Genomic DNA, 72,089 nt, shown 5'->3' with positions numbered 1-72,089 from the left:
CCCCATTCCACCAGAATGAGAAACCTCAAATCCGAGACACAGATAACCTGGACGTGGCCACAACAGTGCTGTGTCAAGGGGGATGATGCTGAGTCAAGGGGATGATCAGTCCCTTGTCTGAGTGGCCACCTATGGTCAAAACCTCCAAAGAATCACCAAAGGAGGACAGACAATGGCCAGGGAGGAAAGGGAAAGGAGAGGTTGGCTGCTTGCGTGGGAGGATACAGGGGTGGTCAAGGAGAAGCAATTGTGCGTGGGAAAGGAGGGAAGAAGGTAGGAAAGGGTGAAGAATAGGAACCAATAGGAAGCAGCCAAGCAGCCCTGCATCTGAGCAGCAAAGCTTGGAGTGGGAAAGGAATGTCGCAGGTCATCTGAGCAACTTTCTGTTAGGCTTCAACAGCCTCTGGAAACCTAAGTGGTTCCCTCCAATCATGAATCAAGATCCATGGTGGATGGAGGTCCAGAATCATTCATGCTGGAAGGGACCTCAGGAGGTGTCCAGGCCAACATGCTGCTCAGAGAACGATCAGTTATGGGGTTGAAGTAGTAGCTCAGGCTTTCCTTCAAGTGGGGCTTGCAAAGCTCCAAGGATGGACATGGCACAAGCTTTGTGGGACATCTGCTCCACTGCTTGACTGTCTTCATGGGGAAGGACATTGTCTTCCCTTGCTTCAGCTGATGCCCATTGGCCCTCACAGTCCCATCACGCACAACAGGCAAGAACCTGGCTGCCTTTTCTTGCTGATATGGCCCGAGAAGATATGGGAAGGCTGTTATTAGGTGTCCCCAAAGCCTCCTCTGCTCCTGGCTTTGCACCTTTCAAATAAGGCCCTTGGCATCCTGGGCTGCATTAGGAAGAGCACTGCCCAAGGGTTGGTGGAGGGGATCTTTCCTCGCTACTCAGCCCTGCTACAGTTTGTCTTGTTGACTTGCTCTTGATTTCTACTTTACCAGCGTCACCCATACTTGACTGAAAGGTGCCATCCACATTTTTCACCATTCCTGCCTTGTCTTTTTGTTCAAAACAAGTCCAGCAAAGCATTTGTGCCATGTTGGTCAGGGATCATTGCTGCGATGGAGAGACGGGACGCAGGGTGATACAGGCAAATGTCAATTTATTGTACAGAAGCACGTGTTTACATACACTTGCAGAAGCTGCGCGTTTTAAACAGTTGGTTCCTGAAGCTAAGCATTGCATAGTAGGCCATCCCAGACTGGTGGTTAACTACCATCAATTAACAGCAAGGTGTTACCTTTCCTTCGCGGCATCCGTCCCCCACTCCCCTATGCTCTCTCAGCATGGCTCATCATGTTAATTGTTGTGTCTATTCACACTCTTTGTCCTCCCAGGGTTAGTGACCTACAAGCTCGAGCACATTCCCTTCAGCTAACTGATTGCCGCGCATGGTCCTGATTTCCAGCCCGCTCCTGCAGATCATCTTCCAGTTTCCCTTCAGCCAAGGCCTTCAAGTTAAGTTCCCTTTCTCTAGCAGTCTAAAGGAGATGTCTTTCTCCTTCTAACCTTCATCAGGAGGTTGAGAGAATCTGAGCAGAAGCCCTTTGCACATGGAGGAGTTAGTGATGAGTGTCACAGAAAACCTGAGCAGGCCTGTGCTGTGCTCCATGTACCTCTGGGCCTTCAGGCTGTGCTGAGCTGAGTGTGTCCCTGGGTTGCAGAACAAGCCATATTGGAAGAAGAAATCTGCAGGAAGCTGCTGGTGAATGGCCAACCGCACGCCCTTACCTTTACCTGGGACTGCAGTTACCAACTCCCAAGTGAACATCTCCTCTTAGAACACGAGAAGTGATGACTAGAATGGGTTTCCCTGGCAGAAAACACTTCAAGGGCTGACAGGAGCAGTGTGGGATAACCCTTCTGCAGGCAGGATCTGCACCACTTGCTGCACCACTCTCCCAACGCTGTACACTCCGTGTTCCCGGCCTCGGAAGGGACGGCATACAGCTGACACGATTGTCTCTGTGTGTAGAGAGTTTGCCCTAACCAAGGCCATTTGAAATGACACTTTGTCTCAGAGTCCAAGTGCCTTTCTTACTGCAGCCATAACCAGCTGGGCTACTGATGGCCAATCTCCCAAGGGAACTGGACTCTCCAGGGACCTCAAACTCGCCTTCATGGCCACGTGCCTCCTAGTGGCCTATGAGCTTCTCAGATGTCATGGGTGTCATAATGATAGCCCAGATCATCAGCCTGCTTGTGGCCTCGGTTACTCCTTGGTTAGCGGTTCCTGAATTGGAGAAGGCAGCGATAACGAGATGCACAGCAATGGAAGAGATGGCCAAGGACCCTGCAGGTGCCATGAAGGCTTTGCAGGAAGAAGTGTGAGAAATAGCCCCTAGAGCTGTGCAAAATGGAATGGCATTAGATATGAAGCTGGCGTCTGAAGGCACAGTCTGTGCTGCTTTTAATACCAGTTGTTGCGTATATGTAGATCAAAGTGGGAGAACTTCTACAGATATATGTGTAAAAAAAAATTTGAACACATCCTAATATTTGTCGTGAGTTCCAGAAAGTTCACGCCTTCTATGAAATTGGAGGCATTTGGAATACACTGACGTCCTGGTTTCCTGATTTCCAACTATGTGTTAAGAAGTTCATCTCCAGATGCCTTTCTCTTCTTTCTCTGTGATCACTCCAATCCATTTTACCTATGTAGCTTCTGCTTTAAGGTTCAGAGACGAAAAGCTGGACTGTCTTTCAGTAGTGGCTGTAATTTTCCCTATGGGCAACTCTTCAGTAGTGGCAATAGACCTCACGGGGATTTGCTTGAACTAACAATTATACAGATGAGAAATGTATTTTTTATTTATTAATTTCTATCCCACTGCCCCCCCCCCCCCCCCCCGATAATTAATCCCTCTCTTATTCCTGTTTACACCCTGTTCTCTGAGGAATACAACCAATAATTACTGCCAAGATTTTGCTATATTCAGCTGCAGAGCTGGTTGAAGAAGTCTGATGTCAAGTGATGTAAGTCTCATGGGGCTGACGACAAAAATATTGAGGCTGGAGAGCTGAGGAGCAAGGCTGTCCAGGCAGTGTTTAGCTCCAGGGACTGCTTTTCCTACCTGGCCACACCTCCTCAGGGGACATCTGCATCAATAGCGATTGGAAAAGCCTTCTATCATTTCCCCAAAGCGCTCATTACCTGCCTTTCTCTTTCACTGTACGGCTGAAACTTATCTCATTAAGTGTACAAGCCGAACTTGAAGACCAGATGTCCCTGATGGAAGAGACAGGGCTCGTCAGGGCGTTCTCCCTCGTCATGAGCCCAGGGTGTCTGTGGTGCTGTGGACTTCAGGTGTTCAGAGGAGACTAAAGAGACCTCTCAAGAACACCAAGTCCGGAGCAAAGCCCACAGCATCTGGAAGCGTTAATGGGCCCCACTGAGGGGCCATGGCTGAGAAAGCCTCCCCATGGCCTTGTTAGAGCCCATCCTTGGAGGCTGTGAGTGCAGGAAGGCAAAGGCGCTGTGCAGGCAGCTCTGCTGCTGAGCAAAGCCTTGGCTTGCTTGATGAAGCAGAAAGGCCAAGCCGTGACCTGCAGCCTGTGGGGAGGTGGGTGCTGTCCCTCACACAGGGCTCAGGGCTCTGCCTGGGCACCATGGAAGGTGGGCATCCAATGCCCAGTGAAGGACAGCAATGGCACAGCAACTTCCAGCTTCCCCATGGGGCTGCAAGGAGGCAACGATGCCCCCGTGCCGTGAGGACATCATGTCTTGTCATGGCCCTCCGAGGCAGAGACAGCTGCCACAGCCAAGGGGACACAGACCTGGGTTCTACTGGTGCCTTCCAGCCTTGCCAGCGCCCTCTGCCCTCTTCACCACAGGCTGTCCTGCATGGTTGGAGCCCTGCCCCTGTTTCCCTGCAGGCTGTAGGCACCATCTCGCTGCCCTGCCTTGCTCTCACCCCAACATTGCCATACCTTCGCTGAGGTACCTCCACTCTCACCGGCTGTTCCTTGAAACACAAACCATGGGCTGATCCAGGCTCCCTCTGGCTGAGCTCTTGCACCGCAGCAGGACCCTTGCAGTGACAGTTCCTCCTCCCGATAGCCACTCTCCGTTTGCAACATTACACTTTGTAAAATATTTTCCTCTCTCCTCTTTTTTCCCACTACCCAAGAAAGCTTTACCAGCTCAGGAACTACCCTCCAAGCAGGGGACCTAACTCAATAGCTATTTTTGGTGGTCTTTCCCCTCAAAAAAGTGAAGTCACCTCCACATGGTCTTCTGAACCACATGACTGCTGCTGGCCTTTCAGCTTCTCCCAGAGACATGACCAAGCCACGTGCCTGCTGCTGTCCTGTCATGTCCACAGGCAAAACGGACATGACAGCCGGTACCCCAGCCCTTTTCCTGGAGAGGTCCTGTGCTGTAGCTTGGCAGAAGGACTTTCCCAGCCATGTTCCTGTTGCTGGCCTATCACCTCCAGAGACAGAACTGACCTCACAGGCCCCTTTCACAGCCAGGCACGTCCTCCTGCATGAGGAGTTCCTGAGACCCAGTTGCCCTCCTAATACCAGACCCCTCCATCACCCTCCTTTTGTCCAGGGATGTGACCACAGAAAAGCAGCCTTGTTTCTTTCAGATTTATCAAATGCATTTCCCACAAGCCATTTGAATGGAGAAACATTATTCACATGAACTTCCGTAGTTGTGTTGACACACAGATTATATATGATCTTACATATATATGGCTTTTTTTTCCAGGTTGGACTGACCGCTGGAGATCACTGAATCAAGCTTTCCAACTGAGGCAGAGTCAGCTAGAGCAACTTGCTCAGCAACTGGTCTAGCTCGGCTTGCAATATCATAGAAGCATAGGAACAGAGAATCATTTAGGTTGGAAAAGACCTTAAAGATAATCAAATCCAACCGTTACCACAGGATGGCCAATCCCATCACTAAATCATGACCCCAAGCACTGCATCTATGTACTTTTGAAACACCTCCAGGGCTGCTGATTCCAACAGCTCCCTGGGCAGCCTGTTCCAATGCTTGACCACCCTTGCAGTGAAGGTATTTTTCCTCTTATCCAACCTAAACCTCTCTTGGTGTAAATTGAGGCATATTCCTCTTGTTCTGTCACTTCATACCTGGTAGAAGAGACCTACCCCACCTTTCAGGTCTACAACCCAACCTTTCAAGTCTACAACATCCTTTCAGGCAGAAAGATCCCCCTTGTGCTTCCTCTCCTCCACACTGTAAAACCCAAGTCCCCTCAGGTGCTCTTCAACTGACCAGGGCTCCAGACCCTTCACCACCTCTGTTGCCCTTCTCTGGACATACTAAAACACCTCAACATTACTGTTGAAGTGAGGGGCCCCAAATGGAAACACAGTGTTCAAGGTGTGGCTTCAGCAGTGCCGAGTACAGGGGGTCCATCACTGCCCTGGTCCTGCTGGCCACACTGTTTCTGATACCAGACACGATGCTATTGGCCTTCTTGGCCACCCGGGCACACTGCTGGCTCATGCTCAACCATCTGTCAACCTGCACCCTCAGGGTACTTCCCCACCAGGCAGCCTTCAAGCCACTCTAGCCCAAGCCTGTAGAGTTATGTGGGGGTGTTGGGACCCACGTACAGAACTGGCACTTCTCCTGGTTGAACTTCATACAACTGGACTCAGCTGAACACTCCAACCTGTGCAGATCCCTCTGCAGAGCCTTCCTGCCCTCATGGAGATCAACACTGCCACCCAATTTGGTGTTGTATGCAAACTCACTGAGGGTGCACTCAATCCAGATCACTGATGAAGTTCGGAAGCAGGACTGGCCCCAGCACTCAGCCCTGGGGAACACCACTCCTTATGGGCTATTGTCACCTGGATGTCACTCCATTTACTCCCCTTCTTGGGGCTTGGCTGTCCAGCCAGCTCTAACCCAGTGTGGAGAACACCCACCGAAGCCATGAGCAGCCAGGTTCTCCAGGAGAATGCAGTGGGAGATGGAGCCAAAAGGCTTTCCTAAGGTCCAGGTAGACAGCATCCACAGCCTTTCCCTCATCCACTGGGCAGGTCACCTTGTCCCAGCAGCAGATCAGCTTCATCAGGCAGGACCTGCCTTTCATAAACCTGTAAGAAACTATGGACTAGGGTATTGTTTATTAAGATTTATGTTAAGCCCAATGTAAAGATTAGGCAACAAAAGATAAGATCACCGCCAGGTGTCCAGGATGCCGCTTGTGAAAGATAAGATCACCGCCAGGTGTCCAGGATGCCGCTTGTGAAAGATAAGATAACCACCAGGTGTCCAGGATGCCGCTTGTGCATATGAATGAAGGGCCAACACCTCCACTACTTCATGAACACGAAAGTAAAAAAAAGTATAAAAAGGGACTGTTTGAACTGCTCAGTACGGCAGTTGGCGGAGCGCAGACTCCCCTGTCGTCCAGCGCTGTTTTTGCTCATATTCTACTTGCTATAATTAATAAAAATTTTAATTGGATTATGATCTATTGTGGTCTCAATTTATAACAATTTCTGGTGCCGTGACTCGGATAAGGAACGGTGGGCTTTGGTCCTCCGGGGAGGCGCCCCGCGACATTTCGCGGCCCCGCGACCAACAGCTTACTCCAACCTTACCGACGAACCTAAATTCTAGAATAATGAGCAAAGGAGAAACCGGTAAAATCCCATAAAAATTCTCTGCACGGGAGTCCGGACGAAGACGCAGGACGCGTAAGTATATTGCGAATTTGTTCGCGGGTTTGCCGTTCGGGCGGGATTGGGTTTCCTGGGATATAACGAGTGAGAGGTTCGATATACTGAACCAAGCGAGTGCGGACTCTTAAGTACTGCGTTTCCCATCTCCCGCGAGGGACTGGGCCAGGAACAAGGGGAGCGAGTGAGTGTATGTTTGTGGATATTCCAGAAGATGGGGGCGAAGGGCAGCAAGCCTTCGACTCCCATGGGAAGGGTACCCACTGTACCTAAGAATACCCCTCTGGCATATATCTTAGACAATTGGAGATATTTCCCTGGAACCCTAGGGAAAGATAAGCAGAAGATGATAGAATATTGTACTAAGATATGGGGAGGGAAGAAGATTTCTAAAAATGTCTTTTGGCCAGTCTATGGGTCAGAAGAAGATTGGGTAAGACAGCAATTAAACCTCTGGGTTAATAATAAAAAACCCCTTAACCCGGAGGAGAGTCGATATGCGCAAGTGTGGCTAGAAAGACCGGGAGCTAGACTTTACCCACTGAATGAAATGAAAACTAAACAAAAGAAAAAGCAGGAAGAGTTGGACGAAACCGTTCTAACCCCCCCTCCTTACATTCCTCCTCCTGCTCCCGCAGAGGTCCCCAGAGCGCCCACTCCCCCACCAGAGTCGGAACAAGGGTCTCCCCCTCTTCCTAGACGCATAACTAGAAGTCAGAAAGGGGCAGCTCAGATGTACCCCCTAAGGGAAATACCCATGGGGGGACCTCAACCTGTGATCGGATATATTTCCGTACCCCTAAACTCGGCTGACCTACGAGATTTTAAAAGAATTGAGATGGGAAACTTAATTGAGGACCCACTCGGAGTGGCAGAAAGATTAAATCAATTTTTTTGGACCAAACCTTTATACTTGGGATGAGATGTAATCTATCCTTGGTCAATTATTTACTACCGAGGAAAGAGATATGATTAGACGAGCAGGAATGAGACTGTGGGATGCTCAGCATGCCCAGGGACCCCAAGCAGATATTAAATGGCCACTCCAAAGACCTAATTGGGGTAATCAGGATCCAGTGCATAGAACTCATATGCAGGACCTGAGAACTATAGTAATCCAGGGGATTAGGGAAGCAGTACCCCGTGGCCAGAATATCAATAAAGCATTTAATGAAATGCAAAAGAAAATGAAAGCCCTACTGAGTGGCTGGAACGACTGAGGAAAGCCCTTCAGCTGTACTCTGGGGTAAATCCAGACGACCCTTTAGGGCAAGCGCTCCTCAAAACTCAGTTTGTGGCAAAATCATGGGAAGATATCAGAAAGAAGATTGAAAAGTTAGAAGACTGGCAGAATAGAGGGTTGGATGAATTATTGAGGGAAGCTCAGAAAGTCTACGTAAGGCGGGAAGAAGAGAGCAGCAAGCGACAAGTAAAAATGATGGTAGCAGCGGTCAGAGAGGATCGCAAAGGGCGAACTGGTGAACACAGATCTGCTGGAACGAAACAAGGGAACGTAGTAGTAAAGAAGGAACAGAGATGTTGTTTTTATTGTGGAGAGAAGGGACATATAAAGAAGAATTGCAGAGAAAGGATCAGGGATGAGGAAATACTGAAAACAGAATAGGAGAGTCAGGGGCTCTATATCTTAGGGGACCGGAGTCATCATGAGCCCTTGATAAAATTAAAAATAGGTCCCCATAAACAAGAGTTCACCTTTTTAGTAGACACTGGGGCTGAAAAATCAACTATTAAGCAAATACCTGAGGGATGTAAAGTTTCCCCTGAAAAAGTACAAGTAATTGGGGCAAAAGGAGAACCCTTTAAAGTAAGCAAAATCAAAAATGTGGTATTCGAAACTGAAAATAAATTTGGAATGGGTGAACTCTTGCTCGTCCCTGAAGTAGAATTTAATCTGTTAGGACGAGATTTAATTGTTGAATTGCAATTAGAAATTAAAATAAAAAATCAAGAGCTAACAGTGATATGGAGAAATAGTGTGAAATGGCGACAATGGACATCGATGGTGATTGTATGTGTCTGCTCAAGGAATGTGGGTATGGTGACTGGTCATGGGTGCGATGTCTGGTCACATAGGCACACAGCTCTGAGGAGACAACTACAGTTTTGAGGAGACGCCTGCCCCTCTTCCTCTATCAAAGGGGCTATTTAAAAGAGAATGAGAAAAGGATGAGAGACATTCCAATGCTATCTAGAGGGAGGGAGTGCTAAGTCTCCTTGCTGGAGAAGATCGGATGGTCACAAGGACATGAATCACCTACAAACCTGCAAGACCACCACATTCCAGGCAAAGGACTGATAAGCTAATTAACATACAAAAAAAAAAAAAGAGGAAGCTAAAAACTTCCTTTAGGTTGTTTTAAGAATTGGGGAGTTCCTGGAATGTAACAACTGAAATAGCGCTCTGTGTCTTGTTTGTTCTATGTGTTGTCTTGTTATATGTTCAAAACTCGGAGTTATGAAATGTATGTTGAAAAATATTAACATTCTGGTAATTTGTGGCAAATAGCGGAAAACTTAACACTCTGCTTAAGACCAGGAAAAATTGGTTTTTGTTTATTGTTTGGTTTTTGACAATTGTTCATTGAAATGCATACTTTGTGAACTGTTAGTGTTCCTAGGAGTTTGTACATAAGTGCAGGGTACCATATAACATACTGCTTGTGTGACTGCGGGCTGCCCGGAGAGTGTGAATGGTGTGATTGAGATGCGCATTTTGATTTTCCGTGTATAGCTTAATTATTTTGACTGAGTGTGAGTGCAAGAGTGCTTGAGACAGGCGTTTGAGTGCAAAGCGAGTAAGAAGCTCTATCTGCGTTTCTGACCTTGGGTGGCTAAGGCGGCCGGAAAAAAAAAAACAAAAAAACCCAAAAAAACCCAAAGTAATTAAAATTGCAAAATGGGAAATGGAAGGAGTAAGCCCTGTGAAAAATCGCCCTTGGGTTGTATATTAAAACATTGGAGTGATATTTTAGGACATGGTGGTACCGAAAATAGAAGGAAATTGGTTACATATTGTAATCAGTGGTGGCCTTTGTATAAATTGGAGAGCGATGCGAAATGGCCTCAGGAGGGAGGAACGTTAGATTATAACACTCTCCTGCAATTAATGTTGTTTCTGAGGACAGAGGGAAGATGGGATGAAGTATCATATGCAGACATGTTCTTTGTCCTCCAGGACAAACCTGAGTGGCAAAAGGACTGTGGATTAGTACCCCCTCGGGATCCTATGGTACTAGCACTAGAAAGAGTGCGGGATTAACATCACCTGATCTTTGATTGTGGCTCTAGAAAAGGATAGGAAAAAACTGAGACCTAAACTAGAAAGATATTCTTGTTGAAATTTTTGTGTTAAAAAGTTCAGGTTGCGGTTCCTTCTGTGGAGCAACCAGAATGAAACACGTTGTAAGATATAAAAACTTGTACTGATGTATGTAAAACCTGAGGCGTGTGTGTGTGTGTGTGTAAGTGTTGGGGTGAGTTTGTACAAAGCCCCGTCGCCCCTCGAAGGTGCGGCTGAGCCCTGCGGGACGCATGGCAGGGTGTTTGCTGTTTGCCTGCGAAGGCATGGTATGTAAGAACGCAGACTTAAAGCAACAAGGAGCAGATTTGCATTCAGGGTCAGAAAGAGTTAAAACAGAAGTGCTGCAGCAGAGGCAGGCTTGTGTAACCTGCAGAGCAGGAAGAGCATCTCCTGCCCCGAACCCCTCTGATGGTGGGGAGGAGGGGGTTGCTCTTGCTGACAATTGAGCAGAAGGACCTGACAATGTCACCCCGATTGCTGCAGCATTTGCAGCACAACAGGACCGGTAACGGCCCCTCTAGGGCAGGGAATGGGTATGAGGTGGAATTTCAGTGAATACAAAACCAACTTACTTGTTAAACTTCAGTAAAAAATAAATAAATAAATAAATTTGTTACAGTTGTGGGAGCTGCTGGCCACCAGGAAAACATCCTGAAACCTTTAAAGTACAAAGTAAAAAAAAACAAAAAAAAAAAACAAAACAAAACAAAAAAACCAAATAAGAATGCCAAATTCACTAAAATCTTTGTTGGCATGAGATTTATTAGAACATCTAGACGTTTAAAGAAGGGGAAATGAAATTAAAAGTTAAATACGATCAAGTAATTGAAATATTGAGCTTATCTTTAATTCAACAGAAAAGAGGAAAAGAGGACCTCCCTGAAGTAAAAGAAATTTTTAACCAGGTGTATCTGAAAATAAATTCCAGGAAAGGTGAAAAATGCTTTACCTGTTACAGTAAAAATGATAAGGGGGAGGCTTGCCCAGTTCAGATAAAAACAATATCCCTTGGTCAGCAAGGCTGTGGGGATATTGGCAGAAAAAGTGAAGTGAAATAAAATACACTCTGTAGTAGTTCTGCTAATGTAAATCTGTGTGTTTTGCCATGACAGTGACTTGTTATGGGATGTGCAGATGAAACTCTGCATTGACAACGAAGTACAAGGAATAAGGTTGGTCAGGTGCCTCCTACCATAGTCAAGGGCAAGACTGGGTTGGCCTCTGTGTTTGCCACCAAGAAGAATCTTGAGCTCCGCTGTTGCCTGCAACCCAGTAGGCGTTGAGCGGTGGGAACACGTGCCATGCCAGACCCTGATGTGAGGAATGGCCCCCTCTGTTATAAGAGGGTCATCCAGGAAGGAAGAACATAAGGTGGCCCATTGAGGCACTGATTTGGAGATTGGAAACCGCCTGGCTGACCATGAGGCCAGACGAGTAACAGAGGAGGTAGGAAAGGAGGAATTATCCTTAATACCAGACGATAAAATCCAAACTGTAAGTACAGATCAGGAACCAAACTATTCTAAAGAAAACTTAAAGGTAATTCAGGACATGAATTATAAAATAAAATAAAGTAAATGGACTTATTTAAGGGATGGTTGTATAGTGGTACCATCCAATTTAATATGGACCACAGCCCTATTATTAATAAGACGCATTGGGGAGCTGATACTTTATATAAAAGTCTAAATCAGAAATTGAAAGGGCGAAACTTGTATACTGTAATAAAACAGGTGACTCAGCAATGTGAAATGTGTTTACGCAATAATCCCAATACAGCAAATAAAATAAAACTAGGGAACATTAGCAGAGGGAATGTTCTAGGGCAACATTGGCAGATCGATTTCTCGGAACTTCCTCGAAAAGGGGGGTATCAATATTTGTTGGTACTAGCAGATACCTTTTCAGGTTGGCCAGAAGCCTTCCCGTGCAGAACTGCTAAAGCCCGGGAAGTGACCAAAATACTACTCCAAGAGATAATACCTAGGTTTGGAGTCCCAGCGGTAATGCCCTTGGATAGAGGACCACATTTTGTGTCCAGAATAGTGCAACAGATCAGCCACCATCTAGGAATAGATTGGCAATTACATACCCCATACCGACCACAATCGAGTGGCCAGGTGGAAAAGATGAATCATCTAATCAAACAACAGATTGTCAAGTTAGGCCAAGAAACAAATCTAACTTGGCCCCAATCTTTGCCATTAGCTCTTACACGAATTCAAACTAGACCAAGAGCAAAAGAGGGGCTTAGCCCATTTGAAATTTTATATGGACGACCCTATGGGGTACAAAAGGGGATGTCTTCACAAATTGGTGAAGAAACAATGACTTCCTATATGGTGGCACTAAACAAACAATTAATAAGAATTGAGAAGCATGTGATGGGAACACGCAGTAGGGGTCTGGATGGACCTGTTCACGATATACAACCAGGAGACTATGTATACGTTAAGTGTTTTGCAGATAAAACCCTGGAACCACAGTGGACCGGACCTTTTCAAGTCCTACTCACCACCTACACTGCAATCAAGGTTGAGGGACAGAATTCTTGGATTCACCATACCCGGATTAAGAAAGCCCCTGCAACTTCGTGGAAAGTAACCCCAGATAAAAAAGAACTGAAACTCAAATTTACTCGGACAAATGGGAACAATGTGGGTGGCAATTAAAGCTGCAAAGTGGGAAGCCTATGTAAACAGGCAGAAAGCCCGAAGCAGCCGTTCTCCTGAAGAATTCCCTTGCTGCCGAGAAGATGGTACACCCCATGGCTCGAAGCAACCGAGTCGACGGGCAAGGCAGAGGAGGAACAAACTGTGGAGAAAAGAACCAGAACAATGGGACACTAAAGCAACAATGGCCGAACTTCCCCAGGACTGGAGTAGTCCAGGACACCATGTCTGAACTCCGGAAAAGGTTAGATCAACGTAAGAAAGATCGTGAGGCGGGCAGGTCATGGTACGAAAACTGGTTTAATATCTCACCTTGGCTAACCACTTTGCTGTCTGCTTTAGCAGGACCACTTATTATGTCGATTCTGGGACTTATATTTGGGCCTTGTATATTACGCTACACTTTATTAGAGAACGGTTTGACATAGCTAAATTGCTTATTTTAACTACGAGGTCTAGGGCAAAATATAAGAGTGTATCTATTAATGAGGATGAAGATTGTTGTGAATGCGTTATGCCACGTGAGAACTATGCCTATTGTAATTGTGAGGTATTACCTTGTGAGTGTTATGATAAATGTTGGGATTGTGGAAAAAGGTTTGTTCACAGTGCCAAGAATGAAAGCAGCGTCTAATAAACAATAATAGGATAAAAAGAAAAAGGGGGAATTGTAAGAAACTATGGACTAGGGTATTGTTTATTAAGATTTATGTTAAGCCCAATGTAAAGATTAGGCAACAAAAGATAAGATCACCGCCAGGTGTCCAGGATGCCGCTTGTGAAAGATAAGATCACCACCAGGTGTCCAGGATGCCGCTTGTGCATATGAATGAAGGGTCAACACCTCCACTACTTCATGAACACGAAAGTAAAAAAAGGTATAAAAAGGGACTGTTTGAACTGCTCAGGACGGCAGTTGGCGGAGCGCAGACTCCCCTGTCGTCCAGCGCTGTTTTTGCTCATATTCTACTTGCTATAATTAATAAAAATTTTAATTGGATTATGATCTATTGTGGTCTCAGTTTATAACAAGGGTAAGGGCACTTCAAAACAGAATGTGTCCTGAATCGAGTCAGGAAGAAGACAAAGAACATATCCTGCTGGGAAGATCATTAACGATTAGAAAACTCGACCAGGCTACTATAAATTTGTCCCAGGTTAGAAAAGGCCAAGAATCTTTCAAAGGACACTACAAAAAAATAACATTTAAGACAAAAGGCAGTGTAGGAGCAAATGGAATTAAAAGGAGTCCTAGAAAGTAAATCTTTCAGTAATAAGCAAGCAAGGCTAATAACAATCTAGGGCATAGAAAAGATTAGCTCAGCACCAGGATGCACAGCAGATAGGAGAGCAAATTAGTTCTGTCTTACCAAAAGGTAAAGGGGGGGGGGGGGGGTGGTGGTGGTGGAAATGCAGTACTTAGTGTTTCTCTTTATTTTTCCTGCATCTAATTTTTAACTGTTAAGAGAAATAACACAAAAGCTTTATTTTTGCTAATGCCAGGCAACCAGAATCTGGAATTTAAATTAATCCTTTACACACTGCCATTTGGGGATCATTTCTACCAGATCCAACAAGGATACAAGGGATAGGACAAGAGGAAACGGCCTCAGGCTGCCCCAGGGGAGGTTTAGAGTGGACATTAGGAAAAAATTCTTCACTGAAAGGGTTGTCAAGGCCTGGAACCAGCTGCCCAGGGAAGTTTCAGGGTGGCCTCACCACCCCTGGAGGCATTTCGAAGAGGTGTAGATGTGGTGCTCAGGGACACAGTTTAGTGATGGACTTGGCAGTGTTGGGTTAATGGTTGGACTCAATGATCTTAAAGGACTTTTCCAACCTAAATGATTCTATGATTCTATGCTGTTCAAAGTGACCTGCAGTCTTCCTTCAAAAAAGAGGGTTTATACTGCTGTTTCGACTGTTCTGGTTATCGGGTAATCCAGCCTCATAGCACTCTTTAAATTAAAGTTTACAAGCACCGAGATATTCCCCAGTGACTGCACTTTAGCTAGTTTGATATTAAGCTATACATTTTTCTTAACGTGATTAGCAGCATACCTCAAGCTATGTTTGAACATATATTCTTAGGTGAATGGGAGATACTACCAGCTTTTCATTAGACAGAACATATGAGTATTTTAAAAAGCCAAACTCTAACAGAATACACAGCACAAGCATGTGTTTCTGCCAAGATAGTTTCTATTAAGTAAATCAAATGCATATGTTCGGTCTCTCCCTCTTCTGTCCATACTTAAAATCCAGGCAAATTTGCAGAACAGCGCAAAGAGCAAGGTGTTAGAGAGAAGACCCACAACTTCTCTCGCACATGCTCTTCTGCTACCTGTAGCTACCTGCTTACCTTTGCACTCACATTTGTTACACAGCACACTTTGGTGCCCGGGAATTTGATTGATTTAGATTCGCCCTGACAGAAGGAAACCTTTTTTCTTAACCGTTTGACCTTGTTTCACTTCTAACTGGAAGATCAGTCCTGCCAGGAAGGAGAGGTGAAACCTCACGACAGCTGGAGGGTGAATAATCTCTCTTCAAACTCTAAAACTCTGCGTATCGAGTTTCCTTTACAATTTGTACTCCACCGGGCTATTAAAAATCTATGAAAAGCACAGCAAGAAATCAAGCCGCCCGCCAGTACAGAAGGTGCCAGCAGCTCCTCCTCGTTTCGCGAAAATCCAGCCCTCACCCTGAGGCTGCGGGACCAAATCCTGCGCAGCTGGAAGCGGCAGCGAGCCCTGGCCCCGGGGAAGGGCAGCTCAGCACCCTGCAAGGACGAGGCGCATCGCTCCGCTCCCCGCCACCCCGGGATGCCACACAGCCCCGGCGCCGGGCAGCGGCGGCAGCACGGGCTCGCTGACGGTAACGGCGACCCTCCTGCCTCCCCCGAACGCGTAACGAGAGGCGAAAGCACCGTCCGGGCCGGCGGGCAAAGCACCTGGAGCCGCATCTCCCACCCCGGCAGGCCCGCCACCCGCCGCGCCGCCACCCCCCTCGCACCCAGACGGGGGGCGAGCCCCGGGAAGGGCCGCTGCCGCACCGGGACGTCGCGCAGCCCCTCCGAGCGCCGAGCCCGGCCGGGGCTGGCAGCGACCGTCTCCTCGGGACCTGATGCTGCCGTCCAACGGCCGGATCCCATCGCCCGCCGCGCAACGGATCGAGCACCCGCACGGCCGAGGGACCAGCTACGCGTGTCTGCGGGGACGGGAGCTGGGGGGCAAACCCACAAAGCTAGCACAGCTCTTCGCGACAGGAAAATACTTTATACACCCGGAAAAACCGTTTACGATGACCTTTAGTCACACTTAATCCTCACTGGGTCTTACGAGCCTCGTCCCCATTTAAAGGCACAGCGGTCTTTACTTTCACTCAAGTGTTCATGCACAGTTCAAGTGATTTCTGTTTGGTCCCATTAACCAACTGGTTCTCCTTGAGCTTACCTTGTGCCCCAGCTTGCCCCATGGCGTCTGTTCCCCCTCCCGAGGCCGTGTGCTGCCAAGCGCCTGCGACACGCGCTGTCCCCCGGACCCGCTCCGCTGCTTCGCTGCAGACACATCTTTCCTCTACGCTGCCACTTAAGGCGCAGAGCTGCCTTCTGCTGACCACCTACGTGCAAGCCGTCGGTCCGCAACGCTTCCCGGGGCGCCGGGGGCTGCCTGCGGCGCGGCGCGGTGCGGGGCCGGGGGCGGCTCTGCGGGGGCTGCCGGCGGCTGAGGCGGAGCCGCGAGTGCGGAGCCGCGGCGCAGCCCCCGGGTTCGCCCCCTGCGGAGGGCTGCGCGCTCCCTTCCCTGCGCGCTCCCCGGCGCTCGCCGCCTCGCTCCGGCCTCTCCCGGAGAAGGGGTCCGCTCTCCGGCTGGCCAACGCCTGCCCCGAGCCGGGCACGGCCAGCGCCGCCGTCGCAGGAGCGTGTCGGGCCGAGGGGCGGCGGCGAAACGTCTCGAACCTCGGCAGCGACAGCCCCGACCGCGCGGAGACCCGGCAGCGAGCCCGGGCCCCCCGCGGGAGGCGGCTCCGGCTGACCGGCACCTTCACGCCGCACTCGCGGCCTCTGCCGCGGTCGTGCCCGTCCTCCGCAGCCGCTCGGGGGGCGCCCGTCACCCGCAGCTCCCCCGGCTCGCCCGCGCCGCTCCCGCAGCCGCCCCCGGGCAGGGCGGGGGGGGGACGGCGGAGCCCTCCCCGGCTGCCGTGCGGGCTCCGCGGCCCGGGCACAGCGGCCCCGCCGGCGCACCCCGCAGCGAGCGCACCGCGGCGCGGGGGGGCGGGGGGCGGCCACCGGCTTCCAGCCGCCGGCTGGCCCCGACGGAGGGGCGGGCGGGGTCGCTCCGACCCGCGGCACCGGTGCCGGACCGCCCGCCGGCCGGGAGGGGTGTCCCCCCGCCCCGGGTGGCCCCGCGCCCCCCGAGCCGCCCCCCTCTCGCAGCCCGGGCTGCTGCCGAGCTCCGCTGCCGAGAGCCCGAGCGAGATCGCTGCCCCCCGGGCCCCGGTGCCCACCCGGCGCTGGAAAAGCGCAGCCCCCTGCGGCGTGCTTACAGGCACCAGGGGCTGGGGGCTGCCTCTGCCTGCCTGTGCGGGTGTGTACACCGCATAACCCAGCGCTGACCCTACCTGCATGCACACGTGTGTGCGGCGGGCATGCCCGCTCGGCACGCGTGTGCCCACTGGAACACACTTCCTTGGCCGCAGCCGGGGGGGGCTGCAGCAGCCTCCCCTCTCTCCTGGGCTGGTACTGTAATAAGTAACTAAAGGTAATTTGCTGACCGACCAAGGTAAGCAAGAGGAAGGAGCCCATCGTGGTGGCCTTAAGAACGTCCTGTTTAACAAGAAGAGACGTTTCCACACTGTTATCTTGCTGCACCAAGCATGGGAACGTCCTGTCTGACGAGAAACCAGGATAACAGAAGCAGCAGAGGGGCTACTGAAGGTGTCAGAAGCGACCTCGGGGAAGAGAAAAAGAGCTGCTCAGCTTGCTTGAATTTGCACGCCGCTGGTGGAGCAGGAGACTCCCCGGCCGCCCAGCGCTGTTTTGCTTACTTGCCGCTTGCTTTAATAAATCACATTTTCTAATTGGCCAGTCTCTGTCATTTCATTGGACAGGTGAACTCTAACAACACCTCTGGCACGACCGATTTCCCTCCAACAACGAACATTAAAGGTAATGCTGGGGAGAGGCAAAACAGCTCACCGACTTACACCCAAGCTGGTATTTCTCCTGCAAACACCTACTCTGTTTCAGTCATGATTTCATGCCATCACACCTCAAAAGCATCATTCTCCGGAAGCCAAATCACGACCAAACACACACAAAACCGACGCTGGCCTTAACGCCGAGCGGCTCTGCCTTCCGGCAGGCAAGCTGTCGCGCTCAGGGCTGTGCCCCCCCGACCCCAGACCGCGCGGTGCCCCCCGAAAGCCGGGCTGCAGGCAGGAGCCGCCCCGGGGCCAGCAGCCGTCGGCAGGCGGGCAGGAGCCTCCCTGCCTGCAGAGAAGGGCTGGGGCTCGGCCCGCTCAGCGCCTCGGGGGGCAGCCAGGGCAGGGGGAGCTGAGCCCACCGGCGTGGGAATACGGAGCCTGCTGCAGGGGCCTGCGAGCTGCTGGAAGAAACGGGCTGCTGAAGGGGTAAGGCTCAAGGACACCGGGGTACAATCACTGTGGTGGGGGAGATCCCGACCTCCTACTCAAATGGGCCCCCCGAAGAGGGTGAATCCCCCCGCCCGGGGAGCACGGGGAGTAAATTTAAAATGAACTCTACCTTTAAACTGCAGCGAGAAGGCAACTAACCAATAGTTAGCTCGTAGGTGTAGGCTTTGGGCGGAACTAACCAACTTCACTGTGTAAACATGTATTGTGAGTGAAACTACGTGTGCAAGTCAGGAGGAGCGACCCCCCTTGCAGCCGGCACCTCAATAAACACCCCGCTTTATAACTTACCCCGAGTTACGCAGTTTAATTCCGCACGTCAGACGGAATAAGCAGCCTTTTCACTAAGCAGTTAGTTCTTCACCTACCATTTCCCCAGCCACTCTCTCACCTGAATGCGCTCAAACATCGACCTGCAGTAAAACTCTCCTGCAGAGCCTCTCTGCCTGCTCTGCAGCCTCAGGATTTCAGGCAGGGAGAGCAGTTCGCTGCTGCTCCTCTCCTGCCCCTCCAGATGCCTTTGCTCCTGCTGCTCCCTGCCTGCTGCCCAGGGGGGATGGGGGGTGATGGCTCACTCCCACCCACTGCCCTGCAGGACAGAGACATCCACCACATCACAGACAGGGTCGGCCCGGCGAGTCTCTGCCTCCTCTTTCGTGAGGGCAAGGGTGTCACATAGTAAGTTTTCACGGTATCAACATTTCTCTTAATACAGGAGATAGGACTTCAGTAAGTTCCATGCTACTGCCAACAGTGTTGCACTGCAATTAATCTGAGAGAATTTGAGAGAAATCTCAAATAATACCCTGCAGTAGGAGAGAAATTATTTTAAAATTTGTTTTGATTGTGCTCAGCTTATTTATTCAAGATTTTGTCAGCAAGCAAGCATTGCTGTTTTTCAGTCCTTGACAAAGCGGAGCTCTCCTATTACCATTCCTCCGTCAGAACTCCAAGCAAGGATTACAAAGTTCGGGAGAGAAAAAATCCTTTAATAGACTGAATTGACAGGATTTTTTTTTATGTTTTCTCTTAAAATATAGATATACAGTGAAGGCCTGATGAAAAGGCATATAATAAAAGGATTACTAAAGTTAGCATCACATTCAAAAAACAATCAAACTCTTTTCTCTTTCTCTAAGCATTAGTTCATATAGTTGCAGTACTTTGAATAAAAATGAATCTTGACAATAGTAATACTATAAACACTGGAAATGCTTATTATTTTTCTTGTGCTCACTGGAATCCATATATAATACAAAACACTAACAGTCAGACCACAGAGGATGCCAAGTGATTTGACATAATGAGTAACTGCTTTAGCTGTCTTTGGCCAGGTGTTACTGTACAATACAAAATTTGCATGTGAGTCCAAAGAACAGCAGACATTGGTGTTGGGATGCTGCATATTCAATTGTTCCACTTCAATAATGAGCTAAGTCGATGTCAGGAAGAATTTCTCCAGATAAAACCTTAAATTTACCAGAGGAGGGACCTAATTTGGCAGACTTTTAGTTACCACTCATCTTTTGTTTTTTCCTGTGTTCCCAAAGCCTTGCTGATGTTACAGATTTTTGGCACTTGAACACGATTGTGAGCAAGAGTTGGCCATCAGGCCACAGATCAATAGGCAGTACTAATGAGAGCAAGAGTCAAGTTGATGTTGGTTCAGTCAGATTAAGCTTGCTCTTTGCTTAGCATGGTAAATGTTGATCTGCATCGATCATCAAGTTGTGGTCAGCAATCCTCTCAATTCCTCAGGACCGCTACATTCAAACAGACTTTGTGCAGGAATCTTCAAACAAACAAACCCAAACCCTCCAATCCAAACAAAACAAAACTTTCATCACTTCCAACTCCCTAACGTTTGGAGATTGTGTTAAGATATTTTTAGATCTGTGGGTGAAAAATTGGCACAGTGGCGCAGAGCGTCATCACAGATGAGTTATCTTATATGTCTGATTTATTTTTTATTTTTTTTTTGGTCTGCTTGCAATTTCAGATTTTCCAGAAAGGAAATTGGTTCAGTATCTCTTCCAAACATTCTTGCTACTTGACACAGTGCTTTGCAAAGAATGATGAAAACACAGTCTATGCCATAGGGGGCAGATGATTAAAAAGAAAAGAAGCTTTGATCTGTTACTTCTGTGTCATTCAAGAGTAATACCACTGTAAATACTACTAAGATGTTACAAAAGTGTATATGAAATCAGAATATGCTACAAATATCAGAGGTAGAGACACAATAAAGCATCAAAGAGCAATGAGAAAAAGGGAAATTGATACATGTAAAAAGAACTTTTGAGATAGACTAATGTTAGCACAAAGCAGATTAGTAGTTCTTAAGGTGGTGGGAGAAAAGATTCTGTTTAGTAGTACAGCATGTTCCAAAATAGAAATATTTTTGTGGCTACAAGTTAAACTCGGTAAAATAGATTCATTAGAGCTATTTGTTCATCTATGTAAGTGCTTTGTGAGCCACGTAATTTAAAAAAAAAGCTTGATAGATATCAAATATATCTTGAACCTATGAGTTAGTAGGATCTGTCCTATAAGTCACGTGTACCTAATTGCATACCCGTAGTTTAAACCAAGCCTCATCATTGCTGTTGGGGCAATGCACAGGACCTTAACGAGCTGCAGGTGAAACCCCGGGATGAGTTGTGGAGTTTGTGTTTGCTTTACAGAGTCCATGCTGACTACCCAAACATCCCAGCTATTTCTGCAAAGCAGTGTTGGGGTACGCTTCCAACAGAAACCAGCCTAATGGGTATTTTCTAGGGTAACAGAGAGAGCGGCGTGTGCTAATCAGCCGCCACTTTCTGAAACTCATTAGAGTTTAACAGCTACGTTGGTAACTGATTCCAAATCTTTAGCTGCTGCTTCTGAAATGCTGAACTGCATTTCAGTCTTTTGCACCTTGTTAGCAGCTCCATCTTCATCGTGGTACAGGCCAACAAATGCCCAGATACAAAGTTAAATCTCCACTAGCAGGTACGGGAAGCATCCTTTCTTTTTCTTTTTTAAATCTGCAGATCCATTTTTCCAGAAAATATGGTTCTTGATTTTTTATTCCTAATCCTATCAATCAAGTGAAATATTTTTCCCACTCCTTATTCCAACAATTTAAGGAAGTGATCATGAATAATTTATGCTGGCAACACACATTCCTTGACAACAGAAGTTACTGTCCATATGCGTTTGCAGTAAAATATGTCTACCTTACAGAACACAGGAAATGAATCTTTTTCATCTTCTCACATTGAGCAAATCTCACATGAAATATTTAAAGAGGTACATTGGAAAAGGATCTTGTTGAAGTAATCCCTTCCAGGAGGAAGTGATCATTACCTGGAGGCCACCCCCTTTATAGAAATACCTATATAGATTTCCACATATATATATATGTGGAATATATACATATATATTACACACACACACATATATATTTCCGCAAAGAAATCTACAGGTACACACGGCTTATATCACAAGCACATATAGGCACAAAAGTTCAAGGGGACAAGGCACTCCCCCAGATTATAATAGCAATGATGGTAGCGAACCTGATTCTCAATATGTTATACTTCCTGCATACTCTAACTTTTTGTAAAACTCCATCCTCGTACACGCTTAGGCAATGTTGGCTGCTCTAAGTGACATAGTTTAACATTAGCAAACGTATGCAGGCAGAGTATGAAATTATTGAAGGGGATTCAAGGAAAGAATGGGCTATACTATGCAGAAAATGTGGAGAAGTAGGGGAAACATGCAGAATTATTCACAGGGTGAAAAGGGGAAGCTATTTCAGGCACTCTGTTTCAGAGACAATTCAGAGAAATATTTTAACAGTCTGCTTTGATAAATAACATCAAGCATACACACATAAAAAGCACACTAAAAAAACACACTCAAACATACTCCTGGAAGAAGATGCATTTTGGACTTTCATACCTCAAACAGCCACACATACGTTAGTAATTACATATGCATTCTCAAGTTCATATGCGTTCTGCTGTGTTTTGGAGGTTTATCTGATGAACTCACTATGAAAAAAAGGTATCATATAGGGGCTGGGATCTGATCTTTATTGTTTATTGTGATAACATAGTGTATTTTCACAGAGGTGTCTGGTTTTGCACTTTCTTAAGAAAGTCTCCAAACTATTTCGACTAATTTTGTTTTTCTAATCATCCTTTGTTACGGCTTGTAAACAGATCCCTAGCTCCAAACATAATTTAAATATATTGGGCTGCAAGTTCAAAATAATCGTAATAAAAAAAACCCCAAGCAACCAAACCCCCCCAAAAAACCCCAAAACTGCAAGGAAGGAAAATTGAATTTCAGATAGTCTTTACTTACTACTAGACAAGGACTGTTCATCCAGCTTTGAGCAGAATAGTGGAGTAGATGGCCTACTGCAGTTCCTTCAGACCTGAATTACCCTATAGTCTTACAAGATTCTTGGGTTTGGGTATGTTTTCAGAAGTCCCTTATGATTTAATTTACATGGAATATCTTATTACTGGCTTCCTTCAGACTGAGTGGAAAGTCAATGGCTTTGTGACCTGTAAAATCACTCTCAATGTATTGTTGGAAATGATTTTAATCAGTTCTCTGGGATGTACATCTTCTTTTTCTTGGATGAAAGCCCATGATTAGGAAAAAAAAAAAAAAAAGACATGGACCTGGAGGAATAAAGACTCAAAGTCTAAAACTCATAATAGAAGAATGAGAATTCTTAGCCTGTACAGACTAATCTTCAAGTGTGGTTCTCAAAGGATATGGCAATGAGAATTCTTTAACCACTGTGCCCGAAGCCAAAAAACCCCCACAACAAAACAGGTTTATTAATATGCAGACTTCCCTCAAACACTGCATTTTGATGCAGTTTACACTGTATACAAAAAAGTGATTTAAGCTATTATTAGCAGCAGAACATATATTAGTGCAATTGTATATGACTTTACCTTATCAGGAAATGCATAACTAAAAGCAGCAAAAGCTATAGTTCAGATGGCTACTTAATTACTTGCTATGAATAGATCCATAAACAGCTTTGATTCTGATTTGTTTGAATATGTTAATTGATCAATTTATCCCTGAGCAGGAATGATTTTGCAAAATGCTATGATCCCCAAGAGACAAAAAGGTGCAAAAAGTTGAGTTGCTGCACTATTTTCTGAATTTTCTGTTCTCTCTGATGCAATTTTATACAAAAGGGCTAGTCTATTCTAAGTGGTTGGTTGAACATCTGAAAGTTGTAACAGAAATGGTTCAACCTAGAAAAGCACCAGTGGTCAAGGCCACAAATGCTATCCTGACCCCAGGAAATCTATAGAGGTTTTACCACTGGCTTCAATCCAACCAGGATTCTGCTTCCTGAGGAATACAAAAATGTAGATATTTTTTTTTTTTTTCATTTGCTTGTGTGGGCACCATAATGGAAAAATTTATATAGAAAGCTCTGTGGTGGAAGAAGCCATATGAGCACTTGGAGGGTGCTGTGAGATGAATAAGGTGTCATATTTAGCAAATAAGGCAATCCTCCGGGGTGGGGGAAAAAAAAAAAAAAAAAAAGAAACAGGTATGAAAAATTAGTTCCTTAGCTTAGAAGCTATAGACTGAAACCAAGAATACGTAGCTTAGAAAGAAAATGTATTGGCCTCTTCCCTGTGAACACACAAGTCATTGCTGTACTATATGTACAAACTATTACAGGTGTTACGCAAACACTGCGGTGCAATTTTTTGTTACTGTCTAACTTAAAATGCTTTGTTGTTTCTTTCTCTCACTTAAAGAAAAAAAAAAAAAAACCCAAAAAAAACCCCCCACAAACAACCCATCTCAGAATGTCTCCAGAAACCTACTTTCCAGCCCAAAAAGCTGGCTTAGAAGGAGTTTCTAAGACAATTTATCTTTCCATATAAAAGGTGAAAATGTGGAAAGGTATCTGCAAAATACACCCAACCAATTCTAAGAAGCTTAAAAATGCAAATATCTGGAACTGACTATTCCTTAAAGAAATCTTCAGTAAGTTATTATTTTGTGTGCTGCTTAATTGGTCTTTTAAATCTAGAAGCTAGGACAAACACCTGCAATTACAGTATATATTTCTTTTATTATAATATAAATACATACTAACAAGTACAATTTGGTCCTGAAATAATAGTCTTATACATTTAGAGGAGAATCTAGAATCTAACCCTGTACTCCGTGCAAACGACCAGCTTTCTGTGAAAATCATCTCCAGCTCTGTCCCCAGGTGAATTCAACTTCTAAACACCTGCCAAAGATACATCCATATACTACTTTTTTGAAACATATGCAGGAGGGGAGCTTGTATCCATCCGCAGAATCTAATCACAATACTTCTAGTTTATTAACGTGATTCAGGATCCTATATGTTAAGGCCCAAGAAAGAAGAAATCATTTTCCACTTGCAGAGTCTCTGTGCTACGCTAAATTAAGCAAAATAATAGCAACAGAGACAAACCATGCGTTAGAAATAGCCCACAAACAGCAGGGAGGAGGGAGAGGCGTAACAAGCATTACAGTATCTCTTAACTAACGGAATGCTTATGGAAATAGGGATAAGGTGCACATGCATGCCAAATGAATCCTTATCTATAGCACCATAAGAAAATATACCAAAATAAATCCATGAGGGAAAGCAGTTTAAAATACAAGACTGTAAGCACCCAGCCATTAGTTTCATCTGAAATGCATTTTAATTGCTCCTATCACAATGAACTCATTTCCCATCCATGAAAATGTGTTGTGTGTTTCCACTTATAACCCAGTCTTTGTTCAGTACCATTAAGGATTTGTATACCATCAAATGCTATCATACACAATTAGAGCATAGAAGAAGTACTGGGTGCATATTAAAAGAGCTTCTAAAACCGAATTCCATCTTTGGCATCCCTCTTGGCCTGTGTCCCTGCTGCTCCTCTCCGTGGCTCTGTGCCTTTCCTGTGCCAGGCTGCAAGGGATGGCTTTTCCAGCTGAACCGAGCGATGCACCAGCCTGCTCCTGGCTACACATGTGCGTTGTCTTCATGCTTGTGAACACGTGCTTCAAAGCAGCTTCAAAAGAAAAAAGACCTGCTTCTACTTGTAACCTTTCTGATTTTTGTCCTTGAACGTGTTTACGGAGCCAAGAAACCCCTGGCATTTTAGGGAACTAACAGTCTCGTTGTTACTGAACTCACGGTGAGAACAAGGAATGGAATGGAATGGGAGTAGACTAGTTGTGTTGCAGGGTACCTACAACAGCCATCTCCTTGAACTGCCTGATGACTTCAGGGATGAGTAAAAGCAAAGCACGGTGTTATATAATGGTATTATATATTAATGGGCATTATCCAAATATCTCCTAATCACTGAAAGGAATGGGGTAATGTCCACTTGGCCAGGAAGCCTGTTCAAGGGTTTAACCACCCTCTTTGTGTTGTCAACGTAGCTTTGAGCCATTCCCAGGCATCCTGGCACTGGGCACCGGGGGGAACAGCTCAGCACCTCCTTCTCCACGTCCCTTCCTCGGGCAGCCGTAGAGATCACCGAGGTCACCCCACAGCTGCCTTCTCTCCAAACTAGGCAAACACAGAGTCCTCAGCCACGCCACAAAGGACATGGGACATGCCTTCTAGCCCTTCACCAGCTTTGGTGCCCTACTTTGGGCATAACCAAGGACCTTAACAGCCTTCCTAAATGGGGGGGGCCCTGCACACAATGCTCAAGGTGAGGCCGCCCCAGCACTAAACGCAGCGGGATGATCACCCTTTGGACGGGCCGGTGACGCTGTGCTTGGTGCACCCCAGGTGGGGTTTGCCCCCGTGGCTGCCCGGGCACACTGCTGACTGCTGCTGAGCCTCCTGTCAGCCAGCACCCCCAGAGCCCTTCCCGCAGGGCTGCTCTCCCACCTCTCCTCTCCCAAGCTGTACTTGTGGCCGGCTTTACTCCCTCCCAGGTGCAGGATCCGGCATTTGGTCTTGTTATATGTCATGCCACTGATGGTTGCCCATTGCCCCCGTCTATCCAGAGCGCTCTGCAAATCCTGCATCCACGTCACTGACACAACTATTGAAGAGAACTGGCCCCAGAACTGAGCCCCGAGAAACACCGCTGGGGACTGGTCACCAGTCAGGTATTGCCCCGTGCACTACTAACTCCTTGAGCCGTTCATCCAGCCTTTCACCCCATGCGCTGTGTACCTTGTTGTTGAGGGTTTTCGTGCTTTTTTTCTCTTTCTTCTTCCTTTTTTCTTTTCCTCCTCCTCCTCCTCCTCCTCTCCTCCCCTCCATTCCCTTTCCTTGTCTTCTGTCTTTTTATTGTGCTTCTTAATTAGTGGACAAGTCTATTGAAGAAGTACAATGAAACCTTTGGCCCATTGAATTAATTGGGGAATCTTTTGTGTGTTCACTGGTTTCTTTCTGCACGTAATTTTTATGTGTGCATGTTTGGAATTGTTTAGATAGTATAGAAGAAATAAATACACGTTGTCATGCAAGTTTCAGAGCTGCATTTGGAAGTCTGCAAGCAGATGGATTTCTGTAGCTACACAGTATGCAACGAAGTCAGTAGTCTTCATGAAGTTTCAGTGTTTGGTTAATGGATTTCATCTTCTGTAGTGGGTAATATCTGAAGGTAAACAATGAGGATAATTTGTCATAGTGTAGGAAATTCTAAAACTGAATGTTGAAGTGTAAATGAATACATGTCTGTTGGGCAAGAAAAACTTCAGAGACCTCTTGGATGTCATTAGTTTAATTTGATCCATAGATAATTTAATGTTCTTGTGTTTACAGAGAACTCTAGAAATCAGAAGGTTGCCTGATTATAAAAGATGGTATCATCTGTTTCTCTTGCTCAAGGAAGTCAACTTTCTATTTGTTAAATATGGGGAAAGCTAATAAAATAAATAGGAAACTTGCTAATATTTAGACGGTTTCCGTTACAGTCAGTACTTCCACTTGAGACTTATATATTTTATTCCAGATGTCATCTTTTTATATTATGATGGAGAAATCCTTTAAAGTGCTATGTAAAATGTAGTCAAACAGCTAAACGTCCAGCAAAGCTGCATGAAATGCGAGTGTACGTGCCTAGAGAAAAGATGATGTATGTGTAAAGAAGAGTCATGGAGGGAGGCCAAAGTGCAGGCCCAGACTGAATATGCTGGAGCATTTGGGGAAGCTTTTGCAGTAATCCACTTGATCACATGTGGGACCTTGCCTGATCCAGCATAGTATTCGCTATGATCCCTAAATATCAGGCTATCTCTTGTGAATTGCGGTGTTTCATTGCAAATAAAATTTCTCGTTGCTCTGGAAAGCAGTTAGCTGTTGTCATGGATGGCTTCTGTACTTCCTACTTGAAACCTCAGTAGGAGCAGAGATGGTGTAATGAATCTTGTCCCTGATAAGGATGGAACAAAACCACTTAGCCATTCAGTCCTCATGGAGCCAAGCTACGAAGTCCAACTATGCACAGTCACAATTGTTTTGGCTTCTCAGAAATACTAATTTAGAATATATCATCTCTGCATAATGAAATGTATGTTGAATATATTAATAGTCTGAGTATTATTGGAGTAGATGGGACAGTATTTATAAGCCTTCAATGAAAAGGAAAGCAATATTAGACATAGTAAAGCATCTTTATTTTCATGTATTCCACCCTCTTCTCCGAATTCTGTGGTCGTTTCTGTGCATGATCTGACTTCTTTATGAATGCATAAAAAGAGTATGCAGGAGAAACAGGTTTATGGAAATACACCTTTCTCTGCTTTTCTTCCCATGAATCCTATGCCTGCTGATGCTAGAAAGAATCTGTTGGATATCTGCTAGCAGGAAGCCACGAGGCAGCTGGTACAACACTGAGGTTTCCTGGAGTGCTGTTTCTGCACAGCACTGTTGGAGGTACATGACACTCCAGGTAGCACTTTCACAGGATGCAGACTGCAAGGGTAGTTGGAGTTTCTGAGAATGCTGATTTGTGTTTCCTTAACAGAACCACTTGTATAAAAGCACTCTGTCCCTTCAGGTGGAAGTAGTGTCCCCTGCAATGAGTTAGGGTGTGTTTAATGATGGTTGTGTAGCTCCTGAGATGAGAGGCAAAGAGGTCACATTGTTTGGTTATGTGGAAGTGAAAATTTTAAAACATTCAAAAATCTCTGGAGGTTGAAAGTTTCTTGTCAGTCTAGCATGATCTTTATTCCTTTTATCGTAATTTTAATTTTTTTCATTAAAAGAATTAAACTTGTGACCTTTACTATTCATATGTGGGACTTTTAGGACCAAGCTATGCCTTTTTCTGTAATTTGGCATAATAAATTATGATTTCTCTCTTCTACCTTATGAGCTGACTGAGATAGAACCAGATCACAACATCCACACAAGGGAAAACTTTTAAACTGGCTTCATTAAAGATGCTTACTTTAACATGAAGTCTAATTAGCTTTTTCTTTTCTCATAATGTCATGTTTCAAACCACAGGTTTGCTAAAAAGCTATGTATAGAATGTGTTTTAAAACAATGAACGGGGTTTTTATGATAAATGAAATCACTGAAGTACCGTGATGTACTGTGGAGTTCTACGTTATGCTTCATTTGAGAGATTAGTAACAGAGAATCAAGACATCAAAAATTGTCTGTCACTCACAGTGTAACTAAACTGCATTCTTCTATCTTGTAGCATCTAATGGCAGTGGGGTTTGAATTTCCTAATGAACAAGTGCTGAAATGTCAAAACCACAAGAAACATGGTATTACACTGAACTGCATATGATAGCGGTGTTTGCTATGTAGTTAGGCAATGCCTCAGGAAAACATGCTTAGGTTTACATGGCAGACTTCAAATGGGATTCCTAAATGTAAGTGTGGCCGATGTGATTTGGGATAATGATGAAATTTTTACAAACTATCAGGAGTGTTCATTATAACTTTGAACTGTAATTTCTCCAATCCGGAGACACCTTTTGAAAGCAAAAGGAAAAAGAATATTGGTTAGGAATGCAATTGTCCAGATTTCTCTTTCTAAGTGTTCAGTTGCAAATGGCCAAAAAGCCAGTATCAAAAGGAAGCTACGTTCTTGAAAATGAAGCAGGGTACTTAATGAAAACATGTGGGTTTTTTAATGCCTCACACCAATATTATTTTTTTTTATTATGAAATAATTCGAAAGGCGACCTCAGTGCACTATATTCCTTTTCCTGTCTCTCCAAGGAGAGGAGTTAGCAAGATGTGAGAGTGGAGGACATTGTTCTTGAGAGAATTAAGTTGGATCAGTGAAGACTATGTCGAGGATTCAAGCACTCAAAAGCTGATGAAAGAAAAAAAAGGTGAAGTTTGTCTAGTGGTAACAGCAGTGGTAACAGGTAACTGCATTAGTCTTCTTTCTGCCTCTTCAGGAGAATAGAAATTAAAACTGATCTAATTTTTTAGTCAAGATAGTTCAGGAAACAGTTTCTTAAGGTTCAAGCTAATGCAGTGAAAGCTTTGAAGACCCCTTTACTTCAAGATAGCCTTTCAAATATTTTTTTTAAAACTGTGGTACCTTTTTTCAGTGATTCTAGGAAGCGCTGTTTAGAATCATAGCTAAAGAATTGTGCTATGTTTTGTAAAAGAAAAAAAATTAGGCACCAACTGTTTTAAGTTCATATGCTGCCATGATACGATAAAATGAACTGAAAGACACTTTAAGGCAGACGCACGCATTTCATTTTTCCAGTTGTATAATACCAGGTTATAGATTAGTCTAGTCCTCAGAAGGTAGAATTAGTCGTCGATTCTTCAGTTATTGAACTGAAAAAAAAAATAAAAAATCCAAACTGCGGCGAATGAAGAGACGGGACACAGCTTGATGCAAGCAAGTTGTCCATTTATTAGTGATTTTCTTACAATTATATACGTTTCTACCTTCTACATATTACACACTGATTGGTTAAATCTTAAGCGTAAAAAACACTGATTGGCTGATATTTAAGGCACACCATTAGAACAATAGGTACTTATTAGTTTACCTTGTCATAGCAACAATTCCTATTCTAAGATTAGGGGGTTTCTTCCTACGTGACTTTCTTAATTAATAAAGTTCCTTATCGGCACTATCCATTCCCTTATCTGGCTACTTGTTCCTCTTTGTCTGTCTGGCTGCCTCAACTGTGACGGCTCAGGGGTCTGCAGTTAGCTTGCTCCTTTGCTCCCAGGGCTTGTGCCCTGCAAGTTCTAACAAGTCTCTATTCATCAGGCTATCAGTACTTGGACTCTTGTCCTTGAGGCCTTGTCCTCCATCTCCCCCTTCCTGTTGCACAAAAAGAACTCTTGAAATTGAACGAGTTGTTAATTTTTGTAAGCATTGTAAAAGACAAGGTATAAGTAATAAAACAAACAACAAAGCAACTAAAGCATATATAATCATCTTCACTAAACTTCTTAACCATCCTGAAATGCCCCAACCACTAAACAGTTTATCTAACCAATCCCAAGTATCACTTTGTTGAAGATGAGAAACTCCATCCTTCAATCTTTGGATGCTAGCATGAATTGATTCCGAATGATCTGAAAGGTTCATGCAACACATCCCTTCAAACTCTTCACAACCGTGACCTTGTGCCAGAAGCAAAAAATCTATTGCAGCTCTATTTTGTAATGTCGCGTGGCGAACACTATCAACATCTAATAAAAGACCAGACAGGGCACTGCTTGTGGCATTAGTTTGTTTGGCAAGCCAACAGCCAAGCTTATCTAATGTCGCTAGAGCCTTTCCTGCAGCAGCTCCAGGCAACAGAAGAGATGCAGTAAAGCGTTGGCCAAAGGACCAAAATTGCATGTTATCGTCACAATCAGAGGCAAATGCATGAACGCCGCGCTTTGTCCTTCGAGAGTAGCGATGTTGTAAAATCATAGATGTGTTAGGAGTCAGGACGGAAAGTCACCCTAAGCTACACGGACCTCCTTTTATATGAGAAGGAATGACAGGCCATGCTCGATCACCACAAGTAAAAAATACTCCAGCAGGTAGTGAGAGCGGAGCATTGCTAGATTTAGACAAGTTGTTAGCAGTGTAATTACACCAGATACTTGCATTTCTAAAAACAGGATGAATAGGGGAAACGTCCCATTCCCTAGATTGATTCTTTTCCGTGTAGTTAAATTTTATGCAAAAATCCATTTTTACTGAACCAAGGAGTTCAATTTCTTGTGGTTCCAAAGTGGCCAGTGGGAGATGGGGTATCCATACATCCTAATTGTCTGTCACATTTTTTGATACGTTTTTGGGTGGAAAAAGACTTTGAAGGTCCCTAGGTATAGGCCATTCATCTAATGGTAAGCCCACAAGACAGGTGGAAAAAGGCTGATCCGGAGAGGCCATAGCAAGACACGGAGTATCCTGTCCAGTCAAGTTCGCCAACGTGACCCAAACATTTACCTTTGGTAGAAAAGGGGGATAAGAGCTACCTTCAATAGGCCAAGGTCCAGATGTGAACATCATTATCCATATTACTGACAATGCTTGTTTCTCCTTTTCTTTTTCCATTGCCGTTTTACAACCAGCCATTCTTCTGGTCGTACTGTCCACGACCAAGGCACTGCAATTGATTGTCCACACTCTAATCCTACAATAATGTTCTTGTTAATAATATAAATTCTGCTTGCTAATGCAATATATTGAAACAAGAACCGTGCAATAGCCCGTACTTCTAGGCTTTCAATCAATGATAAAAAATTTGCAAACACTAAGTTTGGCAAAATCTCAGAACCTAACCCTGTAACTCCCTCCAATTCCAAAAGAGGTTTTCCCATAAAACATTCAGCCCACTGTATCTGATTAAACCTTAATATTTGATTATTACACTCAGAACACATCCAATGACCCCATCTGTCCCTTAGTCTTACAACTCGCCAGCGATCGTGATCACAGAGTTCACAATGAATCTTGATCCACGGTCGACAGAATGGTCCGTGTTCATAGCAACATAACTGTAGAAATCGAGACGCTGTCCAATCTGGCTCATGACAGTGTCGTTGAAAGTCGATGTAAGGGAAGATAATATCTGCTAGTGGTGCCGTCAGCGCGCTGGGGATCTGGTCTGGTCCAATCGTATTACCTTTGTTAAGTGGTTTAATCCAGGGCGATATTGTCCGTTCCAAGCGCTGTAAAAAGCGAAATCTAGATGCTATATCCTGAATTTGTTTACCTGACATTAATGCAAAACAGAAATCCTCACGCAGTTTTTATTTCATTCTGTAGGGTCGGTGTCGGTATCAGTTGTCTGCGGTAAAGGTTCACGGAAAGGTCGTACATTCTTCGCTGGGATCCATCTGGGTCCTTTTTCTGTGGAGACGCAAGCATAACCTTTTCCCCATGTAACAAGAGGATATGGTCCCATAATTTTACCTGTTTCTGGATCTCGGACCAATACTGAGGCTTTAACCCATGCCTCGAAAGAGGTATTTGCAGTGAAATGTCGAACTATCGGTGGGTTGTTATCTATTAAAGAACAATTTAAAAAATTAAAAACATACAATGCTTTCTGTAACCGTTCCTCTGGAATTGCCATTCCCATTCCCCCTTTTTGTTGTTGTAATAGACGTTTTAGAGACTGATGAGACCGTTCAATGAGAGATTGACCGGTGGGGGAATGAGGAATGCCAGTAATATGAGTTATACCCCATAGGGCAAAAAAGGTTTTTATAGTTGTTGAAACATAAGCTGGACCATTATCTGTCTTTATCTTTGAGGGAATACCCAAAGTAGCAAAAGCACGCATTAGATGTCTACGAACATCTCGTGCCTTTTCTCCTGTGTGACAAGAGGCAAACAAGGCACCTGAAAATGTATCAATGGAAGAGTGGATATATTTAAGGTTACCAAATTCAGAATAATGTGTGACATCTGTTTGCCATAACTGTAGGCTTTGTAATCCTCTAGGGTTAACTCCTGCAGCAACTGATGGGAAAGAATGTTTTTGACAATCAGGACAGACAGCAATAATATTTGACGCTTGTTGAGAAGGAAGGTCAAACTGTCGTTTAAGAGCTCCAGCATTTCGATGGAAAAAAGAGTGACTTAGTTTAGCTTGTGCAATGCGGTCTGGCAGTACTTGAACTGGTAACGTCAATAGATCAGCTCGTCGATTGCCTTCTGCAAGAAAACCAGGTAGTGAGGTGTGAGATCGATCTAATATGCATAACAAAATAAGGCGCAGATCGAGAGTCCAAAAGGAAAACAAGTTCCTGTAACAGGGTAAAGAGTTGTGAATGTGAAACACTCCGCAGCACAGAAGCTTCGGCTCGTGTAACAATACCTGCAACATAAGCGGAATCAGTAACAAGGTTGAGTGGTACGTTCCATTTCCGGAAAACACGAACAACTGCATTCAGTTCTACTATTTGAGGTGAACCGGAGACTGTCTCTATGTCCGAGTCCCATCGTCTCCGTTGATCATCCCACCGTAGGAGAACAGATTTATGTGATTTGCCTGATCCATCTGTAAACACAGTAAGTGCCTGTAAGGGTTGTTCACTTCTTTTGGGTTTTAACATCAGACGAAAGTCAATGTTAAACAGTTTGTGTGAAGGTGGATGGGAAGTTATTTCACCTGTATAGTTGGCAAGTGCCATAACAAAGGTGTCTGATTGCTGAATTCTTCATTTACAAATATGAGGCAGATTTCCTTAGTTGTTCTTCAAAAAAAAGTGAGTGTATGTAGGTAGGCCAATGCAGTGTGGCAACAGATAAGCTGCAAGTTCACATACTAGTTGCTCTTGGGTCTCTGTTTCTGTATGTGTGAATTTTGGTATCTCAGACTAGTGATGTGCGGATATACAAAAAAATATAAAGTACACTTTTCAAAGATTTTTGTGTGTGTGTGTGTGTATGTGTTGGTCTGTATCCATTTGTTATTTTGGTGTATACGGATTGCTTTATTCCAGGGATTACCTGTTTGTTGCATAGTGTTTAGCATAGTGAGGCACGTTCTTTGTGCCTAGTCAACATGGTGATGAAAAATATGTTATTGGTAATTAAAGAAGCAGAAAAGTTTCACCTTCTTTTGATTTTGTAATTTCATTAATAATGTGTGTGAAGAAATAATGATGTACATGATATTATCTTGGGAGAAATATTGGAGGCTTAGGAAGGTAGTATTGGAATGTAACATTTTCTTGGTATGTACAGGGAGAAATGACCTAACACGAAAGACCTAATACAAAACCTTGTGAATATAAATTGGAAGTGCTACATGTAAAGGTAGACATGTTCATAGGTACAATATATAAGTAAATACGCAGTGCGGCATTTAGAAGTACCTTGCAAGTTACAGGTGACAAGATATAGATAAATATTTTGCATTTTCAGGAAAGTAAAATGTGTTGGTGTTTATGGCAGAATTATGGGGTGGTTTGGCTTCACCTGGCAGTGGTGAGGATAGGAGCTCATGTAATAATATATCCCCTTGCTGGCGGTGCAGTAGAGAGGTACAAGCAGCTTGGAGAGTGTTGTGCCTGGAATATGCCAAACGCATAGCAATGCATATTGATGGTGTCTTGGAGATAAGGAAAGAAGAGTTAGGCCTGGATTGGAAAGTAAATATGGGAGAGGACAAGGCTTTAAGATAGTTTCATTCCAATAATCGTAATGCCTTAAAAACATGATCTGTGCAGTACTTTTTTGATATGGAACAAGTATGTACCTGCAGAAACAGCCTCGTATCGTACATTTTAATTCTGGTAGGGTGGAAATGCTGAGGTGTAATAATGAAAGAAAAATTCTTAAAAAATTGGCCATTACCGCCATTTAAGACTACTTTCCGTTCCAACAGCATGTCAAAATACTGAGACAAAAGAACAGCCCCTTGAGTAGCTTGGTGCCTGGGCGCATGTCTGAATCACCATGTGTCTGCCAGCCTAGGCGTTGGTTTCTGTCAGTCTGGCCTGTTATCAGAACATTCTCACTAATAAAAATTAATATCCCTTAGATATTATGATTCTATAACTTGATTTTTAGGCTGGTGATGTAATGTTTGTTTTATCTAGGCTGGTTTTACGCCATCTGATTAATGGTTAATAAGGGCTGTTCCCTCTTTGAAATTGCACCTTAGAGGAAAACATTTGTTCCCACACATCCATCCCCCACCCCAAGGGGCTGTATGGAGTGTATGGGATTACAACTGATAAGATCTTAAATGTTATCTGTTTGTTCCTTCTCATATCTTTTAATAAAGATGGGAATTGACAGTTGACCATAAATCCATATAATTTTTTTCTTCATTAAGATTATAACATGGAATTTGTATTCATCTTCCTTTGGACAAGTGACTAATGCTGAGCAGGAATGGTTAATCCATTTTTTAGTTTCATGAAGTATATCTGCAGAAGAAGGTGGTAATTAATGGCATTCAATGTAAACAAAGATTTTAAAAAATAATTGTCTAACAACCTTTTTTGGACAGGTAAGTACCTGGCATAGCATTTGAAACTTCTTAGTAGCTGCTACTATAGTAGACTTAATACTCATTATTACGAAGCTCAAATGTTGTTTAGGTACCTTAACTGTGAATTTCAGAGCTTAATTTAAGCTTAGATTTTTTTTTCTAGGATTAAGGTTGCTGTCTAGAATCTTTCCACCATAGAATTTAACCCCTTAAGCATGTAGAGTGGAAAATTTGGTTTATACTGTGGACTCTATCACAAAAGTACAGTATTGGGCTAATGAAAAGTTAAATAATGTACCACTATCCTATGAGTTAATGAGAGGAAAAAAAGCTGCTTATCAGTATGTTCTGTCTTAGCTTAACAAACGAAGAGACAGACTGAGTGACAGTTCACTTAACTAATTTTCTGTTAACTAAATTTTTAGCTGTCATCATCGGGAAGTCCCCATTCTCTCATATTCTGGCTGCTTGTGGTTTAGCCTAACAAACTGGAAGCAACCTTTATAAAGGAAAGTAAATGGTGTATCTAAATCTAGCTTTCATCATTAAAAAAAACCAGAAAACACAGGAAATGTAAATAATTTATATTTTCCTGGATTTGTTTTACATAAAGCTGATTAAAGACATTGAGTTGACCATGGTGTCCTCTATTTAAGACAGAGGCAGTACCAGACTTGCTACTGATTTGAAGAATCAGTCAGCAATACGCAGGCGAGCGGAGGTTATCTTTATTCGGCAGCGCTGGGTGCATGGGGCATCGCTCCGCCAAAGTCATGCACCCCGAGGTGACTTTTCAGTCCCCCCTTGATACAAGCTACTCAGACCTATTCATTAGTTTTCCAAGAAATGGTTTACATATTCATTACAATTCTGGGAATTCATTTACGTATCTCGTGCCTGCAGAGTCTATTCCTCAGGGGCCATGTTTAAAGTCTTTGTCTTCGCCACGTTGCATGTACAACAGGAATCTAAGACAGAATGTCCCTTCTGAAGATAACCAACCCAAGGCCTTAGCAGTCTGTGCATCCGTCATGTGGCAGTAAGGGTCCTCGGACATCTCCCGACTTTTAACTAAACGTAGGTGCGTCATCCTTTAGATAAGTGGTACAGCATTCGCTATTCATTCCCCCCTTTTCTAACAACTTCTGCAAATTCTTTTGCAACTACAAAAATCATTATGCCTTATGATCATTCTTTGACAGCACCAAACAAAACATTGAAGTAATATACATATTATTCCTAAAACTATTACAATAAGTATTATAACAAAAGCATGCTTTAACCATTCCAAATTAGGAACCACGAAGTCAGTTTGTTCCATATAGTTTCAAAACTCCATGAGAAATTGTCTTTAGTAATTTCATGCAGGATCTGCACCGTGTTCCATATCTTATGGATGTCTGTTTAATCATTCCATCCATCAGATTGGGAACAAGTATTTTGTCCTGGGTTTCCAGGACATGTTCCTCCTGTCTTGTTTTAGCTTTCTAATGACAGTTATTATCACTTTTCATAACTACTGTGGTGGTTAGGTTTAATATTTGTAAATCAAACCTGGGACCCAACTTATAAGTTTTATTATCAAATAGGTAATATCCTCCACCATAGGTTGGTTTTTTCCAAAAGTCTGGCCATGTAGGCCATTTGCCATCTAGATAATTCCAGTTTTGGGAGGCCACCCCATACAGGGGTGTTATCAGGCCTCCCTTAGGAAGAGAGGTACATATCCAGCATTCCTTAGCTTTCGTGGCATTAACAATTCTTTGGAGTGTTGAAGACGGGTATTGTTTATCCGTGTTTCAGTTTCTAACATCTCTACAGCTATTACAATTAAGATCAGAATAACTCTACACAAATATCCCTGATCCTTTTGACAGTCCATTGTGTTTCTAGAAGTTATTAAAATTAAAAAAATTATTACTATTACAATTATGATCTAATAAATCGTAGTTTCATGGGTCCTGCTGAGGTGACAGCCCATGATTTCTCAGAAGCCTTCTTTGTCCAAGAGTAGTGAATCCAGGCTGGTTGTTCTCTTATCTTGACGGCGGTGAAGGTTGTCAGCAGCACCTGATAGGGTCCTTCCCGCTTTTCTTCTAAAGGTTTCCCTGAAGAAGTCTTTATATACATATAGTCACCAGTTTTAAAGGAGTGGATTGGTTGATCTAACCCCCTGGCCCTTGCTCCCAATATCTGTTTATTTATAACCTTTAATTGTCCCTGGAGGGCCTTCACATATTCACACAAATATCCCTCTCCCAGCTGTCTCAGATCTTGTTCAGCAAATTGTAACTGATATGGTCTCCTGTATACTATTTCGGAAGGGCTTAAATTTTCCTTTGTCCTTGGCTTAGTTCGGATTCTTAATAATGCTAAAGGGAGAGATTGTAGCCAAGTTAGATTTGTTTCTTGCCTTATTTTTGCTATTTGTTTTTAATTAAACGGTTCATTTTTTCCACTTGTCCACTTGCTTGAGGCCTATAAGGAGTGTGCAATTGCCAATCTATTCCTAACACTGTACTCACTTGTATTGTTTTGTCACAAAAGTGTGAGCCTCTGTCAGAAGAGATTGTTGCCAGTACCCCAAAACGGGGAATAATCTCATTCAATAATCCCTTCATTACCTCTCTTGCTTTGTTTGACAAGGAAAAGCTTCTGGCCAACCTGAAAATGTATCAGTCATAACTAATAAATATTGGCACCCCCTTTTTCTTGGGAGTTCAGAAAAATCAACTTGCCACTGTTATCCTGGATAATTTCGTCTACTAATGTTCACTAGTTTTATTCTATTTGTTACATTGGGATTATTATGTAAAGACACTTCGCGTTGCTGAGTCACCTGCTTTATTGTACTGTATAAGTTTTGCCCTATCAATTTTTGATTTAGCCTTTTATATAAAGTATCAGCTCCCCAATGAGTCTTATTATATTCTGTTAGGGCTGTGGTCCATATTAAATTGGATGGTACCACTATACGGCCATCTGCCAAATAAGCCCACTTATTTAATTTTATTTTACGATTCATGTCCTGAATTAGCTTTAGGTCTTCTTTAGAATAGTTTGGTTCCTGATCTGCACTTACAGTTTGGATTTTACCGTCTGGCATTAAGGATAATTCCTCTTTTCCTACTTTCTCTGCTGCTCGTCTGGCCTCGTGGTCAGCCAGGCAGTTTCCAATCTCCAAATCAGTGCCTCAATGGGTCATCTTACGTTCTTCCTTCCTGGATGACCCTCTTATAACAGCGGGGGCCATTCCTCACATCAGGGTCTGGCATGGCACATGTTCCCACCGCTCAACGCCTACTGGGTTGCAGCCAACAGCGGAGCTCAAGATTCTTCTTGGTGGCAAACACAGAGGCCAACCCAGTCTTGCCCTTGACTATGGTAGGAGGCACCTGACCAACCTTATTCCTTGTACTTCGTTGTCAATGCAGAGTTTCATCTGCACATCCCATAACAAGTCACTGTCATGGCAAAACACACAGATTTACATTAGCAGAACTACTACAGAGTGTATTTTATTTCAGTTTTCATGCCAATATCCCCTACAGCCCTGCTGACCAAGGGATATTGTTTTACCTGAGCTAGACAGGCCTTCCCCTTATCATTTTTACTGTAGCAGGTAAAGCATTTTTTTTGCCTTACCTGGAATTTATTTCCAGATATACCTGGTTATAGATTTCTTTTACTTCAGGGAGGTCTTCTTTTCCACTTTTCTGTTGAATTAAAGATAAGCTCAAGATTTCAATTAATTGATTTTTTTTAGCCTTTAGTTTCATTTCTCCTTCTTTAAACATCCAGATCTTCTAATAAATCTCATCCCAACAAAGATTTTGGTGACTTTAGCATTCTTGTTTTCTTAGTTTGTATTTTAAAGGTTTCAGAATGTTTTCCTGGTGGCCAGCAGCTCCCCCACAACTGTAACAAATACTTTTCACTGAAGTTTAACATCAAATAAGTTGGTTTTGCATTCACTAAAAATTCCACCTCATTTTTCCTAGTCCCTAGTTCACCAGAACGCCTTGCTGGTTCTTTAGTTTAGGGCAATCTCGCTTCCAGTGTCCACTTTCCCTACAATATGCACAGTGATCTGATCCCATAGGAGAGGGATTCACTCTTTCACTTCTGCCCAGCTCTTCTTCTCTTACCTTCTATACGTGTTCCCTGTTCCTTCTATCAACTTTTCTACATCACGATTACCTTAGTAAAAATCAACTCAAACCTCTATCCAGGCCTATTCACAACCAACTTTCCAACATCTAAATTTCCCCATCCGAGATTCACCTTTACTCTCCTCACACCCGCTGCCTGCCCTAGAGGGGCCGTTACCGGTCCTGTTGTGCTGCAAATGCTGCAGCAATCGGGGTGACATTGTCAGGTCCTTCTGCTCAATTGTCAGCAAGAGCAACCCCCTCCTCCCCACCATCAGAAGGGTTCGGGGCAGGAGATGCTCTTCCTGCTCTGCAGGTTACACAAGCCTGCCTCTGCTACAGCACTTCTGTTTTAACTCTTTCTGACCCTGAATGCAAATCTGCTCCTTGTTGCTTTAAGTCTGCGTTCTTACATACCATGCCTTCGCAGGCAAACAGCAAACACCCTGCCATGCGTCCCGCAGGGCTCAGCCGCACCTTCGAGGGGCGACGGGGCTTTGTACAAACTCACCCCGATACTTTAACACTTTCACAGGGTCTAGATAGCGGCGGGAGGGGAGGGAGGGAGGTGGTAAGGGCTGCTGCGGGGGGGCGGCAGGGGGGGGCGGTGGAGGTATATACGCAGGGGGAGAGGTAGGGATCTCATCCTCACTTCTATTCTTCTTCTTTTCCCCCCTTTGTTTTCTTTTAACGGGAACAAAAGGGCCCTAGTTTCAGACCCTGCCCATAAGGAAGCATACTCACTTTCCTCCGGGCAAAAGGGGTCTTTTGAATTCACCTATCTATTCAAAGCCCGGCATATCCAGTCTTCAGGTGCCCCGAAGACTGGTCGGTAGAGGTGGTCGCCCCTGATTTGTTTCCCACCCCAAACTTCCATACAGTAGTGTATCAATCTTACTTTACTCTTACCCTGCCTAGAAGGGTACGCATCCCAAAATTTTATCACGAGTCCTAGCAGACTCTCCGGTGGTATCTGTGGGAGCCTAATCTGGACCCCAGAACCACCCATGGGATCAGAGGGCTTGCTTTTCCTCTGTCCCGTCTTCCGAGGCGCCTTCTTTCACTCACGCACTCGCTTCCCCTGGTTCGTGGCGCAGCCCCTCGCGGGGTCTGGAAACCGCACTACTGAGGGTCCGCACTCACTTCGCCCTCCCTGGGCGTCGCACACAAGCACGCTTCAGGATACCCAGCCCCAACCGAACGGTGAACCGGCCTATACTCACGCGTCCTGCGTCTTCATTCGGGCTTCGTGCACAAAGGTTATGGGGTAACCGGTTTTATTTGCGTACTGTCACATTTGAGGTTCGTCGGTAAAGGGTTTGGCGTAGAAGCACCCTGACAAGGGCCGCTTATCCAGCGGGGCGCCTCCCCTGCCACGGACCTCAGGCCAGATTGCCCTTATCCGAGTCACGGCACCAAAATTGTTAGAGTTCACCTGTCCAATGAAATGACAGAGACTGGCCAATTAGAAAATGTGATTTATTAAAGCAAGCGGCAAGTAAGCAAAACAGCGCTGGGCGGCCGGGGAGTCTCCTGCTCCACCAGCGGCGCGCAAATTCAAGCAAGCTGAGCAGCTCTTTTTATCTTCCCCGAGGTCGCTTCTGACACCTTCAGTAGCCCCTCTGCTGCTTCTGTTATCCTGGTTTCTCGTCAGACAGGACGTTCCCATGCTTGGTGCAGCAAGATAACATGGTGGAAACGTCTCTTCTTGTTAAACAGGACGTTCTTAAGGCCACCACGATGGGCTCCTTCCTCTTGCTTACCTTGGTCGGTCAGCAAATTACCTTTAGTTACTTATTACAGTACCAGCCCAGGAGAGAGGGGAGGCTGCTGCAGCCCCCCCCGGCTGCGGCCAAGGAAGTGTGTTCCAGTGGGCACACGCGTGCCGAGCGGGCATGCCCGCCGCACACACGTGTGCATGCAGGTAGGGTCAGCGCTGGGTTATGCGGTGTACACACCCGCACAGGCAGGCAGAGGCAGCCCCCAGCCCCTGGTGCCTGTGACGTGCGGAATTAGACTCTATAACTCGAAAGTTATAAAGTAGGTATGTTTATTGCGCGCAGATGCACGGGGGATCGCTCCTCCACAAGCGTGCATACCCGAAGTGACGAACCATCTCACATTTATACAATGAACAAATGAATATTCAATTAACGCCTATACATATTTGTTACCTAAACCCCGCTTCGTATGTTAATTAGCTTATCAGTCCGTTTCCTGGAATGTGGTGGTCTTGCAGGTTTGTAGGTGATTCATGTCCTTGTGACCATCCGATCTTCTTCAGGTGATTCATGTCCTTGTGACCACCCGATCTTCTTCAGGTGATTGTGACCACCCAATCTTTTCCAGCAAGGAGACTTAGCACTCCCTCCCTCTAGATAGCATTTGAATGTCTCTCATCTTTTCTTATTCTCTTTTAAATAGCCCCTTTGTTAGAGGAAGAAGGGCAGGCGTCTCCCCTTTGTTAGAGGAAGAGGGGCAGGCGTCTCCCCGTCTCCCCTTTGTTAGAGGAAGAGGGGCAGGCGTCTCCTCAAAACTGTGGTTGTCACCGCACCCATGACTAGTCACCATACCCACATTCCTTAAGCAGACACATACAATCACAATCCATGTCCATTATCCCCATTTCACATTATTTCTCCATATCACCTGTAAGCCCGCCGCAGGGGGCTGCGCTTTTCCAGCGCCGGGTGGGCACCGGGGCCCGGGGGGCAGCGATCTCGCTCGGGCTCTCGGCAGCGGAGCTCGGCAGCAGCCCGGGCTGCGAGAGGGGGGCGGCTCGGGGGGCGCGGGGCCACCCGGGGCGGGGGGACACCCCTCCCGGCCGGCGGGCGGTCCGGCACCGGTGCCGCGGGTCGGAGCGACCCCGCCCGCCCCTCCGTCGGGGCCAGCCGGCGGCTGGAAGCCGGTGGCCGCCCCCCGCCCCCCCGCACCGCGGTGCGCTCGCTGCGGGGTGCGCCGGCGGGGCCGCTGTGCCCGGGCCGCGGAGCCCGCACGGCAGCCGGGGAGGGCTCCGCCGTCCCCCCCCGCCCTGCCCGGGGGCGGCTGCGGGAGCGGCGCGGGCGAGCCGGGGGAGCTGCGGGTGACGGGCGCCCCCCGAGCGGCTGCGGAGGACGGGCACGACCGCGGCAGAGGCCGCGAGTGCGGCGTGAAGGTGCCGGTCAGCCGGAGCCGCCTCCCGCGGGGGGCCCGGGCTCGCTGCCGGGTCTCCGCGCGGTCGGGGCTGTGGCTGCCGAGGTTCGAGACGTTTCGCCGCCGCCCCTCGGCCCGACACGCTCCTGCGACGGCGGCGCTGGCCGTGCCCGGCTCGGGGCAGGCGTTGGCCAGCCGGAGAGCGGACCCCTTCTCCGGGAGAGGCCGGAGCGAGGCGGCGAGCGCCGGGGAGCGCGCAGGGAAGGGAGCGGGCAGCCCTGCGCAGGGGGCGAACCCGGGGGCTGCGCCGCGGCTCCGCACTCGCGGCTCCGCCTCAGCCGCCGGCAGCCCCCGCAGAGCCGCCCCCGGCCCCGCACCGCGCCGCGCCGCAGGCAGCCCCCGGCGCCCCGGGAAGCGTTGCGGACCGACGGCTTGCACGTAGGTGGTCAGCAGAAGGCAGCTCTGCGCCTTAAGTGGCAGCGTAGAGGAAAGATGTGTCTGCAGCGAAGCAGCGGAGCGGGTCCGGGGGACAGCGCGTGTCGCAGGCGCTTGGCAGCACACGGCCTCGGGAGGGGGAACAGACGCCATGGGGCAAGCTGGGGCACAAGGGAAGCTCAAGGAGAACCAGTTGGTTAATGGGACCAAACAGAAATTACTTGAACTGTGCATGAACACTTGAGTGAAAGTAAAGACCGCTGTGCCTTTAAATGGGGACGAGGCTCCTAAGACCCAGTGAGGATTAAGTGTGACTAAAGGTCATCGTAAACGGTTTTTCCAGGGGTATAAAGTATTTTCCTGTCGCGAAGAGCTGTGCTAGCTTTGTGGGTTTGCCCCCCAGCTCCCGTCCCCGCAGACACGCGTAGCTGGTCCCTCGGCCGTGCGGGTGCTCGATCCGTTGCGCGGCGGGCGATGGGATCCGGCCGTTCGACGGCAGCATCAGGTCCCGAGGAGACGGTCGCTGCCAGCCCCGGCCGGGCTCGGCGCTCGGAGGGGCTGCGCGACGTCCCGGTGCGGCAGCGGCCCTTCCCGGGGCTCGCCCCCCATCTGGGTGCGAGGGGGGGTGGCGGCGCGGCGGGTGGCGGGCCTGCCGGGGTGGGAGATGCGGCTCCAGGTGCTTTGCCCGCCGGCCCGGACGGTGCTTTCGCCTCTCGTTACGTGTTCGGGGGAGGCAGGAGGGTCGCCGTTACCGTCAGCGAGCCCGTGCTGCCGCCGCTGCCCGGCGCCGGGGCTGTGTGGCATCCCGGGGTGGCGGGGAGCGGAGCGATGCGCCTCGTCCTTGCAGGGTGCTGAGCTGCCCTTCCCCGGGGCCAGGGCTCGCTGCCGCTTCCAGCTGCACAGGGTTTGGTCCCGCAGCCTCAGGGTGAGGGCTGGATTTTCGCGAAACGAGGAGGAGCTGCTGGCACCTTCTGTACTGACGGGCGGCTTGATTTCTTGCTGTGCTTTTCATAGATTTTTAATAGCCCGGTGGAGTACAAATTGTAAAGGAAACTCGATACGCAGAGTTTTAGAGTTTGAAGAGAGATTATTCACCCTCCAGCTGTCGTGAGGTTTCACCTCTCCTTCCTGGCAGGACTGATCTTCCAGTTAGAAGTGAAACAAGGTCAAACGGTTAAGAAAAAAGGTTTCCTTCTGTCAGGGCGAATCTAAATCAATCAAATTCCCGGGCACCAAAGTGTGCTGTGTAACAAATGTGAGTGCAAAGGTAAGCACGTAGCTACAGGTAGCAGAAGAGCATGTGCGAGAGAAGTTGTGGGTCTTCTCTCTAACACCTTGCTCTTTGCGCTGTTCTGCAAATTTGCCTGGATTTTAAGTATGGACAGAAGAGGGAGAGACCGAACATATGCATTTGATTTACTTAATAGAAACTATCTTGGCAGAAACACATGCTTGTGCTGTGTATTCTGTTAGAGTTTGGCTTTTTAAAATACTCATATGTTCTGTCTAATGAAAAGCTGGTAGTATCTCCCATTCACCTAAGAATATATGTTCAAACATAGCTTGAGGTATGCTGCTAATCACGTTAAGAAAAATGTAAAGCTTAATATCAAACTAGCTAAAGTGCAGTCACTGGGGAATATCTCGGTGCTTGTAAACTTTAATTTAAAGAGTGCTATGAGGCTGGATTACCCGATAACCAGAACAGTCGAAACAGCAGTATAAACCCTCTTTTTTGAAGGAAGACTGCAGGTCACTTTGAACAGCATAGAATCATAGAATCATTTAGGTTGGAAAAGTCCTTTAAGATCATTGAGTCCAGCCATTAACCCAACACTGCCAAGTCCATCACTAAACTGTGTCCCTGAGCACCACATCTACACCTCTTTGAAATGCCTCCAGGGGTGGTGAGGCCACCCTGAAACTTCCCTGGGCAGCTGGTTCCAGGCCTTGACAACCCTTTCAGTGAAGAATTTTTTCCTAATGTCCAATCTAAACCTCCCCTGGGGCAGCCTGAGGCCGTTTCCTCTTGTCCTATCCCTTGTATCCTTGTTGGATCTGGTAGAAATGATCCCCAAATGGCAGTGTGTAAAGGATTAATTTAAATTCCAGATTCTGGTTGCCTGGCATTAGCAAAAATAAAGCTTTTGTGTTATTTCTCTTAACAGTTAAAAATTAGATGCAGGAAAAATAAAGAGAAACACTAAGTACTGCATTTCCACCACCACCACCCCCCCCCCCCCCCTTTACCTTTTGGTAAGACAGAACTAATTTGCTCTCCTATCTGCTGTGCATCCTGGTGCTGAGCTAATCTTTTCTATGCCCTAGATTGTTATTAGCCTTGCTTGCTTATTACTGAAAGATTTACTTTCTAGGACTCCTTTTAATTCCATTTGCTCCTACACTGCCTTTTGTCTTAAATGTTATTTTTTTGTAGTGTCCTTTGAAAGATTCTTGGCCTTTTCTAACCTGGGACAAATTTATAGTAGCCTGGTCGAGTTTTCTAATCGTTAATGATCTTCCCAGCAGGATATGTTCTTTGTCTTCTTCCTAACTTGATTCAGGACACATTCTGTTTTAAAGTGCCCTTACCCTTGAACCATTGTGCTGGGATTTAGTGGATTGACCCAAACGCTAGTAGATTTTTCTTGAGGCTTTTCTGTGTCACTTTGCACAGCACTGGTAAGATACCTGCTGTCAAAGTGCCTGCATTTTAGTAATAACTCCTTGGCATTGTTAAAGTAAGTATGTTTAAATTTTCCTTTGGCCGACTCATCTGTTTTAATTCCTTAAGTATTCAGATTTGTTCTGAGACAGGTCGAGGAAAGGAGCACTTGTTCTTTACAGAGGATGAAATAGCAGAAATAAATGTGTAAATAGGCATGACCATTAGGCCGTCAGGGGTGTTTCTATGGGTATGCCTGCTATGCCCAGAATGGTGTAAGAACAGTAATCCGCTTTGCAGATTTGGCTGTATGACCATATCACTATGTTTAGAGGTGCAGGCATCAATAGATGCAAGTGTTTTCACAGAATTAAGAAAACCATCTTGGCCATGCAGTCCAGCCATAAATGATGCAGAGAACAACAAATAATAGAAAAAAAAAATGTCTTTTCAGAGGCCTATGAGTAAATAGAGTATTCTGTGCTGTCCTGTACACGCATGTGTGTACGTGTATTCGTAGCCAGTGAGTTGTGGCTCCTAAGCCTGATTTAAAAACTGAATGAGTTCATTATAATCCCCTCCTCCCCCGCCCTCCCCCCCCCCCCCCCAAAAAAAAATCTCTGAGGAATCAATCTAATCTGCCTTGCTAAATGAACATGTGAAAGTGCTTACCAGGGATAAACCTGGGGACTCTACATATTTCTCTCTTTTTCCTCCAACAGAATGAAAACACCTTTGAGACAATAAAGGAGTTGGAAGAGGAGCCAGTGTGTCCCATTCAGTATTCTCTGTGTATCTGCGTGCACCGCTTCCCCTGTTTGGTTTCTGATCGAGACGGGAAGGACAGGGGGTGTGAGGACATTGCAACTCTCAGAGAGAAGGTAGGCTTTTGTGCTGGCTTCAGGCAGTTCTGAGCTCTTTGGGGCTTAAATCTCCCCAGGATGGGTGTGATGTTGAGTTGTCTACTCCAGGGCAAATGGAGAGGAGGAGGGGCGCCTGGAGGGAGGACCCAGGGCGCAGGGGACACCCTGAGCATCAGAAGTTGTTGGAACCAGTGATGACTAGAGCTGTGACCAGGGGGGACCTCTCAGATATCTCTGCATGTGGTACCCCAGTTGCTGGGACATACATGAAGCAGAGATTGTGCGGTGTGGCGGGAGGGTGACTTGGTTTGCAAAGGGGGAGCTCAGGCCAAGCCCCAGCAAGGCAGGTAGAACTGCAGATCCTCCCTGTGCTTCCTGTTCACCTTGCCTGTGACAACGTGCCGCAGAGAAGCTGAGCACAGCCCTTTGCTGACGCCCAGCAGTTTGTGCTCCCTGCTGTGCCCCTCTGAAATATTTTGGTTGATCGTCATTTCATGGCGAGCTCTATTGTCCCCACAGCCAGGGCTACTGCAGCAGTAGCAAACCAGGGCTTCTAGTTACTCCCCGACACCTGCCTTCCTCCCCCTCTGCATCTCCCCAGCTCTCACAGAGGAGGGGTTGCCAGTGGTGCCTTCTCCAGGCAGGGCACATCTGCAGCTTCCATTGAATACCCTCCTTCCCTTTGAAAGCCCTGCCTCTTTCTGGCGGGTGGGGTTTGCTCATTTCTGTGAGCGCTTTTGCAGGTGGTGGTGACACGGGAAGGAAAGGGACATACAGTGCTGGAGGTAAAGAGCCGCTGCGCGTCTGGTTACACCGTGTTTGTACAGCTGAGGTGGGTACAAATCGGGGGTGGCTTTGCTGGAGAACTTTGCCAGGGCTATAACTGACCGCCTGTTTGGGAGTCCCAGAGCAGCACGTTCGGTAACAGGAGATCGCTGCGCTGCCTGCCCTTGCCGTTGCTGTTGCGCATGCGGCAGTAAACACCTCCTCTGCACAAAACTGAGTCCGGGTAGAGTCCATGGAGACAGTGTTGGTAAGAATCCCAGGTGCTGCAGAAAAGCAGTCTGAGGTCTCAGCTGAGCTGTACTGCTTCAGAAGGGAGATTAGCCATAGATAGGTACGTGCTTTCTTTCTCAGAGAGGGGGAGGATGGTGTGGGATAGTCCTTTGCTCGGTGGTCCTGTGGGCATGTGCACTGGAGAGGAGCCATCACAGGCCACCTCTTCCTGAGCAAGCCGCCACTGTGGGAGGCACCGAGATGCTCAGCAGAGGCAGTTTAGGAGCGACAGGGGTGATCTGTCCCGCTGCTTGGAGGTAATCCCCTCCATACAACCCTGAGATGCAACGTACCCAGCTAGAGGGAATCCCAGTAGAGGTGGATGATGAACACATGCAGGTATTGCTCCCCAGCAACATGCGGAAAAATTCATCAGCAGTACATATCCTGGCATGTACCCGTTCATATGGAAGGTGAAGATTTATGGTTTTTAGTGTAAGTCACAAGTTGTTGGACAGTCTGTTTTGCCTTGGAACGAAACCATACAATTAAATTTCGCGAAGCAACCCGTGTTTCACATCCGTGGACAAGGTGAAATGCCATGTGCATGAGAGCGTTTCTCATCAGCGCGGATCTTTGCTGTCTCTAAAGCAGTGCAGGCTGGGGCTGTGGGTGCTACTGGAGATATGCAGCCCGCCTGCACTGCAGGAAGGCCATTCTGGTCTGACTGTCAGCTGGGGCTGTATGTTGTACAATGTCGCGACGGAGGGAAGACACAGTCACTCAATATGAGTGATCAGCAGACTTCGTTTATTGAACCTTACAGTCACCTTTTATGCCTTGTTACAATTAGCTCATACATATTACAAAAGTTAAGCTCATTATTGGTTAGTTGCCTAAATACCAAGCCCGCCCCTAGTTTCTCTTCTGTAGTTTTCTGTTCCCACCTGCAACATTCTTTTCCCACCAAAATCTTCCTGTTATTGTGTAACAAGGACAGCCAAAGACAGTGTATTTTGCTTTACTTCAGATAGGCTGAGAGCAATGTGCATTTTTGTCCAGCCAGCTGGACTATGTCTATGTGACCCTTTCAGCTAGCCAGTTATCCACACAGTTGGGCATCCTTTTCCTTCCCTGAGAGAAGCCTAGAAAAACCTCAAGCGTGTGGTGTAGCTGAGAGTTGCAACGGGTAAGAAACTAGGCAAGGGAGCTCTTTCTGACATCAAGGACCAAGCGGGTTGACAGTTTCCCCCCTTCTGGCTTGGCACTGGAGTTTCAAACCGTGGCACCGCATGCCCGGCAGCACCATTTTCTGTGTTGGCTGCCTGAGGCAATGGAACAGCCGAATTCAGAGGGATCCTGTGCCCAGGGCTATGAGGCCTCCTGCCGGGCCTCGCCCCCCTCTCACAGTGCAGCCAGGAGCTGCTCTCAGGTGAGCGTCCCCTGTGCCTGACGGTCGGCATGAGGAACAGAGTTGGCTGCTTTGGGAAGAGCCCTGCCAGAGCGGCCATGGCCCAGAGGAGGTGATTTTTCGACGGAGGGGACCTGCAGGCTGTGCTGGGCCGTGGCGGGAGGCCCACCCGATGCCACACAAGCTGGGGCTCCCAGCAGCTGAGCCCTGGTGGCACTGGCTGTCCTGTCCTCCTCTCCTTCTGAGGGTGACCTCCAACAGCAGCAGCTGCAGAGATGCTTGGCAGAACCTGAGCGCCTTTCCCACCGCGATGGTAAAGAGCCAGCCCTGCTGGGGCCGGGGGGGCTGTTGGGGACAGGCCGTGGGGCCGGGGGAGAGATTTCAGGGACGGACGGGGGGGGCGGGGGGAAGGAGTCTCTAGCAGGCCTGGGGGGGCGGGGGGGGGATGGATTTAGTGACGGACCGAGGGGTCGGGGGAGGCCTGTAGGTAGTGAGAGGGGGGTTCCAGGGAGGGTTTTAGGGGCTGCCGGGGGGCAGGGGAACGATTTTAGGGACAGAGTGGAGGGGGGGGCTGTGGGAAGGAGCGTACGGCATGACCGGCAGGGGCTGGGGAGAAAGAGTGACGGGAGAAAGTGTGGGGTCGGGGGAAAGGAGTCTAGGAATGGCCGTGAGGGTCTGGGGGGAAGGGCTTTAGGGACAGGACGGGAGTGAGGGGAAGGATGTTAGGGCCAGGCTGGGGGCAAGTGGAATCACTGCAGGGCCCGACGGAGGGGGGTGGTTGGGGTGTTGAGGAAGGTTCTCAGGGTGGGATGGGGGTACAGGGGGAAGGTTGTGGGGGCAAAGGAGGGGGGTGGGGGAAGGATTGTAGAGATGGACTGCTGGGGTTGGGGGCACAGGGGAAATCGTTGGGGGACAGTCCGAGAGGCACGGGGGAGGATTTTAGAAATGAGCTGGGGTGCGGGGTGGGGGGTGGCTTGAGGGAAGAAATTGGGAATGGGATGGGGGCAATGGGGAGGCCCTTAGGCATGACTGGGGTGCTCGATGGAAGGATTTTAGGGACAGCCATGGTATGCAGGGGAAGGTTTTGATGGCACTGTATAGATAGCACTGTATATACCTTTCTGTCCAAGGAATCTGTTCAGGGAAGGTTGCTGGCTCAGCAACGGGACCAGATGTCTAAACTCCCCAGTTTCCAAGCTCTAATATCGTGTTTGGCTCTATGTGAAAGAAATCTAGGCACAAAGTTTAGCTAAGCTACCTCTCTAAAGTTGTTGGAAGTGATGAACAAAGGGATGACTGACCTGGGGAGTCAGCCTTGGGAAGGCCACGGAACAAAGAGCGGATGGGGAAAAGAACTTCATTCTCTCGAGTGATGCACAAAAAAGCCTCTGAGCAGGGAAGTTCTGGCCGCAAGAGGAGACAAGTCGGTAGAGTGTGCGTGTGTGATGCACTATGAGCGTGCAAGTACTCTGCTGTGTGTAATGTGTACCCTCGAGTAACTTGGTGAGTGTGCTCAGAGGTGACACTCCCCCGTGCTCCCAGCGCTGTCATAAAGAATGCCTGCCTTCTGAAACTTCACATCAGGTCTGAGAGGGTTTTTCACCGTGACCGCCTTTACGGGATCATTTTCTGGTGACCCAGGTGAGACTCTGCTGTTGAGCGTCGGTGGAGCTGTGAATCGCAGCAATTCCAGCCGGCAGTGAGGGACTCTTGGGGAAGACCTCTGATTCCCGGACCAACGACTCCAAAGCAACGTTCCCCCGGTAAGATGTCAGGCATTCCTGGTGGTCTGGGATACCTGCCCCTAAGCAGAGGCAAAAGCCCTGCTGGGTTGGGTTATTGAGGGCTCTCCTGGAAACAATGTGTCTGGTAAAATTTCTGCCTGGCATACTCAAGTATATTAATGGTGTGTGTGTGTGTGTGTGTGTGTCTAGTAGAGTGCGCTCTGAACATCTGAAGATACATCTATACATGTATATGATAAGTGTTCAGGATGCTAAAAGAAAGTGGGCCCTGGTCAGTGTACACGGCCGTGGTATTTTACAGCAGTCTCCACTGGGATGTGTTTTGGGACACTGGGAAGAATCAAGGGGTAGTTCTGAGGGAAATGTAACTAAAAGCACCCTAGTGCAATACTGTACTCAGGGGTGGTCTCTGTAGAAACTGGGCGACGGGGGAAAATGGCAGTTTGCATTATTGTACGATGTTACCGCTGATGTTGTTTTGAAGGCAGGAAAGGAAAAGGGACAGAGTTTGATACGCTGATCTTTTTCCACTGTAAAGACCCATTCTGAATGGCAAAACCAGTGTGGTATAAATTTACCTCCCTGAGATCCTTTCCTCTTGGCTTTGGGAAAGGATAAGAAGAGGTTATTGAAAAGGGTCTGCTCTGCTTGTAGTATAAGACAGAGGCATTTAAAATTGTAACGACTACAAGAAAGAAGGAGGTTTAGAGGCGATGGTTTAGAGTTAATGGTTGGAGCCCAGCAGAGACGGGGAGAGAGTTCTGACGCTGATACTAGTGATAAGAGCAGGGTAAGAGAAAGTGGTGGCAGGCGAGCTGACGAGGCTGGTGGCAGGGAAAGTGGCTGGGAAGAGGGAGAGCGATTTAGTGGGGCAGAAGGTTTTAGCCCAGCCGCAGGGTGGGAGCGGGCCAAACCAGGGGAAGTGATACAGGCTCCCCTGCGCCAGGCTGTGGGAAATGAAGGACCCGTTACGGTGACGGTCCCGTTTTCAAGAACAGAGTTGAAGCATTGCAAAGCAACCGCAGGAAATTACCGAGACGACCCTGAGAAGGCGGCTGGTGTTTTTGAAATAATGATGGTTAAAACACAGGATGATCCAGAGTGTAAGGATATAGCGGCAGTACTGCAGGTTTTGTTTGATAGTAGTGAGAAGGAGATGATTTGTCAAGCCGCTAGAATACATGTGGAAGCTGAGGTTAAAACAGGAACTGTGGAGCATCATTTCCCCTCTGTTGGTCCAAACTGGGACCTGCATGTTAACGGACCCAGGCAACTTTGGACTCGGTATCAGAAAGGGATTCTATTTGGCATTCAAAATGCTGTGGCTAAGGCAATAACCATGTCTGAACGGTACAAGGCTAGGCACGATAGCCAAGAGCCCCCCCCAGATCTGCAGAACAGAATGAAGGAGGTAGCCTGCAACTCTACAAGTGCTGACCCTGAATCTTAAGAGGGATGAGATCAATCAGCCCCTCTATTGGTGGGCCAATCCTGCGATGGTATTAGAAGAAAGTTACCGAAGTTACAAGGAAGTGATTGCTCGAGATAGGGGAAACCTGTTGGACGTTGCTTGCATTGCAGATCGTCATAGAGAGAGTCGAAAGGAAAGAGTAAATTGTCGCTTGTTGGCGGTATCAGAGTAAAATGGTAGGGTGAGGGCAAGGGCCTGAGGATGGGGCAGAGCCCCGAGGGGGGACTCCGGCCTAGCCCTCGGTTGGCTGATAATCAGTGTGCACAGTGCAAAAGGGATGGGCGTTCAGAAGAAGACCGTCTGCTTAAGGATTGGAGCCCCTCTGCCCCCTTGCTCCCAGTAAGCGAGGAATGAGGGGGAGCGGAGGAGTCTCTCCCCAGAGCAGCCTCTGGTTAAAGCGGAGCTGGGAAGTGAAGAAGTTGAGCTTTGGGTAGATCCTGGGGCTACTTCCTCTGTTCAGAAGACTTTAGAGGGGAACTAAGCAGTAAGGATATAAGCATTGCTGGTATGGCAGGGACCCATGAAACTTGGCCATTTTTGAAACTCTTAGCAATGAAGCTGGGAAAACAGTGGGTTCCTCATCAGTTTTTATATTAGCCAAATCTTCCAAAAGCATTGTTTGGGGAGAGATCTACTCCAAAAAATTGGAAGCAGAAATCTGATTTTAAAACGAGGAAATAGAAATCTGAATTCCAGAAACTTTTTGTGTCGAGAGGCAGCAGCTTTGTTATTACAGGCTATGCTGCCTTGAAAGGAGAAAGATACGCCCGGAGGTCAGAGATGCTGTGATTCCTATTGTACGAGCCGGAGAGGTTCCTGGAAAATCCCACAGGTCAAAACCTGTAAGGACTGACTTAAAGCCTGGATCATCCCCGCTGAGAATGAAACAGTGTCGCCTGAAGCTGGAAGCTAGGAGTGGGTCGGTAGCGATAATTCAGAAATTCTTGAAGTACAGCCTGCTGGTGGGGTGTGTATCGAAGTCCAACACCCCTGTGTTGATATGGAGAAATAATGTGAAATGGGGATAATGGACATGGATTGTGATTGTATGTGTCTGCTTAAGGAATGTGGGTATGGTGACTAGTCATGGGTGCGGTGACAAGCACAGTTTTGAGGAGACGCCTGCCCCTCTTCCTCTAACAAAGGGGAGACGGGGAGACGCCTGCCCTTCTTCCTCTAACAAAGGGGCTATTTAAAAGAGAATAAGAAAAGATGAGAGACATTCAAATGCTATCTAGAGGGAGGGAGTGCTAAGTCTCCTTGCTGGAAAAGATTGGGTGGTCACAATCACCTGAAGAAGATCGGGTGGTCACAAGGACATGAATCACCTGAAGAAGATCGGATGGTCACAAGGACATGAATCACCTACAAACCTGCAAGACCACCACAATCCAGGAAACGGACTGATAAGCTAATTAACATACGAAGCGGGGTTTAGGTAACGAATATGTATAGGCGTTAATTGAATATTCATTTGTTCATTGTATAAATGTGAGATGGTTCGTCACTTCGGGTATGCACGCTTGTGGAGGAGCGATCCCCCGTGCATCTGCGTGCAATAAACATACCTACTTTATAACTTTCGAGTTATAGAGTCTAATTCCGCACGTCAGTGTTGCCAGTGAAAAAGACCAAGGGTCAAGATTGCCGATCGGTGCAGGATTTAAGAGCAACAAATCACATACCTCAAGGTATTTATCCTGCAGTAGCACATCCATACAGATATGAAACCACCCTTACAGGGGAACAGGGATGGTGTACAGGTTTTGATGTGAAGGATGCCTTTTTCTGTGTTCCCCGGGGCACTGACAGTCAGAAGCCTTTTGCTTTTGAATGCGCAAACCCAGAAACGGGAAGGAAAATGCAATACACTTAGGCAGTTGTACCACAAAGCTTTCAAAATATCCCGACAATCTTTGGGAATCAGTTGGCAAAGCAGTTTGACATTTGGAGAACAGAAAATGATCAGGGAAGAGTTCTGCGATCCTAGGATGATATTCTGGTTGCGGCAGGGACTTGGGAGCTGTGTCTTTCCCTGACGATAAGCCTTCTAAATGTCTTGAGAATTAGTGGATATGGAATTATCGAGGAGTCACTTCCACGTTTGGTGTTTGAAGTGCTGGAAGGCCAGAGACAGTTGGGATCTCAACAGAAGGAGGCTATTTGCTGCCTCGTGGAGCCTCAGACTCTCAAGGAACTACGAGGATTTCTCGGGGTGGTCGGATGGTGTCGGCTTTGGGGAGGCAATTGTGTTTTATGTGTGAAAGCTCAGCACGAGCTACTGAAAACCTCCTGCCATGGGTCTATTGGCGGGACAGAGGAGGGTAAAGCCACTTTCAAGCGTCTGAAGTGAGCTCTGGTGGAGGCCCCCACGTGGGGATTACCTGATGTGACAAAGACCTGTGCACTTCTTAAGCGTGAGGGAAAAGGTATTGCCTTTGGAGTTCTGGCACATTGTTTAGGGCCTCAGGGGCGGGCTGTAGCTTGCTCCTGCAAAGAGCTGGATGGGGTGAGCTCAGGATGGCCTGGATGCCCTAAAGCAGGAGAAGCACCTGTGCTACTGATGCAGGAGGCCCCTAAGTTCACCATGGGGCAGGAGGTGACCATCCATGTACCACCCATGGTCGTCACGGCACTAGAAGAAAAAGGAGGGCATTGGTTGGCCCCTAGCATAATGTTAAACTTTCAAGTGTCATGTGGGGAGGGGGTCCTCCCATTTTGGGATGGGGAGGGGTCTGTTTCTGGGGCTCCGTTTCCTTGACAGTGCAGATCTGAGGGCTGCCCTGCTGCTAAGGACTTCCATCGAGGGGGAGCTTCTGCGTGATAACTGCAGGAGAGTGACCTGCTGGAGGGTCCCCTTGGGGGGATCCTGATGTCCCAGGAGTGCTCTGTGGAGGGTCCTTCTGCTTCCAAGATGTCCCCAATGTCACTAGGGTGTCCCTGGGAGGGTCCTAATGTCCCCGGTAGTGTCCCTGGTGTCCCAGGGATGTCTCCAGAGATGTCCTAGTGTTCTCAGGTGTCCCTATAGGCATTCGGGTGTCCCAGTGTGTCCTGTGGGGGTCCTGGTGTCCCAGGGGGAGTTCCTAATGCCCCTGCAATTTCCCTGGATGCAGGTCGTGTGTTTCCAGGAGGGTCCTGAATGTCGCTGGGGTGGTCCTGGTATCCCCAGGCCATTCTAGATGTCCCAGTGGTGTGTCAGTGGGTCCTTGTGTATCACAATGTGTCCCTGGTGGGGATCATTAATGTCACAGCGGTGTCCCTGGAGGCATCCTGATGTCCCCAGGCCATTCTATATGTCCCAGTGGTGTCTGTCAGGGGGTGCATGTGACCTAATATGTCCTTCTGGGAGTCCTTAACGCTCTAGTGGTTAAGGTTCTAGGGATGTCCCTGATGTCCTAATGGTGTCTTGGGTGGGGTGGTGGTGGTGGTGTCCTGGTGTCCCAGTGTGTCCCGGGGGCGTTGTGGGGTGTCCCTGGGGGTGGTCCTGGTGTCCCCAGGGAGGGGAGTGGGTAGGCTGTTATGTCCCGGGGCGGGGTTCCTGGGAAATTCCTAATGTCACGGGGGTGTCCCTGGAGGGGTCCTGATGTCCTAAAGGCTATTCTAATGATGTCCCAGTGGTGTCTCCCAGGATGTCCTTGTGTTGCAAGGTGTCCCTGTGGGGGTCCTTAATGTCCTTGTGGTGTCACTGGGGCAGTCGTGGTGTCCCTGATATCCCAGGGATGTCCCCAGGAATGTCCTTGTGTCCCCAGTATGTCCCTTGTGCGTTTCTGGCCCTGTGGGGGTCCTGGTGTCCCGGGAGGAGTCCTTAATGCCCCTACATTGTCCCTGGGGTAGGGCTGTGTTAAAGGGGGGTCCTTAATGTCCCAGTGCTGTCCCTGGAGGGGTCCTGGTGTCCCCGGGGAAGGTGAGGGGGTGATCCCTGATGTCCCAGGGGGCGTCCCTGGGAAATTCCTAAATGTCACAGTGGTGTCCCTGGAGGGGTCCGGATATTACCAGGCCATTCTATATATCGCCATGGTGTCTCCCCATGTGTTCTTGTGTCCCAGTGTGTCCCGGTGGGTGTCTTTAATGTCCCAGTGACATCCCTTTGGGAGTCCTGGTGTCCCCCCGGAAGTCCCTAACATCATAATATTGTCCCTGCCTGTGTGCTGGTGTCCCCAGTGTGTCACTGCAGAGCTCCTGTTTCCCTGGGGATGTCCTCAGTGAGCACAGCCTCTCCTGCCTGATCTCTGCCTGCCCTCACCCTCGCTGCACTCTGCGACCGAGACCTGCAGCCGCTGAAAAGCTCACCCTCACCCAGCCCGACGGCCAAGGCCGAGAAAGGTGGAGCGCTGCTGCTCCTCCCAGGGAGGATTCACAGCGGGCCTCTCTCAGGGAAGTCCCTCAGCAGCTCTCCTGCTCTTGCTTCGTGGTCAACCAGGGGCGAAAGCGTGCCCAGATCTAGTCTGAGAAAGCTTTTGGCACGTGATAGAGTTTCGCTCTTCCCTGTGGTCAGCCTTTGTGCCGTTTTCCTGGGCAGGGGGTCCTGGTCACAGGACTCGGGACCTTTGCTACGGTCCAAGAGCGATTCCAAGGTGAGGAAGAGGTGTACGCGGTTTGAAGACCTGTCTCCCAGCTGGACATTGGTGAGTTAACTCTGCGGGAGCTCGCGTTCCCCACAGAGGTTATCCCTGGTGAGAAGGCAACAGACACCATCCACTTTCCCGCGCCCTGTTTGGGACTGGGGTGCATGCTCTCTGCCCTTCAGAAAGGGCGCAGAGAAGCTGGGATTTCAAAATTTCTCTGGAGAGAATTCCCTCCAAAGTTAGGCGGACAGCTTGAGCTCCTCCCAAAATAACCACTCCCCAAGAGCCGTTTCCATGAACGACCTTTTCTCTGGCATTCCGTTTCTAATTTTACATGGAAATTCAGCCCGCTCTGCCAGTGACGATGTTCCTCCTCTTTGCAGACAATGTCAAGATCGAGCCGCTGAACTACAGGTGGGTATTGCGAGCCTACTTCCTTCCCATGGCACGTGGTGCAGAGCTGTGTGCAAGAGACCATACTCTTGCACTCTTTCCAAGTGAGGAACAGGCAGCGCCTTGCCTTTGCCTTCAAGGACATTGGCGTTCTGTCCTTCACCGACGACGTCTTGTGCATGCAGTTCTATCGCAACTGCGTCACAGGGCTGGAAAGCAAGGCCAGCTGGATTGCGCTGCTCAGCACTGCGAGTTGCTCAGGCTTTGAGGGTGATGCAGTGACTTTGGGAAGCCTTTTGAAGGGTGAGCAACCCGATGGTCGTTGGGCAGCCTGCACGTGGCAGGCCAGTCCGACACCTTTCCACGTGCTCGCCCACGCTGAGTTCTCCATTGGAAAAGAAGTTTTATTCTGAGCTTCTGAGTTCTTGCCCTACAGAAAGGCTGGCAGCGTTACTGCGCAGTCTCAGTGTTTGCTGTGCAGCTTCTCCAGAGCAGAGCAAGGGCTCCTGTTCACGGCGGAAGATTTGGAGGAGGGGTTTGGAGAAGTGGCTTCCTTTTGGAGCAGGAGGCAGGTCTGCTCCCTTTGGGAGCCAAGAGCAAAGTGCCTTGGAAACCTTCTAGCAGCTCTGTGTCACTTTACAGAGGCTGAGGATGCCTGGTGCAGCTGTCTCCGGTGGAGCGACCAGCACTCGGGGGATGCAGGCTGCTCCTGCCCACGCCTTCCCCAGGTGAGTGCGTTTCCTCTGCAGCCCTCGACTGACCGAGCAGGCGGATTCCCAGCTCCTGATCAGGAGTGCGCCTTGCCGGGGCTTGGCGTTGCACGTTGAGTTTGGGAGGGGGCCTGACCTGAAGGGGCTGGTTTCTGGTTAACTTACGACGAGTTGGGGTTACACGTGTGTTCCCCTGGAGTGGCCAGGCACCATCATTGTGTTTCTCATGCCCAGCCATTCCGCCATTCTCTATCCATGGATCTATCTATGGAGCTCATCCATCCATCCCACAGCTGGGGCTGCATCACCTTCAGTGCCTGAACCCAGGGGGGATGGTCTGGCATTGGGCATTGCTGGCACCCACAAAACGGGGGTGGGGGTGTCTGGTACCACAGTGGGTGTGCTGGCAGGTGGGGACCGAGTTGGGCTGGAGAAAGGGGCCAGCAGGGACCTCATCAGGTCACAAAAGTGCTGAGTCCAGCCCCTGGGGAGGAACAAGCCCAGGCCCTGGCACAGGCGGGGGTCACCTGGCTGGAAAGCAGCTTGGCAGAGAAGGCCTTGGTGCGCCCCTCAACCAGATGCCTACTGGGCAGGGGATCTGTGCCCCTTGCAAAGGGGGGATCCAGTATGTATTGAGACCCCACGGTGAATCCATACACCACAAATAGAAAGTCATGTTATCCCCAGGCTGGCATTTCAAATGCCTAACAAATGGGGTATGGCCTTGGTCCCGTGAACGTTTCTCGTCCAACCAGATAATAGGGTTGAAACATGGGAAATAAATCCCCTACCCCATCCGAATACTCCCCTCAGCAATTGTTCGTGAACAATTTGATGTGAGTCGTGAAATAGAACCACGGTATACCCCAGAAGTGCGAAGCCTTATTCCAGGCACGTTTCCTTGTTGGGGTTTTCTGGCACCAGGGCTTAAACCTGGAGATCACACGTGTTATACAAAAACTACCAATCCAGTAAACGCATCGAAACATGCAGTTTTGCTTACCCACAAAACAAAATGGAATTTTGTGTGGGAAGGGAAAACAAACAAGCTACCACCCATCAGCACGCTCCACCGGTCAATATCCAGCCCCTCAGGGTCCGTTCTGGACATGTTCAGATGGGAAGATGTACTTTGCACTAACTACTTCCTAAAAATTATTTACATATGCATAAGGCACTTGCCTATGTCCCTTTGCTCCTGGGGGGTCTTGTTGGGGCCTTTGGAGAGCGCTGGTGGTCAACAACTTGGTGAACTTCAGTTGAACTTTCCTGGGGCACCTGCACTCTACTTGTTCTTATAGAACTTCATCTCTTCTCTGTGCTCTATGCTTTGGAAGGCAACGCTCCGTTACCCCACTTCCCTTGGCTACTGTTATAGTCCCGCTGCCTCAGAAGGCTTGCCACCCCTTGGTGAGCTAATTCAATAGGTGGAGTTAATCACTGCCGTAGCTGCAGCCTCTCCTAGTGATTCTTTATAACTTCATCCCATCAGCGAGGAGAAGCGCCCAGCTCTGCCGCTGAAGGGCAGAGCCCCAGCAGGGCCCCAGCCCCAGCACAGGCTGCGCCTGCCCAGCCCAACATGGCTGCTGGGAGGCTGAGGGTGGGCAATGGCAGCTCTCAGCATGCCACGGGAACAACATGGCTGCCCTGCAGCACAGGGCCTACAGCTCCCAGCATGCCCTGGGAACAACATGGCCATGGGGCTGTCCCAGGCCTACAGCTCCCAGCATGCCCCGGGAACAACGTGGCCATGGGGCTGTCCCAGGCCTACAGCTCCCAGCATGCCCTGGGAACAACATGGCCATGGGGCTGTCCCAGGCCTACAGCTCCCAGCATGCCCTGGGAACAACATGGCCATGGGGCTGTCCCAGGCCTACAGCTCCCAGCATGCCTCAGAGCACGCCTTCCCCCAGCAGGCCATGGTGCACCTCTGCCCTGCAGTCTGGCCCTGCGGGGGCCAAGGCCCTGCAGACCCCACGGCCACTGCCCAGGGCTGCTCGAGCACAGGCCCCGGCCCCGGCTCCCCCATGGAGCAGGGACGAGGGGGAGAGAGGCACCGAGCTGCAGGGAGAGGTGGGTCAAGGTGGAGGGGTGGCCGGGGAGGGGCAGAGGCGGCCAGAGGGGCAGGGGGAGCGGGAGAAGCTGCAGAGGGATGGAGAAAGGACAAGGAGTGGCGAGAAGCGGGCAGAGGGATGGAGCGGGACAGCGACAGAGGGGCAGGGGCGTGCCGCAGGGAATGCAGGATCAGCAGCAGGAGAGAGGGACGGGGAGAGGAGCAGAGAGGCGGGAAGGGGGACAGAGGCACAGACCAGCACAGGCAGTGTCACCGAAATCAGGAGTCAAACCTCGTAACATCAATACAGCATTAAGATGCAGGAGCTCCTTTCTTGCAGCGCTGGGTGCTCGGTGGCATCTCCACAAATCAGGCACCTGTATAGATTTTGCCATTAGATTTCTACACAAAATTACAAGGTCATACACTCCCAGTTACAATGATTGGTTAGTAGTTTGCATATAATTGTAATATTTGCTATGTCATCCTTTTCTGTTACTACGCTTGCGCAGGGGACGGGTCTTCACTTGGGTAAGGGTCTTCTTGACTTGTCCCTGTGATTTTTAGTACTATAATGAAGGGAGCTCACTTCAGGACACCTTACAAGTAAGTTTTGTTGCCAGGTTGGACGGCTGGGTATTGGCCTTGCCAAGGTGTCCAATAACTCATCCCAGACACAGTAGAACCTGGGCGCTCTGGTTATGGTCTAAAGAATAAGGACTAAGGCTGTTATGCTCTATAGCATTGGGACTTCCAGGAACAGACTCGGATAACAAGCAGCACAGTGATTCATACGTCACTGGTTCATATGTGCTAACAGAATTCTAACACGGAGGTTAACTCCTTAAAATCAAAATGCACTTATAACTAAGAGTGTTACATAAACACAAAATATAGAAAGATACGGTAAAATCTTAAGACATTCTGCAACATTTCCCCCCTTTGAAAGTTCTGAAAATAATTTCAAGACTTTCATCCCTCTTTCTAATATTTGTCTATCAATATATTTTCACCTATTATGTGCTAGTGGGAGCCTCAGAATCACTCCTTTTTCATCGTGTTGTCTGGTCCCTGCCTGGATTAGCATCCGATTAATGGCAGTCTTGCTGTTTATTTGCTTCTTTAGACAATAATAAATCAGAAAAATTGTCAAAAAGGTTATTAACAAAACTAATGCAGTGTTAATCAATGATTTAACCCATGAACTCAAATTCCATCCCAGTCCACTGAAAAATTTATCTATCCAATTTTCTTGTCTGTTTTGGTGAAACTTTTGGGGTATCAGTTTTTATTTTCTCCAAGAAATATAAACCATATTCCACATCTTGAGTCACATTTGGGATATGTGTACAGCAGTGTCTGCTCTATCTTTTAGATATCCACATAGACCAAACCAAATCCCGAATTATTTTCTTCCTTATAGACTTTGGTTATTCTTTTGATATTTTGTCCCTCTCTCTAGTTATCTATATAGATCCACCAGGCTCCACAGCATCCACAGCCAGGGCTTTGTGATGCAGGCGGCGCACCATGCCCAGAGGTCATTGTGATGCGGGTCCCCACGGTGACCCCGCGGGTATTTAAGGAGCCAGAGCCCTGGGGTGCCCACTCCCAGGAGAGCCACTCCCTCAGGAGGCAGCATCTCCCCTGGGTGACCATGGCCGGTCATCGGCAGACGCCGCCAAAGATGCCCACGCATGAGGAGGCAAACGCCCCCCCCCAGCCCAACAGCAGGCTGCATCACGAGGTACTGCAGTCAGGCACAGTGTCCAGGGCATGTGTGACAGGGAGATGGCTTGTACTGTCCGTGTCATCCCGCTGACAGCCCCTCCATCCCCTGCCTGTGCTCTTCTTCTCCCCGTGTAAGTGGCCTCCCAGCACAGAGGTGACGCACAGCCCTCCTCTGGCTGTGGACCATAAACCTAACCAACCCGACACATGGCACTGCATATTCTGCCACTAAATCATGTCCCTAAGTGCCTGTGTTTCCCCCAGTACCCAATAACGGATGCTTAGATCTCCTTTTGCCCTTAATGTTTTTACAGGATGTGTCAGGTGTCTTGTCTGAGCAGGACGATTGGGAAGACAAATATGATAAAGAGCTGTGCCAAGAAGAGGAAACCCTCATTAACAGCATCTGGGCCAACCCCTCATTCCTGGAGTTCTACCAGGACACCCACGCTGGTCTCCAGGATGGGCCCTGCTGGCTGAGCAGTGTAGGCAGAGGGACATCAGGAGACAAAGCCAGAAACCTGCAGGGAGTGTCCCCTGTCCCAGAGGAACACATGGATGATAAGCCAGCAGCTGCTGCCCTGACCGGAGCTCCTGTGGAAGAGTGGTACTGCGCATCTCTAGCTACCGTAGGAAAAGAGGCGAGGAAGACACCAGCTTCTCCTCTCCTCAGTGAGCAGCCCACAGCTGTGGCAGAGAGCCAGGCTGCTGCCCCACACAGCCCCATAGCCTACAACATGGCTCTGCAGGACACAGACGACTGCAAAATGAGAGAGGTCCTGCACGAGGCATTGCCTGCGATACAGGAGCTCAGTCAGCAGCTGGCAGAACATTGGGACCCGGCACAAAGTGTGGGTGTGGTAATGGCAGCAGCACCACCTGCAGCACCTCAGGACAGTGAGCCTCCCTTGTCTGGGGAGCCTCAGAGAGAGCCCAGCACAGCCACTGAGTCTCCAGCAGCACACAAGGATGAAGTGGCTCCTTCATTGCCTCAACCCCCCGCCCCAGATGATGCTGCCCTACCCCACCTTGAGCCAGCAGGGGACAACAAAAGAGATTACATGGATTCTACCTTGTCTGCAGAGTCTTGGCACCAGGTGAGCCCAGGGTGCATTGCTGGCAGCGACCATCACGAGGTACTGTAGGCACGTATAGTGTCCAGGATGTGTGCAGCTGGGAGATGGCTGGTGCTGTCCATGTCATCCCACTGACATCCCCTCCATCCCCTGCCTGTGCTCTTCTTCTCCCCGTGTAAGTGGCCTCCCAGCACAGAGGTGACGCACAGCCCTCCTCTGGCTGCAGAGACCATAAACCTAACCAACCCGACACATGGCACTGCATATTCTACCACTAAATCATGTCCCTAAGCGCCTGTGTTTCCCCCGGCACCCAGTTACAGATGCTTAGGTCTCCTTTTGCCCTTAATGTTTTTATAGGGTGCGCCAAGGTTCTTGTCTGAGGAGGAAAACTGGGAACATGATGATATAGAGCTGTGCCGAGCGGGAATCATCATCTACAGCATCTGGGTCAACCCGTCATTCCTGGAGTTCTGCCAGGAGCCCCGTGGTGGTTTTCAGGAGAGGCAGCCAGATAACACGTGGCCCTGCTCCGAGCCCAGGGATGAGCCCGAGGATGAGCCAGGTACATCCTTGCGTGTAGCGCTGGCCCGGCAAGGGAAGGCTTAGCCCAGGTGTCCCAGCAATGTGCACCCAGGCCAAAGCAGAAGGACTGCGTGCATGGGGGCTGGCCGTTCCCTGGCCACCACTCCCTGGGGAAAGCTCTCGGTGGCGGGGAGCAGGCAGGATCTTGCCCGGTACCTGCCCAGCCCCCTGCCTACACTTGTCTTCCTTCCACAGGCATGGCTGCCCTCCCGCATGCCCCAGCTCGACAGCGACGGCCCTCCCTCTTCCGCAGGGCGCTCAGGGCTCTGCGCAAGGCTTTCTGCTGTACTTGCATCAGGCCACAGCGAGAGCAGCAGCGCCGTGCTGGCAGAAGGGTCCCCAGAGATGGCAGCTGGCCCTGATCCTGTGCGGTACCCAGAGGGTGTGGCACAGGGAGGCACGCGAGGCATGGGTGCATGGACGGCGCCCAACACGTTCAGCTGCCACGAGGACATTGTGCTGCCAGACTCCTCTCCACCCTGGACACTTTCTGAGGTCAATAAAAGCTGAGCACACTCCCCCAGTGGTTGTCTGTGCCTGGTCCATCCTGGGAGAAAGACGTGTGCAGGCAAGTTCTGAGTGGGGAAGTTCTGGCCGCAAGAGGAGACAACTTGGTGGAGTGTGCATGTGTGATGCACTGTGAGCGTGCAAGTACTCTGCTGTATGTAATGTGTACCCTCGAGTAACTTGGTGAGCACTCCCCCGTGCTCCCAGCGCTGTCATAAAGAATGCCCGCCTTCTGAAACTTCACATCAAGTCTGAGAGGGTTTTTCACCGTGACCGCCTTTACGGGATCATTTTCTGGTGACCCAGGTGAGACTCCGCTATTGAGCGTTGGTGGAGCTGCGGATCACAGCAATTCCAGCCGGCAGTGAGGGACTCTTGGGGAAGACCTCTGATTCCCGGACCAACGACTCCAAAGCAACGTTCCCCCGGTAAGATGTCAGGCATTCCTGGTGGTCTGGGATACCTGCCCCTAAGCAGAGGCAAAAGCCCTGCTGGGTTGGGTTATTGAGGGCTCTCCTGGAAACAATGTGTCTGGTAAAATTTCTGCCTGGCATACTCAAGTATATTAATGTTGTGTGTGTGTGTGTGTGTGTGTGTCTAGTAGAGTGCACTCTGAACATCTGAAAATACTTCTACACATGTGTATGATAAAATGTTCAGGACACTAAAAGGAAACGGGCCCTGGTCAGTGTACACGGCCGTGGTATTTTACAGCAGTCTCCCCTGGGATGTGTTTTGGGACACTGGGAAGAATCAAGGGGTAGTTCTGAGGGAAATGTAACTAAAAGCACCCTAGTGCAATAGTGTACTCAGGGGTGGTCTCTGTATAAACTGGGTGACGGGGGAAAATGGCAGTTTGCATTATTGTATGATGTTACCGCTGATGTTGTTTTGAAGGCAGGAAAGGAAAAGGGACAGAGTTTGATACGCTGATCTTTCTTCCACTGTAAAGACCCATTCTGAATGGCAAAACCAGTGTGGTATAAATTTACCTCCCTGAGATCCTTTTCTCTTGGCTTTGGGAAAGGATAAGAAGAGGTCATTGAAAAGGGTCTGCTCTGCTTGTAGTATCAGACAGAGGCGTTTAAAATTGTAACGACTACAAGAAAGAAGGAGGTTTAGAGACAATGGTTTAGAGTTAATGGTTGAAGCCCAGCAGAGACGGGGAGAGAGTTCTGATGCTGATATTAGTGATGTGAGCAGGGTAAGAGAAAGTGGTGGCAGGCGAGCTGACGAGGCTGGTGGCAGGGAAAGTGGCTGTGAAGAGGGAGAAGGTTTTAGCCCAGCCGCAGGGTGGGAGCGGGCCAGACCAGGGGAAGCGATACAGACTCCCCTGTGCCAGGCTGTGGGAAACGAAGGACCCATTATGGTGAGGGTCCCATTTTCAGTAACGGAGTTGAAGAATTGCAAAGCAACCGCAGGAAATTACCGAGACGACCCTGAGAAGGCGGCTGGTGTTTTTGAAATAATGGTGGTTAAAACACAGGATGATCCAGAGTGTAAGGATATAGCGGCAGTACTGCAGGTTTTATTTGATAGTAGTGAGAAGGAGATGATTTGTCAAGCCGCTAGAATACATGTGGAAGCTGAGGTTAAAACAGGAACTGTGGAGCATCATTTCCCCTCTGTTGGTCCAAACTGGGACCTGCATGTTAACGGACCCAGGCAACTTTGGACTCGGTATCAGAAAGGGATTCTATTTGGCATTCAAAATGCTGTGGCTAAGGCAATAACCATGTCCGAATGGTACGAGGCTAGGCACGATAGCCAAGAGCCCCCCCCAGATCTGCAGAACAGAATGAAGGAGGTAGCCTGCAACTCTACAAGTATTGACCCTGAATCTTAAGAGGGATGAGATCAATCAGCCCCTCTATTGGTGGGCCAATCCTGCGATGGTATTGGAAGAAAATTACAAAAGCTACAAGGAAGTGATTGCTCGAGATAGGGGAAAGCTGTTGGGTGTTGCTTGGATTGCATATTGACACAGAGAGAGTCAAAAGGAAAGAGTAAATTGTCGCTTGTTGGCGGTATCAGAGTAAAATGGTAGGGTGAGGGGAAGGTCCTGAGGACAGGGCAGAGCCCCCAGAGGGGGACTGCGGCCCAGCCCTCGGTTGGGTGATAATCAGTGTGCACAGTGCAAAAGGGATGGGCGTTCGGAAGAAGACCGTCTGCTTAAGGATTGGAGTCCCTCTGCCCCCTTGCTCCCAGTAAGCGAGGAATGAGGGGGAGCGGAGGAGTGCAGGAGCGGTCTGCAAACTAGGACCATGCGCGGCAATCGGTTAGCTGAGGGGAATGTGCTCGAGCTTGTCTAGACAGCAATTAACATGATGAGGCATGTTTGCAGAGCACAGGGGAGTGGGAGACGGATGGCGCCAAGGATGGCGCCAAGGAAAGGTAACACCTTGCTGTTAATTGATGAAAGTGTCCTTTGTAGTTAACCACCAATCAGGGATTGCCTAGTATGTAATTCTTAGCTTAAAGAACCAATCTGTTTAAAGCACGCAGCTTCTGAAAACATATATAAACTCGTGATTGTGTACACTAAATCGACATTTGCTTGCATCAAGCCGCGTCCCGTCTCTTCATTCGCCGCAGAGGAGTCTCTCCCCAGAGAAACCTCTGTTTAAAGTGGAGCTGGGAAGTGAAGAAGTTGAGCTTTGGGTAGATCCTGGGGCTACTTTCTCTGTTCAGAAGACTTTAGAGGGGAACTAAGCAATAAGAATATAAGCATTGCTGGTACGACAGAGACCCATGAAACTTGGCCATTTTTGAAACCTTTAACAATGAAGCTGGGAAAACAGTGGGTTACTCATCAGTTTTTATACTAGCCAAATTCTCCAGAAGCGTTGTTTAGGGAGAGATCTACTCCAAAAAATTGGAAGCAGAAATCTGATTTTAAAACGAGGAAATAGAAATCTGAATTCCAGAAACTTTTTGTGTCGAGAGGCAGCAGCTTTGTTATTACAGGCTATGCTGCCTTGAAAGGAGAAAGATACGCCCGGAGGTCAGAGATGCTGTGATTCCTATTGTACGAGCCGGAGAGGTTCCTGGAAAATCCCACAGGTCAAAACCTGTAAGGACTGACTTAAAGCCTGGATCATCCCTGCTGAGAATGAAACAGTGTCGCCCGAAGCTGGAAGCTAGGAGTGGGTCGGTAGCGATAATTCAGAAATTCTTGAAGTACAGCCTGTTGGTGGGGTGTGTGTCGAAATCCAACACCCCTGTTTTGCCAGTGAAAAAGGCCAAGGGTTAAGATTGCTGTTTGGTGCAGGATTTAAGAGCAGTAAATCACATACCTCAAGGTATTTATCCTGCAGTAGCACATCCATACGGATACTAAACCACCCTTACAGGGGAACAGGGATGGTTTACAGTTTTTGATGTGAAGGATGCCTTTTTCTGTGTTCCCCTGGGCACTGACAGTCAGAAGCCTTTTGCTTTTGAATGCACAAACCCAGAAAGAGGAAGGAAAAGGCAATACACTTGGGCGGTTATACCACAAGGCTTTCAAAATACCCCAACAATCTTTGGGAATCAATTGGCAAAGCAGTTTGACATTTGGAGAACAGAAAATGATCAGGGAAGAGTTCTGCGATCCTAGGATGATATTCTGGTTGCAGCAGGGACTTGGGAGCTGTGTCTTTCCCTGACGATAAGCCTTCTAAATGTCTTGAGAATTAGTGGATATGGAATTATCCAGGAGTCACTTCCACGTTTGGTGTTTGAAGTGCTGGAAGGCCAGAGACAGTTGGGATCTCAACAGAAGGAGGCTATTCGCTGCCTCGTGGAACCTCAAACTCTCGAGGAACTATGAAGATTTCTCGGCATGGTGGGATGGTGTTGACTTTGGGTAGGCAATTGTGTTTTATGTGTGAAAGCTCAGCACGAGCTACTGAAAACCTCCTGCCATGGGTCTATTGGCGGGACAGAGGAGGGTAAAGCCACTTTCAAGCGTCTGAAGTGAGCTCTGGTGGAGGCCCCCACGTGGGGATTACCTGACGTGACAAAGACCTTTGCACTTTTTAAGTGTGAGAGGAAAGGCATTGCCTTCGGAGTTCTGGCACATTGTTTAGGGCCTCAGGGGCGGGCTGTAGCTTGCTCCTGCAAAGAGCTGGATGGGGTGAGCTCAGGATGGCCTGGATGCCCTAAAGCAGGAGAAGCACCTGTGCTACTGATGCAGGAGGCCCCTAAGTTCACCATGGGGCAGGAGGTGACCATCCATGTACCACCCATGGTCGTCACGGCACTAGAAGATAAAGGAGGGCATTGGTTGGCCCCTAGCATAATGTTAAACTAACAAGTGTCATGTGGGGAGGGGGTCCTCCCATTTTGGGATGGGGAGGGGTCTGTTTCTGGGGCTCCGTTTCCTTGACAGTGCAGATCTGAGGGCTGCCCTGCTGCTAAGGACTTCCATCGAGGGGGAGCTTCTGCGTGACAACTGCATGAGAGTGACCTGCTGGAGGGTCCCCTTGGGGGGTCCTGATGTCCCAGGAGTGCTCTGTGGGGGGTCCTTCTGCTTCCAAGCTGTCCCTAATGTCACTAGGGTGTCCCTGGGGGGGTCCTAATGTCCCCGGGAGTGTCCCTGGTGTCCCACGGATGTCTCCAGGGATGTCCTAGTGTTCTCAGGTGTCCCTATAGGCATTTGGGTGTCCCAGTGTGTCTTGGGGGGGTCCTGGTGTCCCAGGGGGAGTTCCTAATGCCCCTACAGTTTCCCTGGATGCAGGTCGTGTGTTTCCAGGGGGGTCCTAAATGTTCCAGTGTTGTCACTGAGGTGGTCCTGGCATCCCCAGGCCATTCTAGATGTCCCAGTGGTGTGTCTCAATGGGTCCTTGTGTATCACAATGTGTCCCTGGTGGGGGTCATTAATGTCACAGTGGTGTCCCTGGAGGGGTCCTGATGTCCCCAGGCCATTCTAGATGTCCCAGTGGTGTCTGTCAGTGGGTGCATGTGACCTAATGTGTCCTTCTGGGGGTCCTTAACGTTCTAGCGGTGTCCTCGGGGGAGTCCCTGATGTCCTAATGGTGTCCCTGCGGGGGGTCGTGGGTGGGGGTGGGGGGCGGTCCTGGTGTCCCAGTGTGTCCCTGGGACATTCTGGGGTGTCCCTGGGCGTGGTCCTGGTGTCCCCATGGAGGGGAGTGGGTAGTCCGTTATGTCCAGGATGGGGTTCCTGGGAAGTTCATAATTTTACAGTGGTGTCCCTGGAGGGGTCCTGATGTCCTAAAAGCTATTCTAATGATGTCCCAGTGGTGTCTCCCAGTATGTCCTTGTGTGGCAAGGTGTCCCTGTGGGGGTCCTTAATGTCCTAGTGGTGTCACTGGGGCGGTCCTGGTGTCCCTGATGTCCCAGTGATGTCCCCAGGAATGTCCTTGTGTCCCCAGTATGTCCCTTGTGCACTTCTGGTCCTGTGGGGGTCCTGGTGTCCCGGGAGGAGTCCTTAATGCCCCTACATTGTCCCTGGGGTAGGGCTTGTGTTAAAGGGGGGTCCTTAATGTCCCAGTGCTGTCCCTGGTAGGGGTCCTGGTGTCCCCGGGGAAGGTGAGGGGGTGGTCCCTGATGTCCCAGGGGGAGTCCCTGGGAAATTCCTAAATGTCACAGTGGTGTCCCTGGAGGGGTCCGGATATTACCAGGCCATTCTATATATCGCCGTGGTGTCTCCCCATGTGTTCTTGTGTCCCAGTGTGTCCCGGTGGGTGTCTTTAATGTCCCAGTGACATCCCTTTGGGAGTCCTGGTGTCCCCCCGGAAGTCCCTAACATCATAATATTGTCCCTGCCTGTGTGCTGGTGTCCCCAGTGTGTCACTGCAGAGCTCCTGTTTCCCTGGGGATGTCCTCAGTGAGCACAGCCTCTCCTGCCTGATCTCTGCCTGCCCTCACCCTCGCTGCACTCTGCGACCGAGACCTGCAGCCGCTGAAAAGCTCACCCTCACCCAGCCCGACGGCCAAGGCCGAGAAAGGTGGAGCGCTGCTGCTCCTCCCAGGGAGGATTCACAGCAGGCCTCTCTCAGGGAAGTCCCTCAGCAGCTCTCCTGCTCTTGCTTCGTGGTCAACCAGGGGCGAAAGCGTGCCCAGATCTAGTCTGAGAAAGCTTTTGGCACGTGATAGAGTTTCGCTCTTCCCTGTGGTCAGCCTTTGCGTCGTTTTCCTGGGCAGGGGGTCCTGGTCACAGGACTCGGGACCTTTGCTACGGTCCAAGAGCGATTCCAAGGTGAGGAAGAGGTGTACGCGGTTTGAAGACCTGTCTCCCAGCTGGACATTGGTGAGTTAACTCTGCGGGAGCTTGTGTTCCCCACAGAGGTTATCCCTGGTGAGAAGGCAACAGACACCATCCACTTTCCCGCGCCCTGTTTGGGACTGGGGTGCATGCTCTCTGCCCTTCAGAAAGGGCGCAGAGAAGCTGGGATTTCAGAATTTCTCTGGAGAGAATTCCCTCCAAAGTTAGGCGGACAGCTTGAGCTCCTCCCAAAATAACCACTCCCCAAGAGCCGTTTCCATGAACGACCTTTTCTCTGGCATTCCGTTTCTAATTTTACATGGAAATTCAGCCCGCTCTGCCAGTGACGATGTTCCTCCTCTTTGCAGACAATGTCAAGATCGAGCCGCTGAACTACAGGTGGGTATTGCGAGCCTACTTCCTTCCCATGGCACGTGGTGCAGAGCTGTGTGCAAGAGACCATACTCTTGCACTCTTTCCAAGTGAGGAACAGGCAGCGCCTTGCCTTTGCCTTCAAGGACATTGGCGTTCTGTCCTTCACCGACGATGTCTTGTGCATGCAGTTCTATCGCAACTGTGTCACAGGGCTGGAAAGCAAGGCCAGCTGGATTGCGCTGCTCAGCACTGCGAGTTGCTCAGGCTTTGAGGGTGATGCAGTGACTTTGGGAAGCCTTTTGAAGGGTGAGCAACCCGATGGCCGTTGGGCAGCCTGCACGTGGCAGGCCAGTCCGACACCTTTCCACGTGCTCGCCCACGCTGAGTTCTCCATTGGAAAAGAAGTTTTATTCTGAGCTTCTGAGTTCTTGCCCTACAGAAAGGCTGGCAGTGTTACTGCGCAGTCTCAGTGTTTGCTGTGCAGCTTCTCCAGAGCAGAGCAAGGGCTCCTGTTCACGGCGGAAGATTTGGAGGAGGGGTTTGGAGAAGTGGCTTCCTTTTGGAGCAGGAGGCAGGTCTGCTCCCTTTGGGAGCCAAGAGCAAAGTGCCTTGGAAACCTTCTAGCAGCTCTGTGTCACTTTACAGAGGCTGAGGATGCCCGGTGCAGCTGTCTCCGGTGGAGCGACCAGCACTCGGGGGATGCAGGCTGCTCCTGCCCACGCCTTCCCCAGGTGAGTGCGTTTCCTCTGCAGCCCTCGACTGACCGAGCGGGCGGATTCCCAGCTCCTGATCAGGAGTGCGCCTTGCCGGGGCTTGGCGTTGCACGTTGAGTCTGGGAGGGGGCCTGACCTGAAGGGGCTGGTTTCTGGTTAACTTACGACGAGTTGGGGTTACACGTGTGTTCTCCTGGAGTGGCTGGGCAGCGTCACTGCGTTTCTCATGCCCAGCCTGCCCGTCACTCCCGTCAGAGAGAGCCAGCTGCACACAGGGAGGGCTTTAAGCTACGCCGCCTGGTGTTGGGGGAAGATTGCTAATAAAACCCATGCATGGCTGCATGGCCACGAGGAAAAGGGGTGCCGTGCCTCACACGAGAGTCGTGAGGATTAGTGCTGGGAAGCTGCAGAGGGTAGGGGTCACCCTTCAAGCCCGTGTCATCGTTTCCTGCCCAGGTTTCGCTTTACGGTGGTCAGCAGAGCAGTGGCCAAGGCTTTGTCCGCCTGGGCCAAGAAGGCTGCAGCAAAGTCCAGGCTCAGACA

Source organism: Falco peregrinus, unplaced genomic scaffold (assembly GCF_023634155.1).
Source record: "Falco peregrinus isolate bFalPer1 unplaced genomic scaffold, bFalPer1.pri scaffold_76, whole genome shotgun sequence".
Taxonomy (NCBI): Eukaryota; Metazoa; Chordata; class Aves; order Falconiformes; family Falconidae; genus Falco; species Falco peregrinus.
Note: the sequence above shows the minus strand (reverse complement) of the source record.